General features: G+C 40.1%; 1 protein-coding gene across 2 annotated transcripts; it reads right to left on the minus strand.

Moving 5' to 3' along the window:
- Positions 1-20,071: 20,071 nt before the first annotated feature.
- On the minus strand, positions 20,072-34,319 carry LOC135466622 (synaptic vesicular amine transporter-like). 2 transcript variants are annotated; one of them, XM_064744203.1, is made up of 15 exons: positions 34,007-34,319; positions 33,553-33,611; positions 31,741-31,824; positions 30,933-31,025; positions 30,608-30,697; positions 29,998-30,099; positions 29,548-29,643; positions 28,110-28,188; positions 27,686-27,737; positions 26,625-26,688; positions 26,305-26,424; positions 25,248-25,293; positions 24,828-24,915; positions 24,242-24,268; positions 20,073-22,469 (listed from the first exon to the last, which is right to left on the minus strand). In XM_064744203.1, exons 1-15 carry the CDS (start codon positions 34,240-34,242, stop codon positions 22,365-22,367), a joined length of 1,341 nt encoding a protein of 446 aa, XP_064600273.1. In that variant the 5' UTR covers positions 34,243-34,319; the 3' UTR covers positions 20,073-22,364. The 2 variants fall into 2 exon arrangements, with proteins under 2 accessions (XP_064600274.1, XP_064600273.1); XM_064744204.1 differs by lacking the exon at positions 24,242-24,268 and having other exon boundaries at positions 20,072-22,469.
- Between the last annotated feature and the right edge of the window lie 37,770 nt (positions 34,320-72,089).

Below are 72,089 nucleotides of genomic sequence, written 5' to 3' on the forward strand. Positions count from 1 at the left end.
CACATTCCTCATTTCGGCGTTATCAGAGGCACCGTTACCGACGGGATTAGATGAGTACGCGGACGAACCGGTGATAATGAGAGTAATTAGTCAGATAGCAAGTCAGTGGTCACAGAATCAAACATCCGCCTTCTGCAAGGAAAATAAATAGGAAGCAAGCCTATCTACAAGCGGCGAACAAATATTTTGTGAAGTGTGTGCGCTTAACCTGATCTGAACGATGCCAACTGCCGGTAGAGGCTGGTAAATTTTGACCAGATTAGACAAACTGAAGATTTAGTACCGCATATATCTTAAATATGCGGTAACCCACTACGATGAAATCCAGCAACCTGCGGATGGTCGTGTGTCTTCCCCTCCTCCCACAATAATATTGGTCAACGTCGTAAAGTGAAATACTCTTCATCGTATGAAACACCACTCCAATAAATTATGTAAATCAATCATTGTCGAATGGGGAACTTTGCTCGCGTAAAACAAGTCGGTCCCAGCGGTGGAACTTTTCAGTAATACGTCATTGTTTCTGTAAAGTTGTGCTCGTGAAACAGAAAAACAGTTCAAAAGTACTGCCGCGTAAGAACTGAGAATGATAACCATGCGTGGTTTTAACACAGCTTGAAACAAACTTGTGTCGGCAGGAAAATGTTGACCGACCATGCCCATCTCAAATAAAAACCAGCAACATTGTACTTTCCTGTAAATGACGTCCTGTGTAGCTGTCCGGTTTACAATTTGATTAACGCCTGCCCAGTGATACTCGTGTAGAGAGAGCATTACATGGCATTGCGGTTCCACACGACGCTGCACATGATATCCGTGCCTTTATTCATTATATTACATGTATAGCAGTTATTACAGGAGTTTAGCATGTATGTGAGGCTTCTTGACTATAAAGAAGCTCTGCCTGCTGCCATTATATTTCCAGTAAATGTGTCGAAAAATCTGGGGGGGAGGGGGGTTTGTGTGTGTGTGTTAATTTACGAATGTTTCAGGAATAGCTTAGCTAAGCAGGAAACTATATTGCCCATTTAGAGACAAATCCATTGTGCTTTACTCTGTTGTTTAAATAGCATTTCTCATCGAGGTAATTTGAACTCTTCGTTAAGGCAATTGGTTTTCCTCTTCAAATCAGGATATCGGACAATCTCTTCCATTTACGGGAAGGTCGGCCTGACACGGGTTGTCATTGATCTTGTCGCTCTGATTGGCTGCGTCTGTAATGATTGATGAGCGTACCGAACTGGCGATACACTGTGATTGAGTAACGCGCAATCGACCAGTTCTTAGCAAACACACCTCTAATGACGTTAACCTCGTCTTACTGGATTCCTCAGGATTCAGGCACACTGATCACACAGGAATATGTTAGAACTTTCAGCATGGATGTTAAGCAGGGGGACGATTGTAAAATCCCAAGGTAATTCAGAGAGTATGACGAGTTATCTGGCTTTTATTGACATAGATACTTGGATAGAGAATGATGTCAGTTTTTACACGAAGACCACGCTTGGGTGTAACTCATCCTAAACATCATATGTTTCATATTTATTTTCTCTGACAGGTAATTCGTGTAAAGTAGGTTGGAGCTCAGGGGATACGGGTAGCTGTGAAGATAGATTGGTTGATTGATCCATGGCTTGATTCCTTACGGCATTATTGGAGCCATGGATTTGTTGATCTGTTATTGATTAACTGGTCCATTAATCGATTGAGTGATTGAGTAAGTGAGTGAGTGATCGATTGATTGATTCATGAATCAATCCACTGATATACGAATTAATTCCTTTTTTCAATTATGATTTTTCTTTTATTTTGGCTTTGACAGATTTTCAGATGGGATTCTCTGTATAAACTTCATAAATTATTTGCTCAGTATGTTTTAAATGTGTGTGCGTTCTCATTTATCAGTCTCTTGCTTGATTTATTCGTTTATCACTTATATATTACCAAAGTTCTTCCGAGAGACAAACCTGCTGTGAAAACTCAAAATTACATTAATGTATACCTTTTTTTATTAATGGCGTTGACATGTTATTGATCTGGTGTTGACATCTAGTGTGGCTGATTTTTGTAAGTAATACAAAACGAAGTTTCCTGTGCATGGCCCACATGGTGACAGGTAACGTAAACTATGTTAACAGCTATTTTGACCAATGTTAACAGGTAATCAAAAGGGTGTTTACAGGTTATGTAAACAAAGTTGACAGCTAATGTCGTAACCGATATGTATGCAAGTAAAATACATAAGGCGAATGAACACGCCATTTAAAATATCTATCCAATAATGGTCATGTACTTTATGTGACATCACCATAAACGATTTCTCCAATGCAACGAGAAAGAAAATAAAAATCACATATTAAATGTAAAAGAGAATATTACATCAAAGAGATGCACTGATTGGTTATGGGTGTTACAGCCGCTGTGAAATTTACCGTCGATCGATATCCTCTGGATTTCGATCATATTTCGATCATATTTCTGTGCGAAGGTATTACCTTGGATCCGTCCAGTTAATTGGATGCCTTTTTATTCTCAAACGTATTAAATTTTTATTCATATAGTCACCCCTAACTTGACAGATGTCGGTCCAAAAACAAAATTGCTTTACGACATTTTATTGGTAATTCTCTGTGTGCGATTTGTATTTGAAACGGAATAGAGGAGTACTTATATTGATAGGTAATATATGCTGGATAGAAACATGCCAACAGACAAACGGAGTTGCTAATACATTGCTAATATATTTGTATATGCGTAGCTTATAACATGAGGACAGTTAGACTGTTAAGATCATTGTTTTCTTACAAGCACCACTTGGTGCCAAATATAAATCACCGTCCTAACCAAACAGGATTTTTTGAACAGAAACAACACACCAAAAACAAATGTAAGACTCGTCATTTTGCCATATTTTTGCTTTTAATAGGAGCGATATAAAATTTATGAGCTCTATGCATTTAGATCAGAAATGTGATATATCAGTTTTGTTCAGCAGTTATTCACCTTTACCGTCTGAAGTAAAAACTTTCCAGTTGGCATCCTCTCTAAGAGATGATTCTGAACTGGTCATTGCTTTCATGCTGTGTATGTGTGATACATTACTAATTTGCCAAAAAAAGTCATTTTAAACGCAGGATTAACCAACCGATTACATAGCTTAGTTCCGAATTGTCTTAGGCGTGGAAAGTTCCCGTTATGTCGGTGATGTGAATGCGGCAACATAATTTAAGGCACAGTTTTGTTTTTCCCATAAATGTGATGGCATAAATGGGGTGGGGTAAAAGTCGTATATATCTTTTGGTTGAATAATGTTGATATCAACTTAATTGGTTCACGACAGTTCATTCACAAAAATTAGCCAAATGAAAAGCTACACACGAACTACTTTGTTTCTCTTACTTGATTCTTTCGTCCCATTTTATAGTAATTCAGTCAATGCAATCGTCTGAAGGTATGTAAACTTTTCCTGTATCCGGTTTACGTCGTGTTATTTAAAACTGATTGTTTTCCATCGTGTCGTCGTGACTGATTTTCCCGTTTCTCCTTGGGGTTATCCTTTGTCTCAAAAGCATGTTTGTGGACTGTTTGAGAATAATTATTTGCTGCTCTACAGTTTAATTATACATATGATAATTGTATATCTCGAAAATTTAGCCAATAGTATGTCGGTAAAAGGAGCTTTGAATTTGAACTCTTTTGTGTGACGTATCTATGGCTCGCGTATTAATGTGAGGCTTTGGTCTGATGAGGAGTGAGATACGTCACACCCTGAAGTCACTCTGCACCTATGCAATGCTGATACTCTGATAGCTGAGAAGCTTTCAGATATATGAGACTATCTATAGTCTATTTCTTTTAACCAGTCGCCTATATTCAGCTCTCTGTAAAGTCACAAAAATCTTCGTATCGCCAATGACAAGTAAAAACACAAACTCTACACGTGGATACGATAGAAGTTCAAATTCTTGCAAAGAAAATAAAGTTAGAACACTTTTTCCTGATTCATAACGTTAAAGTTCATAAGCTCGGTTTTGACGGCAAGAACCAATTGCCTCAGGTGACGTTAGAATTATTCAAAAAACAGTGGCATGCTGGATATTGGGCGGATTTCAACATGGTCTGACAGAGGGCGAGACCACTTATTTAAATTGTTATAGACTTAACCATAAACTCTATTGCTGACACTCTCATATTTAAAACTGTTTACACGTTTTAGTATAATGTAACCTTAATAAATGAATTTTATTTTATCTCTTGTAGTATATGATCTGACGGCAGTATAGGTTTACAGATGTTAAGAAATTAAAGCCATGTAGTCTATTCGCAGAGACTGTAGTATAGCCTGTGTTACTGCATGACGTTTGTTCTAACCGCGTGTTGGTGCAACCATTGTAAAACAAATTACTCTACACGCCCTTTGTCCAACATGCAACTTGCTTCTGAACAATTATGACGTCACTCGAGGCAATGGCTTCTTGGAGTCGAAACTAAGCTTTATTTAGTTTAACATTATGCATTAGAAAAAGTAAAATTATGGATTAGAAACTGTATTTTCCTTGTAATAATGTAAATGTTCACCATGTCAATGTGTAGAGCTTGGGTTGCTTCGTGTCACTGGCTAAAGGCAATTTTGGTAGTGAATATGGCTGATTTTATGCGACTCTCTAAAAGAAGTAGACTATAATAGAAGCCATAGAGGCAACAAAATCTTAGACTGTAAGACCGTTATTTTCGTCACATCTTTATTAGTCATCAGCGCTAAATCCATGGACGAGAGAGCGGAAGTTCTAAGACGATACGTCAGGTGACTAGTGCAGCAGGTCCAAACACTAGAACAGTCATACTGAGAGAGGTCGATGAGTATTCGGTCATGACAAACGGCGGTATTCTTCCTTAAATTGTTCGTTTGACTACTTCTTTACTATCACCTCACTTTTCGTTGGTCATTTTACTTTGTTTGAGTGTTGTACATCACGAAAGCATATGTCACGTACACTAACTGAACAAGTGCTGGTTGAATTACACAGTGCAAAGCCATCTTTGCAGTTCTTAAAATATGAATCAAGTAATCATGGACGCCATAGGCTTACAATGCGCACAACAAAACACAGCAGTTTTCGTGGAATACAAATGGTTTAAAATTGCACTGAGCCAGTCAAATGAATAACTGAGTTTCTTTTTCGGAGTTAGTCAGGTGGGTTATATATGGCAGATATAAAGCCTGGCTATTACCCTTCTGCTGAGACATGTCTTACCAAATTTCTCGCGAAACGTGTTGAAGGCGGGGCATGAATCAACCTGGAATGTTAACCCTGGCATTTTCCGTGAAGGGTTTTTCGAGGGATCTCATTTGTGACGTCTGCGCATTGATTTTTATGAAAGACTTCTCCATTTGCACAACAGCCGGTGGTGCGGGATTCCAGGCGTCTCTTCAGATCGGCTATCGATTGCATTCAACAAAGCTTTTTATCGCAAAACTTCACAATAAATAATGCTTGATATTTCGGCCAACTGGTATTTTGGGAAGCAATGAAAAGACTTAATCCACTGCTCCCTCACCGTATTGCCAATTGACGGGAGAGATAAATCAGGAGCGGGCGGTTATTGGAGGAGAGTTCGCGGACAGAGTTGGCTGGACGTGCGGGGGAAAAACCAATAACTCCTGTTTACAGCTCATAATTAAACTGCCAAACATTGCCATTGATTAAGTCAGTCCTAGTGGCGTGCATTATCCCCAATTTACATGGTGGAAATAAAGACTCAGGTAGGGTGTCTGATGCTAATGTCAACAAGGTTAGCCGGGTGACCACAAAGGATAAATCCTTGGTAATGGTAAAGGGTCGCTGTTTGACAATGTCCACTCAACCTCATAAGAAATAACCAGATGTTAGTTATAATTTTTAATCATCAACACTTGCGAGTACAGAATTGTGTCATACAGATTCAAATTTAAACAACAAAGGTTGGTGAAACAGTTCTGCAATGATAGATGTAAGATACATGTTTAACTCGAGCTAATGAAGACACCACGTAATTAAATCCTCAGCGTCAGACTGCGTAACGGTGGCGTAAACAACTGCTTAGTGACAATTAATCGACGTCACCAAGAGATGGCAAGGATTTCATGCCAAGTCTGATTCATCATTTTTGACATACACACAGTTGTAGTTAATCCTGTAATTGCATTCCACCTAATGCGGAGAGAGAGAGTCATTACGTAAGAGCTAAGGGGATATAATTAAATAGATCATCAATTGGTCCGAGGTAAAATGGACGACGTTTTCATATGGATGTAGAGACTGGTAGAAAGAATGACAGAAAGATAACGAGCTATGTATATCCCTAAACGGATAACTTGATTTAATGAGAAAAGACAAAACAAGTGACACATGTACGAGCACTGGCACGGTACGAAAATGACAATCGCAAGAAAATAACAACAGAAATAACAAGCAGACACTTCGTGTGATATAGGCCCCAAAAAGTACAATCCAGTGAGAAAAGCTTTTCCTGCCAAGGCATCATCAGTGTTCTATTATAATCATTGGTGCATGTCCTAATGCAAAAAAACTTCAACGAGCCGCGTCCTTGGGGAAATCACCCCTCTTATTTTGTACACAATTCATCAACCCTTCTCACTTACTGCAAATTCCAATCAAAGAAGAGCAAGTTTTTTTTTAAACCATGTTACTACATGCATGTAAGAAATATCTTAATATATATTCTACTCGGTGGAACTGATAATTTTGATAAATGTTTTCTCTGAATATTGTAATAATATTCATTTAACAGAGTAAAGGAGGGTAGAGGTGGTCAAATAGCATTAAATCGATTGTAAAATCCTTTACTATGTGTAAGGCATTACTAATTTCCTACGGAGATGCCTCTTTACTCAAGCTTGCTGTTAAGATCATAAACGATTTCTGTGGTTAACCGGATATTATTCTATTTATTCCTCTGGTATAAAGTGGGATTTAGAGGCAAGTGCCGAGGCAATCGCTCTCTAATGTCTCCATTTAGATACCTTCATTAAAAATTTACATCTCCCTGGGATATCCGTCAAGCAGATAGTGAAGGTTATTCAATTATCAAAGTCAAAATCCGTGTAATTGCTATTATCACATCGCGTTTTTTTAGCCGGATTAATCCGGTTCTGATCTGTATTTTACTACTGGCCCAAAAAGTTAGCGTGACCTGGCCACAGGAAGTAAAGCCTTGAAAGAGATAGCCCATCTACAACGACACCGGAAATTATCGGTGTCAATGAGAAATAAACGCTCCCGATAATGACAATGGCGGAGATAAATCGATCCCATTGGTAATATTTCAGCTTGGTTTTCAAAGAAGAAATCCAACTGAATTGGACTGGACTGTTGAAACCATCTATTCCCCACTATATAGTTGTGGCCCTTGTAGCGGGATTCCCTTTATCACAGGCCACGCAATGAGATCAAAGAACGCCCGCTGAATCGAAAAGATAAAGAGACATGTATGGGAGTGAACCTATTATTGTTTACAGCAAAGTACTTCTAGTTTATGCTCATTTAATGATAGCGAATGTTGCAACGTTGAACAGTCGCATATTTATTTTTTCATTTGCTGTTCGCCACAAAACATGCTTCATTTGCTGTTACAACGCCCTGGGAGCAACAGTTGTAGGGGATTGTTCGCCATCTGGTACGATAAGGAATTTGTAAGCGTGGCAACGAAGTCGCATGCAGTCTGGATACAGCAACGAGCACCTCACTCCCCGTAGGGGGCTAACGACATTCTTGAGTTAGATATCTCATAGTTAGATATGTAGTTATATAATACTACATAGAACTACTTCAATCAGGACTATTTTTACTGTCAAAATGGGTGAGCAAATGTAAAAATCATCGTTTCTTTCGGTTGAAGCACATATAAGAGAGACAGATATAAGATATAAGAGAAATAGTAGGATTTTCTGATGTTAACACGTTGATACCGTCGAGATCTATCACAGCATGTAATCCCTGGCGGTTATTCACTAAGATCCCAGATTCCGTCAACGATCAATACTGACCGTCAAGCCTGTGTCCTGCACATCGCAATTCGGGAAACACCCAGAGGATGAACATGTAAACGCGTTTCCGTCTCTGGCATTTCAGCATCTTTCTCACCATATAACATTTTGTACAGCTTCTGCCGGTTTACAGTGTACGATTCGTTTCAGCCTCTGAACACAGCTGTAAACTTGGTAATGCGTATTACACCGCTATGGCGTTCACATCAGTGTGATGCAGAGAGCTAGGACTTCGGAATTACACTGAAGTCAAAGGTCCTACTAACCATTGCGGCTCTCTAAAACTCTGTATTGACCAAGTCAACTTAACTTATATTAGTTCACATTTCGTAGTGATAAAATGAAAATACAAATATGAAGTGCAAAGCAGACAATAAGTGAAATTTTAGGTCAGTCATACCCGTAGCACACTAACGTTGCTGCCAACGGCAAATTCTAACTCACAAAGCTTGCTGCAGAGGTCGGTATGGTGTTTTCTCAGATCAAGAGGTAGCTATCATTATCAATAGACTTACCGCATAAAAAACCGACTCAGTCGTAGTACGGAATGTGTACCAAGATGCCGCCATACCATGTAATAAAAGACGTTATCCTTAACTCCCATTTCAAAATGTGAAGGTGGTGTCTGTTATTACATTCTTTCGTTTATTCAATGCTTTTCATTTAGCCTTTGTTTTGTATTCTGCACCGTGCATGGTGATACACTGGGGTAAGTAATTATTAAGAGCGGTGAGATCAATGATTTGAAAGCCCGACGATAGGGCGAGATTAGTGATTTGAAAGTCTGACGATACAGCGAGATCAATAATTTGAAAGCCCGACGATAGAGCGAGATCAATGACTTGAAAGCCCGACGATAGAGCGAGATCAATGACTTGAAAGCCCGACGATACAGAGAGATCAATGATTTGAAAGCCCGACGATACAGTAAGATCAATGATTTGAAAGCCCTCGTTGAGTCACAGATGTGAGAAGTCTGATGATACAGTGAGAACACGGGTTTGGAACCTCGGCGATACAATGAGATCTCTGATTTAAAACCCCGAAAATACAGGGAGATCACTGGTCATAAAGCCTGACAACTAATAATCGTAATCATTCATAGCAGTGTGTGGACGATACGTAAAACTGGAAAATAAATTAACTTAACAAGTATTAAACATTTGAGTTTGAAGCACGGTCGCGTCATTCCAAATAATGGCTGATTAAATTCATAAGCAGTCTGAGTCGATGTGGTATTTGTAGATTTATGCTTTACCTTACAGAATCAGAACCCTAGGAAGTCATAGATACTCCGGGACTAAAATATACCCGATTTCCTGGCACAAAGATTCTGAGAATAGCACAACCGAAACAACCGAGTTATAGGTAAGTGAATGTAAAAACACAGAGCGATTAATGAGAAAGCCAAGGTGGATAGTGGGCTGACCGATCTCAAAGCTAGCACATTATATCATCTATATATACAGAGTACATATGGTTGTCTTAACGAAAAGCCTAAAATGTACTGAAGATTTTGTGGACAATTGTAATACTATCCCGGGCATCTGACGTCACAAGGGTTCTATTTACAGAGATTCTATTTGTGGAATAATCATCTGTATTAATGGGAGCTAGTTACCAAAAAACAAAGCACATAGATTTTGTTATTAAGCGAATTTTCGAAGAGCAAAAAAGGTCTGTTTGACGTCAGAACGCCCTGAACAGCAATGGGCATGGCAATAAAAAAACTGATCTTTATGGATTACTCTAAAGGAAAATCCGTATAAACTATAATAAATGTCTTCTAAAATTAATTATATTGCCTTCGCTGCATTTCCTATGAGTTTAAGTCTTGTTTGTCGAAAGTAATGTTCCCTGTGTAACGTATATTTTTTACCTCCCTGTGTTGTGTTTACAATTAACCCTATATATCTGGGCGATGCTAAAATTGGTTTCTGTCCAAGAATAGATACCACAACATAAGGGCAGTTGTAACTTGTGGTAAGACGCAGATGTATGTTATAGCATAGTTTTTTGTGCAAAACAGACCCCAGGTACAGTAAAATGGTGTTACGAAATGATATGAATCCTCATGACGTCACAAAATCAGTCAAACCATTAACCAGATAGTCGATTAAGATGGAGGCGTGGTTGGAAGTAGCAAATACGTAGTTAAGACATTTTGCCCACGTTCAGCGAGTTATTAACTTTTATTTGAACACGTTGGATAGCAGTATAACTAAACGATGGATGTTCACTTCTTATCGAGATTAAGGTGTAATGATACAAATTGACACTGTGATGCAGTATGAAAGGCGCAGTTGTGCCCATCAATTTTAGCATCTTGCATCCTGTGTGCATATTTAAGCAGTGTGTTATAATTAAGGGTTTAACACCTTCGTCTTGGTGTTTGTTGTGTAACCCGATATCGCTGAACCTTGTTTCATGTCTAATAAAATCCTGAAACAAGTTTCAGCGGTATCGGGTTACTCAATAAACACCAAAACGATGGTGTTAAAGTCTATTCTACCCCAAACATTGAAGAAAATGTGGCAAAACCTGTATATTTCCTGCTATCATTCTGTTTTACTCCCTTCGCAGAGGTCATGCATTTTAGACGAATCAACGGCAAGCTTAAGCCATGGCAGTTGATTAATTGTCAACGTCAAAGCTGCGTATTTATGACGTCCTGTCTTATTGTTGGGTTACGTTGCAATAGAAAAGTTCCCTGTACATGTATTATAACGTCATGCCGCTGAGCTCAGGTTGGAATGTCTTAAAACAAAATATAAAAATGCACAAGCAAAAGTGATATCTATAAACTGTGCGAAATAACACTTTTATCACTGAAAGAAATTCCGATTATTAACCTGTGTATAAATCAGAAAGCAATTGTAACAAGTAAGTAAACTCAAATTCTTTTATTTGTAGACATAAACAACGTGACATAAACAGCGTAACAGCGTAACGTAACACACCACACTCGATGCTGTTTAAAAGATCATCTCCATTTAATATGTATATTTGCAGACGCCCCCAACTAAGAGCTGGGTTGAATAATCGACAATAACTGAGCTTGTGCTGAACAGTTTCTACATCACCCAATAGCAATCAATATATAAACATACAAATGCAGTAAAGATGATCTAAAAATGTCTTAAAGCCTAAAAATGTAATGTTTCATACATGGCTTCAGAGTCGGCTCAAAAATAAGTTTGGAAACTTATCGATTGGTTACCTTTGATATAACGTTTTCTTCTTAATGATAGAATCAGCTCAGGCATCAGTCGTTACAGTAAAGATTCACAAACAAAGAAGTGATGTGCTGGAGAAAAGTGACAGGTATAAAAGAAAAAGGCTGGCATCAGTTTGACATCATTTTGAGGGTAATGCACTTTTGCTTTATCTATAAATTGCACATTTTTTGACATTGCCACTACTTTGAATTAGGTACGTCTGCCAGAGACATGCGGATGATCGTGGTTTCATCAAAACTGGCCGCCCTCGTATAATAGAAATATTTCTGAGTACGGTGTAAAACACCAATCAGACAAACAAACAAACAAACTTTGAAATCGTTTAAACTATTTCAGCGTTGTGATCAGAACCGTTGATTTAATTAGAGGTGCAGATCGTGGCTGAGGGACTAAAATATATATTTAAAGTAATTCTAAATCAAATGTTAGATGTAAGAAAATTATGCCATTTTTTTTCAAATTCAGTTTTGAGACATATTCTACGTCTCAAGGTTACCTATCTGTTTATGTAATTTCCGCCAATGATCGAAATTTATGAAAATTAAAATGCCGGCTTGTCAAAACCAGCCTTGTGCCCCACTTTCGGACATCCCCACAGAGCTGTTTTGACAGCTTTCACCGTTGACGTCACCACTGCAATATACTTAATCTCTTGACTAACCACTAGGGCATTAAGACACTGTAGCTTAAAAACATATCGCCCTCAACAAGATGTCTGAGAATCCATTTGCACTTCTATATGTTAGGACACAGCATAATCTAAATAATCAGAAATAAAGAAAAATTATATTTGATGTATGCTTTAAGGTGCTCGCCTTTTAATTTCTAAATATATGCCACTTGAGACGTGGTTTCACTACCACTTCTGGACAGGTACATATATACCACATGAGACGGGACTTCACTACCACTTCTGGACAGGTACATATATGCCACATGAGGCGTGGGTTCACTACCACTTCTGGACAGGCACATATAGGCACATGAGACCTGGGTTCACTACCACTTCTGGACAGGTACATATATGGCACATGAGGTGTGGGTTCACTACCACTTCTGGACAGGTACATATATGCCACATGAGGCGTGGGTTCACTACCACTTCTGGACAGGTACATATAGGCCACATGAGACGTGGGTTCACTACCACTTCTGGACAGGTACATATAGGCCACATGAGACGTGGTTTCACTACCACTTCTGGACAGGTACATATATGCCACATGAGGCGTGGGTTCACTACCACTTCTGGACAGGTACATATAGGCCACATGAGACGTGGGTTCACTACCACTTCTGGACAGGTACATATATGCCACATGAGACGTGGGTTCACTACCACTTCTGGACAGGTACATATAGGCCACATGAGACGTGGGTTCACTACCACTTCTGGACAGGTACATATATGGCACATGAGGTGTGGGTTCACTACCACTTCTGGACAGGTACATATATATGCCACATGAGACCTGGTCTCACTACCACTTCTGGACAGGTACATATATGGCACATGAGACATGGGTTCACTACCACTTCTGGACTGGTACATATATGCCACATGAGGTGTGGGTTCACTACCACTTCTGGACAGGTACATATATATGCCACATGAGACGTGGTTTCACTACCACTTCTGGACAGGTACATATATGGCACATGAGACATGGGTTCACTACCATTTCTGGACTGGTACATATATGCCACATGAGACGTGGGTTCATTACCACTTCTGGACAGGTACATATATGCCACCTGAGACGTGGGTTCATTAACGCGTCTGGACAGGTACATATAGGCCACATGAGACGTGGTTTCACTACCACTTCTGGACAGGTACATATATGCCACATGAGACGTGGTTTCACTACCACTTCTGGACAGGTACATATATGTCACATGAGACGTGACTTCACTACCACTTCTGGACAGGTACATGTATGTCACATGAGACGTGACTTCACTACCACTTCTGGACAGGTACATATATGCCACATGAGGCGTGGGTTCACTACCACTTCTGGACAGGTACGTATATGGCACATGAGGTGTGGTTTCACTACCACTTCTGGACAGGTACATATAGGCACATGAGATGTGGGTTCACTACCACTTCTGGACAGGTACATATATGCACATGAGACCTGGGTTCACTACCACTTCTGGACAGGTACATATGTGTCACATGAGACATGGGTTCACTACCACTTCTGGACAGGTACATATAGGCACATGAGACCTGGGTTCACTACCACTTCTGGACAGGTACATATGTGTCACATGAGACTTGGGTTCACACACACACACACACACACACACACACACACACACACACACACATACATACATACATACATACATACATACATACATACGGCTATGATTATTTTATTTCGGGCCTATATATTTTGAAAAAGGCCCGTAATGCCAATGAAACACAGGCAGATTCCAAATATAGATAGGAATACTTTGCTCTATCTTCTACATGTCATTATTGGATCTAATTACTATATGGCTTTAAGATCAGATTATTATCGGTCGAAGTGAAGGATGGCATTTTGATGTCGACAGTAACGGAATTGTATGGAGACGTCATACTGCATTTTAGAAGGAAACTCGAGATTTACTCATTCTGAGAAGGTCATATGTGGACCATCGTTTTCTGATGAATGTTAACTCAGATACAGGTATTGTTTCTATAATCAGCCGTATTCGTTCAACTTCATCGTGATACAGACAACCAAGCAAAATTAGCTTGAAGGCATTTCCCGGTGAACACAGAGATATTAGCATTGGACATCGGTTGTTAACCTATAACTAAGAAATCGCGAATCATGAAAAGCCAGAGACAACTTTTGATTTGAGGCAGAGGCCGGGGGAAACAGTCATCCACAGGTTGCTGGCAGGCCTTTCCACGTACGACCGGAGAGGAAGGCAGCATGCGCTAGACTTGAACTCACAGCGATCGCTTGATGAGAGGCTCCTGGATAAGATGTAGTTTCAGGTTGTTGGTACAGCATTCATACATAGCTCCAAGGCCAAGGTTGTCGTTGTTAAAATAATGGGAATGATGAGAATTCCATCGATATCCTCAAAGGCACAATGCAGGCAACTGCGCATAACGGCACCACATACATGTCAGAATTCACATACTTGTTTCGTGGAATATCAGCCAAAGGGAAGTAATTCAATCGAGCGACCAGTTGCATTGTCTCGAGTTATGTACCATCTTGTTTCTTGTTCTCGACATGGGCAGGAGACTCGATATCTTAGACCTTCTATTAACGGGCTGTGTATTAAGCATGTTCAGAAAGATTTACTTATTTATTTATTTGTTTATTTATTTATTTATGTACTTATTTATTCCATTGCTGAGCTACGCCGTGCTCAAGAATATTTCACTTTAGTCTTACACGACGGCAGCCAGCAGTATAGTGGGAAAAAACCGGCAAGCCTTTCCACGTACAACCGCAGAGGAAAGCAGCATGAATTGGTTTTGAACTCACGGCAATGGCATTGGTGAGAGGCTCATGAGTTGTTCTGATCTCACTGCATCGGAGGCCACCATGTTCAGGTTGAAAGAAGTGGATAGTTTCGTTCACAGTAACTAGTCTAGTGCTCATGAAACCAAGAGCCACCAACGTAGTTATGTTTCAACTACTGATATGTATGTAAGTTCAAGCCTCAGTTATAAGGCTCTGTTTTTCCTCTGTTCATCACAGCACACGTTGTAGGGTATGGATAACAGATGTTCACTGTTTTGTTTCCGATTTTTCTGAGTTGTCAGTAGAGCTCATTTTGCATATGCCATGTGTATACTGTATAATGGCATGTGAAGTGGTATTAATATTTGGGTGGGTATAAGTCATCAAAAGTTTAAGTTTTATAAGAAATGCATTACACCTATAATGTCTTTTATTGTTTTGTTTCGTTTCATTATAATGTTATGTCAAAACCGGTCATTCAGGTCATCTTTACTCCCAGTTTTCTCCTTACTTGTCGACTCTACGGAGCGGGAGCTCAGGTGCACTTATATTTAGAAATGTCACGCTGTGAATTATCACAACATAACATTGGCATATGTCCCGGCGTGTTAATCTTCTCAGCTGTTTTTTATAATTGCACTTTGTAATGAAACTTTCGCTTTCTCTTTCTCATGGGTTATTTCATGTAATAGTGTCTTGTCGCTGGCGCGATGAGCAGGTATGCCGTGTTGAAATTTGTCCACATCGAAACTTGACAACAAGTAAGTGATCTGTTTGACAATTCATTTCTCTTTAGTGTAAGCCTGTTTTGTTTGTTTTATTGTTTTGTTTTAAGGGTGTACCTCAACAATGTAAAGGGAAAAGGTCATATAAATCGAAAGTAAAGTAAAAATTTCAGTGGCTAATTCGTTTGAGTTGTGATAATATATATCATAGATGCGATCGCTGTGAGTTCGTCCAGCTCATGCTGGCTTCTTTTCTGGCTGGGTGGGAAGGCCTGCCAGTAACCTGCGTATGGTCGTATCCTATGGCCTAAAACACCAATCAAATACATTAATATATGTATGGCCGCTCGCACAAAGTGATTGTAGACAAACTTGATCGTAACTTCCATGATGACACATGCTTAACGTTTGCCACCGTGGCTGTTAAAACCACCTTAGGCTACGGCCGCTTTATGTCCCCTCATGTAGCAGTTTTGTTCCAAACCATGCATATGCATCAGGTTAATGGAACCAGCAACAGTTGGGAAGCAGGGCGCCAGAAACTTTGGATACACCATTCGTGCATATGTGCTCACACAAGAATTCAAAGTGAAGGCACTTGATGGAAGACACTACTTTTTGTAATTATAACTAGTGACGTTGACTGAATATAACAAATGGTACATGGTGAGATTTGCCCTTCCGTATATTGCAATTAAACTATAGGGATATAATTAACAGCTGAATCCGGCTGGTGGTAAAGTCGAAGTGACAAACCTTTGTCGCCTTTGTACAAATATAAGTTTAAGTAAGATGACAGTTTATAGTTCGCTTTAAATAAAGTGATGATGAAAAATTTCTTTCCCTTTCTTACTGTATTTTTTAAGCTCACTGTCTGGTCAGTGAGAAGGACCGAGCTGGACAAAAATTAATTTTCGAAATCTTCTACTTAGAGTCGTATGCAATACCTGTAGATAGAGATCTGCCAAAAGAGGGGTACTATTTCCACTCGATATTTCTATTAATATCATATAATCTCTGTTGATGTTCTTCTGATGTTATTGATAATAAATTTGAGCAAGTCAGGGAGCAACGATACATCCAATGAATGTTAACATTTGTATGCAGCAGGACTGTGGAAGTGTTGACCCTTTGATGTTGACCTGTTTTAGTAAATACCGAAACAGTTAACAGGAATTAATATCGTACATTCCTTACTTTTCGATTTATGATTTTTTTACAAGGGTTGTTTTATATTTTGTAAACATCCAGATAAACGCTAACTAGAGCGCTGGTTAGTTGAGGCTGGTCACTGGGCATTTCTGTATCAGGATGAGAAAAAGTCGTGATGAACATCGATGGTTGCCCATTTGATGTTATATAATTCACTCCTTTTTTATCCACATGTCACGTGATTTTGCTAGGGAATCTGTGAATATCTGTCACAGCTTTCTTTATTTGGATTAACTTACATGTCTTTCTCAGTCAAAAGAATGGAGCCATCATCTAAAACAATTATCATCAACCTTACCTGGACAAATGCGTGTAATCACGTTTACCATGTGATATTATATTTAGTTATTATAGTAGTTATTACAAATGAAATGGCACATTAGATTCTAAGGTATGGTCATGCTTTTGTAAAGATTTCTGTGTTAGTATGCAGGAAATTAAAGTTGGAGTAACGTTTTGATAATCATCATTGCAATAACTGCAGATTATTGCATGTTGTTGCCTGTTAGTAGCGGTATGTAAAATTAGAGATATACTCATACCAATGAAAACCTGTTACCATATTGGAGCACATAACATTTCTACATGCTCAGTCATATAGGGCCTGTATTTCAAACGTTATATTTGTGTATATAGGAGTATGGAAAATTAACCACAGCTATTACACAGAGCCAATGTACATGTATCGAAACATAAGTACACTGCAAATATTAACAACGCATGACATGTAAAACACACACATTAATGTGCAAACGCCTTTCTGTTTTTATTTGAAGGCATCCATAAACGCGATACATGTATATGGTGGGACTGTAGAAGCATACGTTTTTCTTAAAACATAGGCCGGCGTCCTTTTAATAACATTGACGTTTTAAGAACATCATTTCCAACGTTTTCTCCAAAACATTGGTGTTTAATAGAAAACATGTGATATGTCTAATAGAATGATCAGATAACCGCTTTTATTTTAACATGTATATGCCTGTCAGTTTTTGCTGTGTACGGGTAGTTTAATGAACTACAAGAAAGTCCTAAAGACGAATAAAAATCAAACATTCTTGTATTTTGTGTCCCCGGCGACATGTAGCATATAGACTGAGCTATCGCTATATTTGACTGGTCTTAACGCCGTACTCAAAATATTTCACAGCTATCGCTGTACGCTCATGCTGGTTTACTGTCCATTGCGGGACTATTTCCTATGGGTTCGTGGTGGTAAGACACAGGTAGTTGATCTCTTTCGGTGTGATGCCGGCCGCTTACTAACGAGTCAGCATGCTGCAGAAATCCGTTAATATAACAAGGTTAAATGTAAAATGTATTAGATAAGCGTTATCTGGATCACTTATGCAGGAGCACACGATTCTGATTTGAGATTATGGAGGATATGATGTGACACATCCTATGAACTCCTTTTGTTTTCTCCTTTCCTTTGTTTACGAAATTGCCCTGTTACCTATCGAGGACTTGATAAAGCCACTAATATCGATCATCTCTGTAGGATGGCCGCCGTGCTATGTTATGGCAAGGGAGACAACGTTGATAGTCAAGAACATCACAGCTGTCACGTCCCTTTAATGGAGTCATTCGTAGGCGATTTATTGATCTATACAGGCCTAATTTTTGTTGTGATATTTCTCTCGCATAACGTAACTAGGGTCAACAAATGTCCGAATTCTAGCTTGTTTGTTCTTCTTTTTTCTCTGCTCAACGGATTTCAAACAGAAGTCTCGTTAAAGAGTAAAGTAATATTTTTAAACTGGAAATAACCCGTGCGTGACGTTGGCATTCTCATATGGTGAATTTCTGTTTGAAGACGGGCAGCGTCAAATGTGTTCAGACACTCTTCTTACAATTATTTTCATTTTCCCACCGATACAATTTTTTCTTTTCATTTAAAAGAAAACCGAAGATGATTTGCAAGAGACGTCATATTACACCGTTTTGCCTTCTATTTCATATTACATGAACAACATTTGCAGATTAGCATGACTAGGGTCGTGCGTTGCTGATATATACTAGTGCTCAAAAGAAAGTATACACCAAAACAAATACATAAAAATCGCGCATAAAAAAAGTAAAAAATTGAGAAATTATCCATGATGAGCCCTATTACCCGTGTAAACGCCGATCCATCCAGGGAACAAACTGGCCCAACTAAGCAAGATTTGCCTAAACTTAGCATAAAATCGAAAAATGGCCCTTCCACGTGTAACACGACATGAACGTGCATTTTGGCGGTATAAATGAGTCGACGGTAAACGTTAGGAACACAGTCGTCAGAAAAACACCAGAGGTATGCCACGTTTGAGCCAAGTTGAGCGAGAGAGAGCTGTCTGCATGGCCCAGCAAGGAGCGACCAACGCCGCCATTGCCAGAACCTTTGGTTGCACAAGGGCAACTATCGTCAGACTTATGCAGCGACTCCGGCAGACGGTATTAGGGCACGTCGACCGTATTGTGGAGTTTATCTGACGCCTCAAAATCAACGTCATCGGCTGATATGGGCCAGGCGCGTTCTACGCTGGCAGAGGCGTGAATGGGCACGGGTAATGTTCTCCGACGAGAGCAGGTTTTGCGTGTACAAAAATGACGGTCGGGCTAGGGTATACAGGCGTGTAGGAGAACGTTTGGTGCCAAATTGAGCTCAGCAAGTTCGAGCGTTTGGAGGTGGTAGTGTGATGGTGTGGGGAGGCATCTGCGGCGATCTGAAGACGAGGCTGGTGGTGATTCATGGGAACCTCAATGCTCGCAGATACACAGATGAAGTTTTACGACCGGTTGTAGTGCCATTCATCCACCAACAGCAAAGAGGAATTTTGTACCAGCATGATAATGCAAGACCTCATACTGCAAGATTGACGAACAACTTTCTACAGAACGCCAACATCGATCTCTTACCATGGCCGGCATGTTCACCCGACCTCAATCCAATTGAGCACTTGTGGGACCACCTGGGCAGACAAGTCAGAAGACTGCCAGTGCCACCTGTGACCGTTCAACAGCTGGAAGAGTGTCTCCAACAAGAATGGCAACGAATCACACCTAACGTCATTCGACGCCTGACGTCATCAATGTGGCGACGTGTTGTGGCCTGCATCAATGCCATTGGAGGCCACACTCGCTACTGAGCATGATTTGAATGACATTTCCAGAGGAAAAAATGCTTCATTTGAATTTTGCAAATGTGTAAATGTTCTGTTGACACCACATCTCTTTGACTGACCATCAAACCAAACCTTCACCATTTAATGAACTGTATGTATGGACGTTTAAGGTGAAATGGAATATTCTTATGGAATTAAAAATAATTTCAAATATATTTCTTTCCGTGTTTATTTGATGTCTGATCAAACAGCTGTATACTTTCTTTTGAGCACTAGTTTAGTTAATTTGAGATCTAAGCTCAGATTCCTTATTCAAAACATCATACCAGGAAATTATTTAAAATTTTTATTTTCTGTAAGATATAAGACCACCTGTTTATATGGAGAGAATTCAATACCCATGAGCATATCAGTATTCAGTGTATATCAGTGTATGGAGTATCAAAATTCGCCAGTGAGGCCAGTTTGATTGTGGCACACTCCACTAGCTGGTTTATTTCTCGCTAACTGTAACAATGGATTGGGCCATGAAAGAAGTCTACGTTTCATTTATACATCTGAAATTTGTTACCCTCTGTCACCAGCAAGTTTTGACTAATGCTTGATATGTGGACTTTACGCGGTTTGAATTGAATCAACTACCAACCTTAATCAATGATTATGTTACGAACCACGGTCATGATGACTCTCGTATTCTGATGCGCGTTGTCTTAAAAGTGCGTGAAAAAGCGGTGCTGTGTGTCTGTGTACACCTCAACCATATTCGCAGGATGGAGTCTATATGTTATCCTCACGCAGAGGACAACAGAAAATAATTTATTATTTTATTTATTTATTGGAATAATTTAATACTAAATCGTTTTGTCCTCTTAGCAAAATAGTTTTGAGACAACAGTTAAGAGTGGCCTCCCTTCGCATTTCTCACTAGAACGTACAGTAAAAGGCAACTGACTTCATCAATCTTTTATTTGCAGGTATATTTGGATTCACCAAACCTACAGAGCACTTGATGGGGGTGTTACTTTCATATATGGGACACCGGATGACGTCATAGCAGCTCTGACGCTAGTCGCTGCAGTGGTCACTGCATGTGCGACAACAGCGCCATCTATATGATAACTGCCAAAACTGGCCGGTGATAACACTGTACAGGCTTATACTACATCTGTTTAACGTTCCTGATACGCCGTCATTAAACGATAAATAAGTATATTCTAGCAAGCCGTTTATCTCATGAACAGTCATGGAGTAAACACACTCTCTCAGAGTCTTATTATTGCAGGTCCATATGAGAAACTTACACACTTATTATATACAAGACTATTCTCATTACAATGTAATATGTTGAGTACTTCGCTGAAACGTCGTACACCAGTCTGCAGTCCACATATGAACTGTCCTATGGAATAAACAGACCAAGGCCATGCCCCTATCTCAAATGAAACCATGATTGGAATCCAACAATATACATGTACATTTTATCCATGGTCCCGGTCATTCCGTGAGTTAATGTCAGCGGAGCGTATATATGTATATTTACATATATGTATATTAATTCTCAATTAAAGAGCATGGGATGTATATACAAGTCACAGCAATAGACCAAACAGGCTAGAAATAAATCATCAGCTTCATTTATGGTTCAAGCACAGACTTCTTGGCTTCTAGTATCCAGCAAAAATTAGAATTCTAGGAAAGTAGACATACCATAAAATTATGCATCCAACTATCGTCCTAGGGTACTACTTGTTCACGCAGCAATGCCGTATACGGCATTATGATAATCACAGACAAGTGATGCGTGGATATAATCGACTCGTTTGTACATCAGCTAAGGCGTCAGACGGTCGCCTAGCAACCGTGTGACAAAGTCCGAGATCAACAGGGGTGGACGTGGTGTGAGAGGGAAGGATCTAATGGTTCTACCATCGCCCAGTCTGGTCGGCAATACATGTCCTATTGTGGTGGGTGTGTATGTCATTTTCACGTTAAGTGTGTCATATTTCGGTGTTCAGATTTGAGTGCATGTCGTATTGGGTCATGCAGTGCAGAGGTCAAGCTAGATGGGCATGTCATACTGTGGTGTTATTATTACAGTGTCAGAAATGAACTATCTTAAATTGCAGGGTCTAGCTGTGAGTGCGTTTCACACTGTGGTTCAGCTATGACATGGGATACATGTGATATTACAGTGTATGAAGTGTGTGTATATTGTGTTGGGAGAACCATGTCGTACTGGGGTGTCCGGCTGTTGGTGCAACTGTTGGTGCAATATTACGGTGTGCGGTTGGTGCGCATGTCGCAGTGCAGTGTCCTTGTAGGTGGTGAATAATGAGGGTCTTATTGCGGTGTTCGGCTGAGGAAGCACATTGTACTTCACTGTGCGGCAGGAGGGTCTTACAGCATTGTCCAGCTGGGATTGTATGTCGTATTGCGATGTCCGTCTTGGGGGGCATGTCGTATTGCGCTATCCGTCTGGAAGTGCATATCGTTTTGCGGCGTCCGTTTAGAAGTGCGTGTCATATTGCGGTGTCCGGCTGCTCGCGTTAGTTGTAGTACAGGTCCTCGTCTTCGTCAGTGTTCTCTTGGCTCCGTGTTGTTTGATTGTACGTGACGTACTGCACCGGGCACTTGTCATTCATAATCAGAGACTGCAACAGAAAACAAATGGAATAATTAAATGATAGCTCAGTCCATTTACTGGTTAACTCAGCGAATATTGATTTTCTCATTTCATATTTTCGCTCGTTTATTTGACGTTTACGAGGTATATTCATGTCATATTCATAAGGAATACCCAACATGCATACGTGGCTTACGTAGAGCACCTGTTTATTTATTTATTGTTCAACGCCGTGCGTGTACATGTAGGCAACATGTTATCATGTTAATACATCAGTGAGCTATTGAAATGCTAAGGTCCAATATAGGGCTACATGTACATTCATTCAAACAGAAGTTATACACAGGTAAATCTTATTCTCCTATGTCATCTATCAGTAAATATAGTCCCCATGTGTAACAAAAAATCATGCCATATACTGTACATGCATATCTGTAAAATGTGTAAAAAACAAAAAAAGAAAAAAAAAGAGTTTTAGCCACTTAGCTTACTATAAAGAGCACGTGTTTGGAGGATGTATTTGCCTTAAGAGTTGTGAGTTTCTGTATCCTGAATTTGCTATTATCTCTCTCTGTAGATATAGATATATGTATCAGCTTTAGACAAAATCAATACCATTGATATTTTTTGAGACTGTGAGTTTTAAGGCTTTTTAATGTTTCTTTCTCAATCAACAGTTATGAAGTATCGTTCAATGATGGCAGTGCCTGTCCTTGTTGTTGTGTCTCATTTCTAGGACAGAAAGCTATATAAAGGTCTAAACTTTTGTATCTGTGATGTGTTATTGAACATAGTCTTCTGCTTTGAGCCATATAGTCTATTGTTAACTCTTAAGTGTAGTGTTAATTCTGAAGATTAGTATTTTGCATTCGGTAAAATTGATATATGAAATGAAGTAAGGGGCAAAGCTGCACTTCAAAAGAGAAGGCCCCGTTTGTGTGAATCAGGAAGTTTTCAAGGAGTTGTTCTGGTCAATTCTATATTATTGCACAAATGTTCTTCTTTTCCCAGTTACTGAAGGACACTGAAGCTTAGAAAAAAACGCATGTGGTCATCCCAGTCATTGCTTTCTGAACTTAACAGACAAGGATTCATCCATCTTTACACATCTCTCAACACATATCCAACGATGTGAAGCGCTAGTTCTTTCCAGAGACCTTGCCATTGATAAAGACATTAAAATGCAAGTTGAATTTGGATATCTATTGGCTATTAGATATCCCATCTATTATTGACCCCGAAACATTATTTGCCGCAACCCTTCCTGTAGATTAACAACACATCTATGTTATATTATAACTTTGAGTTTGCGCCAAGAAAAGAATAATTGTCTGTTCCATGCCATCAGAAGTGCAAAAGAAATCTCATTATGGATTTATTGTCACTTTCTACATTTAGTTAAAGATAGCAATATTGACAAAAGTAAATTTACTTTTCCAGATATACAATATGTCTGTAATCTGCACTATATAAAACTGTCCCTGTCAGTAATCTGCACTATATAAAACTGTCTTTGTCTGTAATCTGCACTATATAAAACTGCATCTGTCTGTAATCTGCACTATATAAAACTGTCTTTGTCTGTAATCTGCACTATATAAAACTGCCTCTGTCTGTAATTTGTCTATTCTGGGGGTACGTAAATAATCGATTTATTCCAGCTGGAATTTTGTAGACAGATTTAAATTCCTTGACAAATCTGCCACCGAGATGCTAATTAGTATGTTAACAGTTTTAGTATTTCAGCCAATGCCATGAAAAAGCATTATTTTGTTATGGCTATTAGGTGCATGTACATACTTGCTTGTACGACCTGTAAATTTTCTTCTGAAAAATGAAAACATATTCCATAATTTCCATGGGAGATCCGTGGACAACACTTGAAGGTTTATGTAAGCAATTTCAAAGAAAACAAGTCTGTGGTAGTGACAAGTGAAGTGCATTCTCTGAAACGTGTTAATTCACACCTTTCTAACATGAGTTAATTTTTCAGAAATCATATTTTTTTTAGTTTAAATCATTCTTTGATTTAGTTTAATTCTTTCTACACTGTAATACTACCACAGAGAGTTGTTTAATGCCCAGTCCCTTTGCTGTGATGGGCGAAAAAAATCTTTCCGGCAAACAATGTGTCTCAACATGTCGGAAAAGCTATCTCTGTACCGCCTAAGCTATGCTTAAGAGCAGAGTGACAGCGACAGGTAAACCAAGTTCGTTATGTTTAGGCACAAAGTAATTAATTTATTGTTTAGCGATTCCCGATCCTTAGCTCTTTATGTCAATGAAGAAATGTGATATCTCTCTTCAGCCTCGAAGCCTAAAGAGGACAACCCAACCTCGAGCCTAATTAATGGCTTACAAGTTGATGGGAACAGAAATTGCGTACCATTTTTTCCTCTTTTCCCGGGGGATTACGTAAGAAAATCATCAGAGGGGCGTACACCACATTGACAATGGCAATCGTCCATAACATCCTGAAACACAATCACAGAAATAATACTTTAGACAAGACAGCTTTTTTATTAAAAGAGGGGTAGATAATTCACAACAGAAATAAATTCTCAGCTCCATACAGCGATATGATGTATCCGAGTCCATCTGTTATCCTCTGCATTTCTCACCAAATCTCGTTGATAATAGGTGGACATACATAATTTATAAATGGAATTCATCCTGCCGCCTCGGAGAAATCTTCCTCTGAACGGTGATACTGCGCCTAGCATGCTGTAGGTTTGATAGCCACTGTTACCAGAAATCGTGTAACAGAGACCATATGTTTATTCACGTACAAACGCAGGCCACTTACCAGTGGAAACCAAGTGTCTTGACGATTGATCCACTCATTGCCGGGCCTACAAAATAGATATCCAGACTGACTACATGACAACATGGCGTGACTGATCTATATACTTGTACATCTAGGATTATCATAACTGATAGGAAACATATGTAAGACTAGAGCACTTCCACAAATACATGCTTACAGAATAGGCTACATCGGATTTTCTTTGGGAAATAAAATCAACATTTGCTAATCAAATCATAGATCAAATTATCGTCTTTCAGTGAATATCAGACTCGTAACCGAGCTATTTATAATATTGAAGAACACGGCATGAACACCAATCAAATAAATAAATACAATGTTTGAATGATTTTGAAATCAATTATAAGGCGACCCGCATTATAAATTTTAGCAAATTTATTACCGATTTTGAACTGCAACACGAGCAGAGACGAGTCTGCTATTTTGTGAAAGGTAATTATTTGGGTTATTATTTTTTTAAATAGCAAAAACTCGTTTGGATTTGCGCTGATCGATTTTTTACATTATGTAGACTTTTTAATATGCGCTTATAAATACCTTAGAGAACAACGTCACATTACAAATTACTCTTACGGTTACAAATTGCTTAGTCAAAAGCCTTTAAGCTTTAACACTTGCTTTGAGAATATGTTCGCTTGCGGTTACAAATTGCTTGAGCATTCTCGGTTGCGCCTGAAAACGTTACTTTACACATCACAACTCGCTTGAGTTTACAAATTCCTCTCAGGTTATACATTCGCTTGCGTTTACAAATTGTTACAAATTTCGCGTGGTCTTATAAATTTCCTATAGAACACTTTCACTTGTACATGCAAATTGCACGACAAACATTCTCGCCTGCCTGGTAATCGATAACTGAAATAGTTATAGTCCTACACGATGCAATACTATAGAGTGTATAATTTGACCACACAACGTATCGATTCATTACACTGGGTCCAGTTTCTGGAAATCCATGTGAGTATCGCTTTTTGAAGGCAATATTGTAACTCGGTGCCAATGATAGGTGATAATTTCAGATGATTAGACAACTTACCGATGGCATAGCCCAAGCAGAAGGAAACGTCTGCTATGGCATATACACTGCCATAAACAGAGACATGACGAAGGTCAACCAGGTTGCCCATGAGCGGCATCATTGATGAATCCACCATACCTGCCCAGACAAAAGATACATCATCCCTCGAAATATCTCAGTCAACATCTCTCACTATACCTTAATCGCTTGACAGTCTCTAAGAATCGGAGGTACAGAAATATATAAAATGTGTGTTTACTTACAGAACAGTAAATTCAGATCATATTCATGTACTCTTATAGTGGTGTAGAAGGGATTGTATGTAATGTTACACATACCAATGGCAAACCCTAAACCGAAGTTTGGGGCTATCAGGTGAAAAATGTTCTTTGAAAACGGTATCTGAAAAATACAAAGAACAGAAATATAGATAAAAAAAATATACATTTAATGTATCAGTGATAAATCACCAGCCTAACAGCCAACAGCAATAACGTCCAATAAACTGTATTTCACTAGTTACCTGTGACTATTTGTCAGCTATCACACTGTTGTCGGTCATCTGCATGTCTTTAATTATATTATAATGCCATAGTCAGAATCATTTTAAACCAATGCGTGGTGTTACACAGTGCTGCTGATTGAAATTTGAACAATATGTGGAGGTACTGTTCTTTTGTGGTAGAACCAGATAAAAGAAACGAGTTTAAAACTTTACAACTTAATTTTGTTCGGCAATGTTTATCAGGGGATCATTGGAGGCTTAAAAGATTCTATGCTTTGGTAGCCATGCTTCACCCTTCATGACGGAATGGAATAATTAACCAATACTTCCAGCACACAGAGCTCCGGAAGTCAGGAGTAAGCGGCTTGTGTTCAGAAATGAGCCGCTGAGCTGTTCAGGACACGCCGGCTTTCTTTCGTCTCCTGACACGGGAAAGGCGAAGAGAAGAAGAAATGCTAATTGGGAAATTCGAGGCCATGTTCTGCGAAATCGGAAGCCGCCGGTGGACAGAGTGGGAGGGCCTATTAGGAGAGAGTTACAGCCATTTGCAGGGGAAGTGATCGTGACTTGGCCAGGGTTTGGGCTCCGATGATTCCATCAGAAAACACAAAGCTGTGAGCTGAGGTAAAAACCATGCGTGTGAGTGCTTTGAGCTTTGAACACGGTACGCCTATACGGCCGATTAGCCAAAGCGTCGCTATTCCCCTCACAGAGTAGAAGTGCGTGACAAAATATGGGTTTGCAGACGTAAAACTGAACACAATTATTGGTAAATTTTTGAATAACATCGGTGGGTGACAGTCTGGCGAGCTATAATGACGCGAGACACCCGTTCCCGTGACATCTATCATAGATGATGTCTATTCCTGCGGCACCAAAACCAGGCAAACTTACCGCGAAGAGGCAGACTCCTATTACAACCATTCCTATTAAAGCACTTAACCATCTGAAAACAAAAACAATTATATAAGCTACGATGTCAAAAAGAGTTCCGTATAATGCATGGTTTCTCACTGTGGCACATTGAATGAATCATTCTGACATGCATCTCTCAGAAGTTCTTTCGTGGAACAATTATGCAATATGACATACTCCATTCAAAAATCTTACTTAAAATTAAGAAAATAATTGATAAGTGCTAAACCTAGATTTCCCTTCTTTGTTGAGCAAAATGATTTCAGTGTTTTTTAAAATTTCATCTTAGTTACTAAGTAACGTTCTTTGTGGTGTTTTCGTGTAATCAATCGTTATATTAATCTGACAGTAGCAATATTCTACTTTTAAAAGCCTGGAAATTATCATGTGATTGCAAACATACCGTCCCATTTTGTGGGCCAGTGGTCCAAAGATATTTGTTCCTATCATATATGATATACTTGCAGGTAGGAATGCCGCTCCTGAAATAGAGGAACAAGGTTTACAAGAGAGAACACAAACTAATACTTCTACAAAAACAAGACAGTTACAGTGTATTGAGATGACGATTTGTGCGGAAACGGGTGATGTAGTACACACTTACGAACCGATGAAAAGTAACCAACGATAATGTTGGTGATTGTACAATTGAATATCCCTTGGAAAGGAATGGATCACCAATTCAATATCCCTTGGAAGATAATGGGCGTTTTCAACCATCTGTTATTACACTGCTGGCATGGTATTTGGTAACTTATATGTAAGGCTAATCTGAATATAACTGTTCGCTCGTTCATTTACGAAGCCGGTCATTTTTTTTTTTTTTTGATTGGTTGTTTACGCCGCACTCAAGAATATTTCACTTATATGACAACCGCCAGCATTATGGTGGGAGGAAACCGAGCAGAGCAGAGAATTTGTGAAAGGCCCCTGGGTCAATGCGCCGCGCACGCACGCTAACTACCTCGGCCACGGGAGCTCCAGAAGCCGGTCATAACAATGAGACAAATATGGGTAATAAGGGCTCTCCTTCCTGTCAACGTAGGTAACAATGCAAATTTTAAATTATTTGTATTTTACCAGCAGAAATTTTGTTACGACATTTCTACGTTATAGTTCGTGACGAAAATTTCACACATGCATGACATGTTTCACTTTGCTTTCACTTGTCCATACACTGAGTGGATATCATTATTTATCATGCCTATAACACTTACCTTGATGTAAATTGGGCGAACACTTTGCTTTCACTTGTCCATACACTGAGTACATATCATCCAGTTAACGTGTCTATAACACTTACCTTGCTGCCAATTGGGCGAACACTTTGCTTTTACTTGTCCATACACTGAGTACATATCATCCAGTTACCATGTCTATAACACTTACCTTGCTGCCAATTGGGCGAACACTTTGCTTTCACTTGTCCATACACTGAGTACATATCATCCAGTTACCACGTCTGTAACACTTACATTGCTGCCAACTGGGCGAACACTTTGCTTTCACTTCTCCATACACTGAGTACATATCATCCAGTTACCATGTCTGTAACACTTACCTTGCTGCCAATTGGGCGAACATTTTGTTTTCACTTGTCCATACACAGGGCGGCTGTGAGTTCAAGTCCAGCTCATGCTGGCTTCCTCTCCGGCCGTTTGTGGGAAGGTCTTCCAGCAACCTGCGGGCTGTGCCCGGTTTCCACCCAGCATAATGCTGACGGCGTCGTTTAAGTGAAATATTCTTGAGCACGGCGTAAAACACCAATCAAATAAATAAATAAATAAATAAATCCATACACTGAGTACATATCATCCGGTAACTATGTCTATAATACTTACCTTGCTGCCAATTAGGCGCATGCATAGTGTCTATCATCCAGATAGGTAGGGAAGGTTCCATCATGGCAATGCCCATGTTGGCGAACGTAATTGATCCTGAAAGAAGTAACATCGAACATTACCAATCAGGCAGTACTACTTCCAATATCTGCATAAAGTGTAAAAATTCAAAAGCGCATTTTGGGGGGTGAAAATAGGAAGTCGACAACGTTCGTTTGGCCGTTGGCCTGTTCTAACGTTAATTGAAGACCACTTACACATATGGTGTGCATAGCTCTATATTAGACGTGCAAGTGGTCGTCAGTAACTTGCCAAGGATCGATGGTATATAACGGGTACTAGGATTTCCTCCACCTATAAAACTGGCCAACATCGTATACATGCAGGTGAAAACTTTTTGAGCATTTACAATATTGTAAAATGATAAGATGACAAGGCTGTTGCTCTAACCGGCTGCCAGGAGGATGTACGGATCCTTTAACAGTTCCTTTAATGACGAGCCTTCCTGGGATTCCGGGGTGATGGACGGCTGCAGTACAAGCATGATTAAAACTGGAAAAGAGCAAACGAGCAGTTAAGGGCTTTATCTCTTTTTATGAAGAGTGGAACATAAGTATGATCATCAATGAGTGTCTTGAGTTTATTATCAGCAGTATTGTGTTATGATCTCTTCTGTAAAAACCATTGTTTATGTTTTCCATTATTACAGCTTTCATATTCAGTCTTACGAAAGTATAACCAGTCTCTGTATATATTATATATGCATTCCCTGCAACTATAATAAATATTGATAAATACATGAAATTACAGAAATGACTGTCAGTAATACATCATCTTTTGGTTTGGTCTTAATACATTGGTCGTCTGTCAGATGTATTTGTATACTGCTGAAAACATGTCAAAGAGTGCTACATCTATGTTTCACGCTAGTTTCACCTAGTTGTAGCCTTATTTCAGATTTTGTGATAATTAGTGTAAATATCCATGTTATGTTCATTCATCCTGGTGTTCAGTCGGCTATCATTCGTCCAACTCGTGAGGGGGGGGGGGGGGTACTTACTCCCATCAACAAGAGCCAGGCCAGCAAGAATCAGGAATGGGGCCTCCTTGCCCACAAATTCGTACATTATTCCGCCAAAAGGTGGACCAACTAGAGAACAGAAGCGAACAAAAGGCTATATAAATACGTCACAGTCATGGGAAAAGACACGAATGCAAGTTAAAGGCGATAATCGATAGAAACATACGTCACAATATGTACAACACAGTATCGAAAATATTTTGGAAAAAGTGTGCGGTAAAATTAATTTAATTTATCTCGCTTCATTTAATTCTAGCATATATGTTAACACATTCAAACGTGTATCTATCTACTGGCTACTTACCCAATACCCCGAGAGCCAAACCTCCCAGAGCGATGCCCATAGCGTTACCTCTCTCCCGATCATCCGGGTATCTGTCAGCCAACATACCCATTCCTGAAGAACAACAACAACATTGTGATAATTGACATGTTTTTTGTAATGACTATGACAGGGTTATCACAAGATTTGGGATTAAAGATCTGAATAAATTGTACCATGCCCATTCATTTGATATTGCAATTAGTCACTAAAAAGAACCAAATCATCGGTGTTTTGGGAAGGAAATTCTTATGTTCCCTCAGAGAGTCTCGTTATTTTGCAGGTAATACTTCTTTACTCGATGAAGGTGTGATTTTGAAGAATGAATCCTTTAAGTGTATCATTAGCGATGATATTGTCTGCGGCTGATCTAAGATATTGAACGTGTCTTCGTTGTTATTATATTTTAATTTATTAGCATATCATCTATAAGGTAACAGTACAACTAACTTTCAAGATTTCGTTTACCAGAACTTTTGTTCCGACTGACGTCAACAAATTCTGTTGGACCATTCTTGATAATATGAGTGCAACAGACTCGGATTGGAGCTTGAAGGTTGTCCATATTCTGTGTTATAAAGTAAATCTGTAGCACTGATAGATTTGGTCTGGCCACTCGTACTAGTTACCAGCATTTACAATGCACTCTCTGACCCTACCTGATACACTGGAACAGGGCGAGCCGATACCCTGTACCGTCCTGGCCACAAACAACACGTTGTAACTCTCACCGAATGCAAATACTAACTGTGGTAGTCACCATCATTTACAATGTGCTCTCTGACCCTACCTGATACACTGGAACAGGACGAGCCGATACCCTGTACCGTTCTGGCCACGAACAACACGGTGTAACTCTCACCGAATGCAAATACTGCAGAGAAGAAAGGGAATAATATATCCATCATATGAAAAACGGAAACACTTTGAAACCACTACGCCCAAGTTCTAATCGACAAGGTCTGAAATAAATATATCCAACACAACTAAATGAAACCCTACAAGGCGGGTTTTCTTATGGCATCCGATGTTTTACTTATCAGTTTACCATTCGGTGCTCAGTGTGGCCGTATGCATGTCAAGACACCAAGCATGGAAAGACAATTGTTATTGTGAAGTGCAAGGAAGTGGAGAGCTATTACCTGGAAGTTAGGTTTGTGTCTTTGTTATCTGTAAACTACCTGAATCACGCTACATGAGAAATGTATTCACGCTAACACATTCCTCGTAAAAACAGGTTGTGCAGCGAGTTTAATGATCCAGTATATAACATAAATAATTAACATTTGCTAATTCCTATGGATAAGTCTAATGTATTTGTATGACTATCTAAGCTCTTACTTTATGTTTTCACAACGTTTATAAATCATGTATTTTAGATGTTCTAAATACAGGAAATAGGATTTTCAATTTGCCCGGAATTACACCACAAGTCATTGTGGATATATTCCAGGAGCTTAAGCCATGCGAAATAACCAATATCTGTGTGAATTGTATGGAAGATAAGGGGTGATATGTAGCTGGTTATTTTTTTTTGGGGGGGGGGGGGGGGGGGGGGCGCGGAGACAATGTTCCCTGGGCTGACATGTTGACACAGACGAGCAGTAGTAATACAGGTACAATACATCAGTTTTGTCTCTTGTGCTCCAAAACCTAAGTATGCTTGATTGTGTCAATATCAGACTTCCAGTCTCGACGATCCCTTTATAATGATCTATCTTTGCAGAAGAGTGTTCATTGATTCTTTCTGGCCGTCAGCAAATCATGGGTATAGTCACGTAACGGATTGTTGAAACCTGACGTTTGGGGAAAGAAAACATGAACTGAACAAACGCCTGTTCGATAAACAGAGGTTTGTTTTTCGTTTTTACATGTGATAAAAATCGCATGAAATGAAACCCTGAGAGATCAATTACACTGTGCAAACGTGGTTTATGTCTGGCGTAAATATGACATGCGTTCGTGGCACCACCATATCAGATTGCTCTGTTAAATAGGCCGCCCAGTAGACATACAAGCAAGCATACACTAGTCTGGTGAAGAAGCATATATCCAATTTCCAATGTCGCGATTTTTAGTATGAGCCATTCAATGAATAGGTGATGACTCCGGAAAATCTGTCATCAAAAGCACCCGCTGCAGTTTGTTTCCAATTTTTTTCTCCCTACCAATTCAAATTTACCAGAAAAAAATGGATTATGGTCCCTGACGACCTAAAACACTTGTCGGTAAAGAACACTGGACATTTTAACCGTGACCTGACCATGTTTATTGTGACTGCTGATGCAACCCCAACAACGCCCAACTGCATAATAATTTTGTCTCCTATGCTAATCAAAATTTTGGTGCATAATTAATATCATGTTAATTAGTGACAGTTCCAAGACCCCCATTCTAGAATATCTAAATAAGGGCTACAGAAATGAAAGTAACCTCAGCGCTATTTTGTACCTGTTACACCATTAGGGCACTCTGCTCATAGGCATTGGCTTCAGGTGGACACTTACGAGGAAAATTCTGTATAAGCTCTACTAATGTACAAATGGTTCAAAAGCATATGAATTCTGATCTGAATAAATACCCATCACACATGTATACTTACTTATGGTTGACACCATCATGACGAAAAAACCGGTAAACATTGGGATACTGTAGCCAATCCTGAAATGCATGGACGATCAACATTCACAAACTGTGATATGGGTAATTATGTCAAGAATTTGATATTGATCTTTGATTTGGTAAAGGGAAGATTTGTACTGACGTGTTTCTGTTTTGCTGTATTCACAATTCGTTGCGAATATTTCCTTCAAATGTCCATATTTATAATTCATCTTAACATACTTTCATAGGAATTCAGAAAAACTAATGTGCACAGCCACGCATTCCGATGGATGTTTGGCCAATAATACAATATACGATATGATAGCCATGTCGATGTGAATAATGTTGAAATTTCTACCCAGGATAACTCCTTATCCCTAGGTATCAGGCGGGTATTTTCACTTGGTCCATACCAACCTGATAACGCTGATATTAACACCTGGGCTCCATACCTGTTTGTGAGGGGCCCAATGAAGGGGTTGGCAATCAGCTGCATGATAGCTTTTGAAGCAAACATAAGTCCCACTTTAACGTTTTCATTGACGAGGTCAACATGTCTCTGTGAGGCTAGTGACAAACGATTACCCTCTGTCTTGTCGGAACTCTGGGGAACAGCGGAGTTGTTAACACTACTGTGATTAAAACACACGTAAGAGTTCCGAGGCGAATTTACGTAGTGCTTTGACATCTGTGCGAAGTATTCATAGCAGCATTGTGGTGCTTCGGTGGTTCCTGTTGAATATCAGATACGTTATAACACACTGTGGTCTCTACGGCCCGAGCGGGGACCGAGCCGTCACCAGACACGTCTACTGCTGACAAGTTGGACAAATCGTACGGATGCTCCAAGTTGAACATGAAGTTAGGTATGATCGGCACTGAAACAAACGAAAACAATGTGTCATCACTAAATGGCTAATACATGTACATTGTTTCACTCCCTGCTCCTCTCTCCACATCTTAAAAATACATTTACTCACAATAACGGGCCCTTGTACAGTTGTGCCAGAAATCAGATGTATCCGGACAAAGAAAGAACTTTTCGTTCATCTAAGACATATTTAGAAGAAATTTTTAAATAAGAAGCCTTCTTGAAAAGTATTCATGCCGTTGATATTGTTTGTGGATAAGGCGGACTCATGTAAATGCATTTCGAGTTATAACACGTGCACAAAAAAGACAGAACAGGAAAACTTCACCAAACTCTTCGAAAATGGAAAAAGATGTAATTTTGTAAAAGATTCATTTTAAAGTATTTTATGAAACTGACACTCTGGGTGTGGCAGAGTATGAAATGTGATAGACAACCGAACAGAGAGGTGAAAATGTGCAGAAGTCTCAATTAAACTTATACCAGTTGGAAAACCAGTTGTAAGCCGAGTACTTGGGTAAATGGTTTTAAACGACCTGTAAGGCGGACAAGTTTGGCCAAAGGCTGTGTCCAGATTCGTCGTCTACACAAGCAATCAATTATACGGTGAAACTATTTTACACAGACGTAGAACGGGTTCTGTCCACAGTGACATGAGAAAAGCGATCACAGTGATTTATCTGCACGCAGTAAAGAGCAATACAGATTGATCGATGCGAACTGCACGGAGAACCACTAATGCATAGCCGGTCATCTTACGTCAAAAGAGACATTAGCAGTTAAATATGGCTACATTCGCATTTACGGCCAAAGAGAAAATAATGGAGGATTGCGCAAAGAATGGAAGAGTGCTGCAAAAATTCCATAATATGTCGAACATGGCAAATGGGAATCAGGGGTTAATCAGAAAATAGACCATACGGCCCGGAATCTGAACATAACATAAGTGAGCAATGTAATTTATGGCAGACTGTTCTTAGGAGACCAGATGAAACACCGGATCGATCTTATTTTCAAGTGTTTGAAGACAACTGACTTTGACTGCGAGTAGGTGAGGAGGCTGGGGACACGGTTTAATGGCTCGGAAACCTCTCAATTGATACCAGTTTACGACATTCCCCCCCATTCAGGGCAGCCTCCTTCATTATGGGCGACTTCCGGGAAGCGAAGCGTTGCCGGAGTCGCCCGGAATTCATGTCACCAATCACAAAGCTTGATGGCCAAGCCATTCTAAAGAGGAAATTGACGGCGTTCGGGCAAAGAATACCTCCTTGAAGGTCACGTTTTATCGCTTTTTTACAAGGTCATTTTTACCACCATAAATACATCAAAGTTTAATAGATGGACAATGGTTATCGTTCTAAGGGCGTGTCAGATTAAAAGTTATGCGTAGTTTTTACAGTCGCGACTGTGATTCATCTTCACAGACATTAGCAGATAAATCAGCATTGCTCGGATAGATTATGATGGCAGCGTGCCTGTGGCAATCGCAAAATACAAGAGACGCGATTTACAAGTTTGAGTATTCGTGACTGAGAGAGATATAGGCAGAAAGCAGTTGGGGAGGATATCCATTACTGCAATGAGAGAGGCTTCCCAGGACAAACGGAACACTGTGCTACTTCACACGTCTTTCATCGATTAATAGAAACTCCACCAACAGCCAAAGAATAATGTATGGTTTATATTTGGACAAAGTGACATCCTGGACAGTCTCATTACGTGGAACCTACGATTGTTCACGCTTAGACAACAAACCAGCGACTCGCCTTCATTTACCGTATGTGTTCTGCCTGGGTATACCGCTGTCTTCACAGCCACCAAATCCGGTCCAGCATGAACAAATCTGGCATTTAAGGCTCCTGTCTTAATATTATGCGTTCATGGATTATCCTAAGAAGGCTTAAAATAATTAAAGCACCTATGATATTTTTCTCTACTAAGATTAACATTGTTCTATATACTATTTTGAGGAAAACCACTTGATTCACATAAATCTATGACAAGGTTTAAACCTGGAAAGTCGTCTAGACATAGACCAATTAGGACGTTATTTCAGTCCATTAAGTTTGCTTCGAAAGTGCAATACCAGGGATCAATTACAGAAAATCCTTAACGCGGTTATAGACTAAGGTCAGAGTAATTCTCTGCATGATGACAGCTGGCATTTTTTCATTCGTTTGTGGATACTTTTAAGAAAGGTTTTAATAAAGATTTAATTAGACTAGTCTTTTATGTTACATTTATTGGAGAAGAAGTGATGAAATGACCAATTATACTTAAAGAATTTAGGTATACCTCCAGGTAAGGTAATTCACTTGTGTGTCATCAGTGTACTTTTTAGCCGTTAGTTTATAGCGGTATCTCGCTCTGACATGGGTCAGCCTAGTTACCAGCTTCGTTTCTAAATTCACCGATCTGAACTGAATCATGGAATTCACTCGTTTTCCATGATTACACTCGTCCTCAACGGGCCAAGTCTGTACGCCATAAACATAGGTTCTGTTAAACCATTTTGCCTGATGTAAGTCTGACTTCATATTGTTGTCTGTGAGGAGCTGTTCCGTGATATAACACTCTATACAAGTAGCGTCCGCCTTCACTTGGACAACTTCTGAACTTAGTCAACCACCATTTTCAATCATGTGATTTTACAGGATTCGTAAATTGTCAAGAGATTATTCACTCTGAAAAAGACTGCTATTTATTTGTCTCTTCTAAGTGTTATTTATTTTACTTTTTTCGATATGTTTCTACCGAATATGAAATTGCATAATCAAAAATAAAGCTAGGATATGGCTGCGGAAAGTTAGGCCTCTGTTCAATGATTCATTCAACTGGCAACAAGTACAACTGCTATGTCGAGCTTGTAATGTCAGTATAAATGTGTAATTTCCATCCAAATAACGTATAGTTTTAGACATCTGTTGGCATGAGCAATCTCTTAAACAAACCAATTCATGAGACACATGTACATGCAGACGGTTTGTGAATAATAATGCATTCTGCCTCTTATCAAATCGCAGACCTTCTGTGATGACAGAGAAGCAAAAATGGATATGGCTCTTTTGGATAGAGTTGCTCTTGGCCTCATCTGACACTTGACAGAGCCCCCTCAACCCACCTCTCATGCCCCTCCAGCTCAATATAAATAAATTAAATAAAATTTTGATAACAGGTTTGAGTGTGTCCATGTCTTGATTTGTATATCGAAGATGCTACTTATCTCCAACCCAATATCACTCTGGTCCTAGCTAATACTGTCCCTAAACTTGGAATGAATTTAACACGCATGTCCACTCAAGCCATCATATGTCTTGAAAATGCGAAATGACTCCCATACAAAGATAGTAGAAATGAACCAAGAGGAGTTGTACCTCTTACGCCACATCTATTAGGCTCCCAATGAACAATGGCTTTACGCTTAAGTCACTTGAATGTATGCAAGGTTTTACTATCTGGTAATAAGGTTAAGAAAAATCAGAAGAAATTTCTCTTGCAGTTTGTAGAAAGTAGAAATGTTCCATGAGAAATAGACCAGAAGTACATACTAAGGCCGCAATATACAGCGTGTCCCAGAAGTCGAGCACCATCCAGATTTTCATTTTTTGTTCTGTGTTTCAGATTTAATGCTGATTTAAAGTTTTTCTCTCTTTCAGAGTTAACTGTGGCTAATAAACTAACTGTACAAGAAAGAGTTGAATTGGTTTTTATGTTTGGAAGAGATGGGGCAACACACCGCTCAGTAGCTCAAGCATTCAACTTCAACCTTGATGGTGCGCGACTTCTGAGACACCCTGTAAACGTATACTGACTGACCGTAGGCTTTTGTTTGTTTATGTACTTGAATTTCACTAAACACGCTGAAGTTAGCGCCCAGTTAGGATATTGCTGTACCTGGTGTTGGGTTAGCATATTGCTCCACTTAGCGCCCAGTAAGGATATTGCTGTACCTGGTGTTGGATTAGCGTATTGCTCCACTTTGTGCCGAGTTTGGATATTGCTGTACTAAGTGTCGATTTAGGATATTAGTGTACTTAGTGCCCAGTTAGGATATTAATGTACTTAGTGCTCAGTTAGGATATTGCTGTACGTAGTGCCTAGTTAGGGTATTGTTCTACTGTCCTATCCAGTACCCAGTTAGCACAGTACTGTGTCTAGTGTCCACTTGGAATACTGGCGTATGTATTGTCCACTTAACATTCTGTATATTGTTCAGTTAGGATAATGCTATACACAGTCACTGGGCCATGATCTAGTCTGGAATGGCCTAAGCTGTCCATGAATCTTATTTATAATTTAGTCAAGCTGTAGACATCAAATCACAACCACCCCCTCCGCCACCCGCTGTTTCGTTCCGCCTTCTATACTGGTTAAATTCAGTACGGCGGTAGCCTTAGCTAAGGTATCAGAGAGTTTGAAATATCAGCTTTGGGTAATGCAAGTCAATTAGTGTTGATTTCAGGACTAAGGTTAGCACCCCTTGTATCTTGGATATCAATCTCGGTGTCATTTCCCTTAACGATTATAGATCGTCATCAAAGTAGGAGAAATCCAGCCGTTCTTTTAACTGGGTGAAACGCTCAGTTTCGATTTCAGCTGATACTGTACACTTTCAAACTATAGGCCTACTTAATAATGTGTTGGCTGCGGGTTCAGCTTACCACGATGTGTACTTTGCTTTTTATACTATGAGAGTCTTGGCAGTAGTATACACTAACCACGTTCTGGTAATGTGAGATTCCCGGCAGCAGGATAGGCTTCATGTATAAGTACAGAGAATTAACGCTGTATATCCATCCGACTGGACTTCCTATTGCTTTCAAGTGAAAAGCCGTGGGAATCTTTATGCAGGCAGTGGAAATGGTGAGCCCGCAACTGTGAGCCCTTGACAGATACAGTTCATGTCGGCTTAGTGGTGCTTTATGGCTTATGTGGCAGACTTCTCGACCATTGTGAACAGTATGTTGCTTATGGTGGGTGTGCTGCTTATGGCGCGTGTTGCTTACGACGTGTGTTGCTTATGGCCTGTGTGTTTCGCGTGGCGTTTATGTTGCTTATTTCGGGTGTGTTGCTTAAGGATGTATTGCTTATGACCTGTGTGTTGCGTACGGCAGGGATGTTGACCTGTGTGTTTCTTGTCGCGTGACAGTGTTACCTAAAGCGTGTGTGTTGCTTATGGCGTGTGTGTTTCTTGTGGCGTATGTGTTGCTTATGGCGTGTGTGTTGCTTATGACATGTGGCGGACTTACCGACTGTGATCAGTAGTATGCTGTTTATAGTGTACGTGCTGCTAATCGTGTATCCGGCCTACTTACCGACTGTGGTGAGCAGCATGTTATCCAGGAACAGAGCTATAAACACTATTATTAGGACGAGTTTGCGAGATTGCTGGCACTTCCCTAGGCAATTGCTGATGCATGTTGGCATGTTATAGTTCCTCAACGTCATTCTGGCTTTTCTTCACTTCCGTCACTCACACAGCCAGATTCTAAACTGAAATGAGACACAAATTAACACACCGTAAGCACAGCGTCAAAACTGGAAGCAATTCTAGAAGACACTAATACCCAATAATTACGTCACCGCTTTTTTACGCCGGTGCATCATGGGAAAAACCCGGATGTTGTGGGGTGAAGGCGCCATTATTGTTTGAGATTTGGCTTGTACATGTACATGTATATCCGTTTCGGTTTTCAAGAGCTGCTTAAATTTCGCTGTTAACATGCCACTTGTTGACTGTTGTGTCAAAATGCATGTGGTCATCTTGAAGGTCTCCTTCCCTGACACAGAAATGAGGTATGACCCGGTCTTTATCCACAATACCTTTTAACCAACAACCGATGACAATCAGGTTTATGGGAAATTAAGGTATAGGCCTTCATTTTTCGGAAGTACGACAGCGAGTGGATCAAGCAACACATGACTGTGTTCTTTTGATATAGGAAAGCCCCTGTGTATTATATTACGAGTTGTCAAAGAGGTGTAAAGACGACCCAAAGGTCATGAGAGTTCACAGCTGTTTGCCATAGTCTGAATTAGATGGGTCCTTGGCGGTTATTGCCACTTGTTCCTTTACTGAGAAAAAACCGCCAGAGGGGATGTGTATAGTGGTATCAGTCTTTTCAGCATTATGCAATTTACAGAAGTTCAAATGTGATTCATATTTCATAAAAAAACATTTAAAACATTATGTTCCCCTGATGTATGTATAGGAGAGGGGGGTGGGGGGGGGGGGGGGGTCAGCAGGACAAAGGAGCCTCAAACCAGTGCGGGCGCAGCGAGTTCAAGTCCAGCTCATGCTGGCTTCATCTCCGGCCGTGCGTGGGAGTCTGCGGGTGGTGGGTTTTCCTTGGGGTCTGCCCGATAACAATAATGCTGGTCACAGTCGTGTAAATGATTCATTCTTGAGTAAGGCGTAAAACATCAATCATATAAATAAATAAATAAATAAATCGAACAATCGTCTATTACAATATATGTAGGCGTGGAACTGATTTTTGCTCATTTGCACACAACACCTCCGCGATGAGTAATAACCATCTGATTGAATAGAACAGGAAACGGAGAGTGAGGAGGAAAGAAGTGTTGATGTTAAAACATGCTGAAACACTTGAGTTCTTATTTTTTTAACATAATTCTTACTTGAAAAAGACACACTGATATAACTTTTATACAGAAACTGAGAACTAGTTGCGAAAGGATGTTGTCGTACAATACGTTTTACTTTTGTCCCATACATCCGCCCCATCTAAAAGAAAGGACTATACTGTAATTTTTCAAATTCTTAGGGCATAAAGTGATGATGAATGCAGACGTAAAAATATGTATATGTTTTTCATTAAATGTATTAACCACTGTATTCGTTAAAAATAACCATATGACAAAAGGGAAACTGTCTATTCCTTTTACAATTATATGTATATTAGCTCAAAGAAGACGACCAGATGTCCCAAAAATATGACGAATTACGGTAATTTGTAAAATGGTTTTTACATTCGTCCATTTCTGGTAATACAAAACAATACTTGCATTAATACACGCCAGGGGATTGAGCCATTCTGATTTATATGTATACACGCACATGCTTATAGGAATACCAACCAGTAATGGGAACTTTCTTTCGCTGACGAATCATGATTGATACAACGATGATCAAAAATGTTATTCTGACACCTTTCTGCAAAATCAGTAACTTGCAGTCAGATTACATGAAAACGTGGTCATTTGAAGTCACTTTGGTCTAGAAGTGGCATCGATCCCACCAGTTTACATAACACCTAACAAATGATCCCTGATACAACCACCATTACGCTGGCTCCAAGTGTCTGCATCGACATACGTCAATAACTTCCCCACTTGCAGGAGCAAAGTGTCATACGTAATGCCAAACTGCCCTGTTTGGGGTCATCACTAACCCCCGAGGAACGATGGCCCTGTGGCTATCTGAGTCAGCATTCAATCCATAATTAGAAATTGAGTAACGTACATGTAGCAGAGAGACTCGGCCCAACAGGGCATGTTATTCCCAGGGGAAATGTGACCTTACTGACTGGGCGCTACTGATGTCAGTCACAGATTGGTGTGACTATCAAGGCATAAAGAAGAGGGGGTGCATGGGCTGATCTGGAATCGTTTAGCTAAGACACATAAACGTTAAACTTTCTGTTGGACACAGCTGGCACTCACTGGGCATTTTAATGCAGTGTCAGAGGGATCTCTTTATGAAAAGTAGGTAACTGTTATATGCGTGTTATGAATCCTTAAAAGTTTCGACGGTTGTTTCTCAAATCTGTGCTAATATTACTTTACAAAAACTTTAAACTTCAGTAATTTTATCAAAATATATATCTCAAAACAAACCCAACATTTAAGTGTTTATCATTTCCTTGAATAAAGAGGGAAGGAGAAATAAAACAACCTGTTGAAGTTTCTTTACTTTTTAAAAGTGTCAATGCCAAGTTATTACTGACAAAACTGTAAGTCTTGAAAATGTCGAAACGACTTATACACAAATATTAACAAGTCGCTTTTCTCTGTTTTATCCGACGCTATGGTGGTGTGGTTATCAGTTTGGAATACCAGTGACGTTCTGCGTAGGACTCGAGAGATTTCCCCCAAAATCATTGTGTTTCACAAAACAATACAACAATTTCTGATGACGGATTCGGCTCTTTATGCCCCACTCTACAACTCCAGCTCGATGAATACAAGGACGGAAGATGAATTAACAAAATGTAATAATACCTTACCTGTTGTCAATAGGCTTTGTCGGATTTTCTCAAAATGAGTGTTATTTTGCGGCACGAGCGACCTCCAACTGAGGCAATATTCCGCGTGGTCCAGAAGCTGGCGGGCTTCCTGCGATGATATCGGCCTTGCGGGATGTCCCGCTGGATCGGCTTGCGTGACGAGTTGCTGAGATGATAGCCACATTGCCTTTATTAAACGTAATCTACCTCGGCATTTTGGAAACAATAGTAATATCTAATCGCGAAGAAGAAAGAATTGCATGTCGGACCTTAATTTAAATCAATGGCTCTTATTTCCTGTTCAGATCCTAAGGAAAGATCGGCCTTCATTGGCGTACGACGACAACCGCATTCCCAAAATCAGCAAGACTCACTGGAAGCTGTCAACCAGAAACGCCGCTCAGGAATTCCTCTCCGATATCACGACGCAGTTTAATCCTTTCGCGAATGCAATTATAACTTTTATCATTTAATAAAAGCCATGTATTAGCCACGCCACAAAAACAGTGAGGTGAAGACAATCGTAAAATAGCGTGAATTTCCCCGCTCAGTACCAGTGTCTTTTCAGTTCCCCTAATCTTTCCAACCACGGCTGTAAAAAGAAATCGACAAAATATTGCACAAAACCCATACACAATATCATACGCAATACATCAAAACCGTTTTATTCTTAAGCAAAAGACTAGATTAGCGACCTGTGAGGAGCTTAGGACTTTTCAGGGGATGGCATGAAGACTCGCCAATTAGGTAAACCACTTTCAATCCGTCCTTAGCAAGGCTGTGCCTGTGACAGGAAGTGCGCAGGAACCACTTCCGCTTGGCGCATTTCTACATGACGGCGAGTGGTGAGCTAAGTGCTGCTGGGTCACGTGACCAGTCCCTATCAATCAACGGATGCATTTGCTTGTAAGTAATTCAACTTCGAATTCACTGGCGATGTCAAAACTTGCACATGATATATGCTGTTCTCACCGAGCCATTATCGCCAACCCAAAATTGTTCTCGGCCACAGATACTTTCGCAGCTAAAAAACATTTGGTTTCGATCACGTGACAACCAGATCGAACTTCATTATCCGTTGGATCTAAAAATAAGCTCGGTACGATCAAAATTGTCTTTGCAACTAACCACAGCAAGTTCTACGTGTGAGAACTTTTGCGGGAAATGGATCTTTGGTGGTAGCGTGTGTGCATGAAGGCGGTATAGTTTTCTGCCATGTAATAACGTGAATCAGGGTCCCTTATATTTCATGATTAACAGATAGGCATATCTTTACAGCTGGATAGTGGCTATTTCAGAACCTCTTTGAAAGTTTGATGAATTGCCTTTTAAAGTTTAATAAGGTACGATAGAATTATCAAAATTATCGAACCCTTTTTTATTTCCGTTAATCTGTGACTCATTTTAATTAAGCATATGCAACATTTACCATCAAAGACAACTATTCTAAATTTACATCATCATTCCTGCCCTTCGCTAAAAGTTCCTGTTTTTAACAGGTACAGTACCTTTTCCTCTTACTTCAAATCGATGTCAAGTAAAATGTAATGTAAACCGGGGTGTTCAGTCACACCAATTTAGCGTACTCTCTGTTATGGCCTTCTAACTCTAGTGAAACCGTAACAAATCACGGATTTCAACTGGGAAATGTCCACTGTGTAGACAGGAGAGCGTGACTACTGTCTAGGGAACATCCGTGTGAGACAGGAAGGTGTGACTACTGCCTGGGGAACACCCGTTATGGAGGCAGGAAAGTGCGGCTGCCTGGGGAACACCCGTTATGGAGGCAGGAAAGTGCCACTACGGCCTGTAGAACTCCCGATATGGAGGAGAACATCCATGTGAGGCAGGAGGGTGAGACTTTTGCGAGAGGAACACCCTATAAGGGGACAGGAGGGTGTGATAAATACCTGGGGAACACTCACTATGGAGACAGGAGGCACACACTGTGGGACTGAAGGGTGTGACTACTGCCTGGAGATCACCCGTTATGGAGACAAGACGGCTTGACTAATGCCTGGAGAACACCCGATGTGAAGGCAGGAGGGTGTGACTACTGTCTGGAGAACACCTGATGTGGGGCTGAAGGGTGTGGCTACCGCCTGGAGAACACCCGGTCTGAAGGCAGGGAGATGTGACTTCTACCTGGAGAGCACATGATATTGAAGCAGGTGGGTGTGACTACTGCCTGGAGAACACCCGTAATGGTGATAAGAGGACTTGACTACTGTCTGGAGAACCCCCACTGTGGGATGGAAGGGTGTGACTACTGTCTGGAGAACATCCGAAGTGAAGGCGGGGGGTGGGGGGACTACTGTCTAGAAAAAACCCGATGTGAAGCGGGAGGGTGTGACTACTGTCTGGAGAACACCCGATGTTAAGGAAGGGGGGTGAACTACTGCCTGGGGAACACCCGTGTGAGGCAGGAGGGTGTGACTACTGCCTGGAGAACACCCGCTATGGAGGCAGGAGGGTGTGACTACCCTGGAATGGGTTACGACATGAGTCGGAGGCTACCTGGTATCATATTTAGTGATGGTTATGTAGAACTCAGATGTAATCTACGTGAAGTTGCTAATGTACTGGAACCGTGTGAAAAAGCTATCAGGAGGGATTGCTGTGTTTTACATGATTAACAAGCTTCGAATAAAGCTAGTTAAGTTAGCTTGGTTTGGTTCATTTACGGAATGAAGCCGTAAAAAGACATGTATTCAGAAACAAGATGAATGTATTTTCTACGCTTTGTTAATAATGCAGCTCGGAGACCATGCGCTTCCCAAGGAAACACTTTTACTTGCAGTGCAATAAAAGTTGATCTGTTTCTTTTTATCAGATGAAAGAAATGCAAATCTCGCTAAAAGCCATGAATTTACGGTGGCTTAACCGACGTTTTGGCTATGCTTCTTTCATTACATTAGGTTTCGGGGTTTCTCTTACGCCATTATGCCAAACCACAAGATGGAACTGGTTGCAAAACATACCAAACGACATTACAATTAAACTGTCAAAAATATGCTGAATTCACCCATAAAAAGATACAGAAACACAATGCTCCTCATGACAGGTTTATAGTACCTCCGCCATTTGTACATGTCAGTTTATGTCCTATGTGTGAGCTTTAATTACCACAAGGTCTGCGCATCTTAATCAATAAAAACAATTCTATGATTTGTCCTAAGATCATCCTGTGATCTGTGTGATACAACCCGCCGCAGGAAGTACAAAAGTCCTAAGATCATCTTGTGATCTGTGTGATACAACCCGCCGCAGGAAGTACAAAAGTCCTAAGATCATTCCGTGATCTGTGTGATACAACCCGCCGCAGGAAGTACAAAAGTCCTAAGATCATCCTGTGATTTGTGTGATATAACCCGCGGCAGTAAATACAAAAGTCCTAAGATCATTCCGTGATCTGTGTGATACAACCCCCCGCAGGAAGTACAAAAGTCCTAAGGTCATCCTGTGATTTGTGTGATATAACCCGCGGCAGTAAATACAAAAGTCCTAAGATCATTCCGTGATCTGTGTGATAAAACCCGCGGCAGTAAATACAAAAGTCCTAAGATCATCCTGTGATCTGTGTGATAAAACCCGCGGCAGTAAATACAAAAGTCCTAAGATCATTCCGTGATCTGTGTGATAAAACCCGTGGCAGTAAATACAAAAGTCCTAAGATCATCCCGTGATCTTTGTTATGCAGCCCCGGCAGTAAATACAAAAGCTGCCGATGTGAGATTCGGACAACCATAACATTACATTCACGTTTAGTGAACACTTGAACGAAAATACAGCACAACACACCTATAAATGCTTCATGACGGTAAAGTATAAATGTAACTGTTATCACCAGATCCGATGTGTGAATTGGACACAGACTTCTTTTCATATCTAAGTATATATCGTATAAAATTGCAGACATCACAGATGATGTATCAGCTTTGGATCAGTTTTAAATCCCTGAGTTAGAAGTTGACTCTACAAAACATATGTTTAAGTTGCATAACTGTCCACGTTCGAACAGTGGTGTTTGACTATACTTGCATCGTGACATTTGCGTAACGGTACGGATTATTTTGTTGTCACTCATCTTCGACGGTGACAAAACAACTATGGCGACATGCGACGTGCGTTGGTCGTGGCGTACACAGTCAGGCCAGTTCATCAAAGCTTCATGTATTTGTGACGACTCACGCATCCCATGGTTTTACGCAGTCATATCAGCTTTCATCATGGATTTAATTAGAATTCTGCTATGTTAGCCTTTAATGTTAGCTTATCAAATCCATCAGACATTTCCTAATTACATTGTCATCTCAAACAGCGTGCAATCACTTAAATCTACAAATGGAAAATTGTCCCAGAGTAAAATGTACACCTTGTTTTTTCTACATTCCACGAAGATTTGATAGCACGAATTTTACCTTGAAAAAGTGAGGAATTCCTGTAGCACATATTTTACAACAGGAATAGATTTGAGAATTGACAGTGACGGCATCCATCACCCTCCATACCCCCGACACTTCTGCCTGCTCACCGTCAACTGCAGAGGGAAGACACAAAATGGCTACCGCCTACCAGTATTTGGTATAAATCCCTAGAACTAGCAATAGAAGGCTACCTGTGATGAGGTAAGTGGCATCATCAAGGTTTAAATGACGTACCTGCACTACTGTCAGACTCCATCTAGCTTAGGGCGAAGAAACACACGGCACGGTGACGTGCCACTCTCAGATCTGCCAAAGCCCAGTCATCAGTGGCAACAATTATTTTCACAAGGCAAGGCGTTTGATTTCCCGCCTCAGATTCCGTGCAGATTCGAGCTGACGCCTGCTGGGTGTCTCGAGGCACTTTCAGGCTTTCACAGGCTGGCACCGCCGAAAACTTGGATAGCATGGGAAGGAGAAAAACATGCTCATGATGTTTAAAAAACACAACAAGTCAGGCGAAGTTGACTGCCAGTGTGCTGACTTCCATGGCATGGCCAGAAGACAAATGAGCGAAATTTGAACAGTCATCGATTTTTGTCGATACGATCAATTACCAGTGTGTTATGTGGAATCATTGACAATATCTGGCTTGTAATTGCTCTAGCTTTCCTCGGCATCCCACTCGCTAGGCGTAACGTAGAATTAATGTGCTCCTATCCAGACATGTCATATTATATATGTATGGCCTCGCATCCAGTCAGCTTGTGGTCAGACATGGAGAAAATCGAAGTCAAAATGCATCGATAGAGAGGATTGAAACATATCTGTACCTAGCTGGACAGACCATCCGTCCTTCTCGAATCGACTGGCCCGTGATGAATGTTTGCCTTGTCTCTTATTAATGGCCAATACCAAAAGCTAGAGTCAATATTTAAGAAGAATTTGTAGCTGTCATATGGAAAGAGAAGGGGGGTTACAGGGGGATTTACGATGGAACATATACCCGGTAATTACCCTACCCACCCGGCCCATACCTTTGTCACGAACAAAGGCGGAATAAGCAGTTAGAAAGCCCACTGTGACCGTAAAGCCGTGACAAATTGATAATCCACCATGAATGACTAAACATAACGCAATCTTGGTAAAATAATACAAGTATAAGGTACACCCAGAAAAACCTGGGAATATAAAATATGGTAATCATAAAGAACTGTCACAATATTCATGGTCCCTCTGAGAGGCTAAGAAAACAATACGGGCATATAATTGACAATGCAATAAACGAAATAAAAATGTTATAAAATATTACTGTACCCGCCGAATGCAGTTTTTGATAGATAGTATACCATGTGTATTGGACAATATTTGTTCGTATTTTTTACTTCAAATGAATGTAGAATATAGAAAACAGAACAACAATCACTTCTCAGCATACATAGTGCGCTCAATATTAAAACCTGGATAAATGACATGTAAATAAAATAACATTCCCGTTAATTTTTTTTTTAATTTTGGTATTAAGAAAATTCAAATTTATGTAAAATGTAAATAAAGCTGTCTCCAGACAGATTGAAGGGTGCATAAAAGCATGAAAGAAAACACCAGGAATTCTAGTACCCGTAAGGAGACAATTTACAGACAATATAGGTCTCACTTTTCCACTCTGTAACTCTATAGCATACACTACACCTAAAATAGTACAAACAGATGTACATGTACTTTTAATAATACTTAGTGGCTTTTAGTGGCTTCTTTCACAAGATCTTAACTCAGGAAAAACAAATACCACTGTTACAATACGTGGAACAATGGTAAGCGTGCAGTTAAACTGGTAGCCTGATATCGCCACGATATGGCTGAAATATTGCCGATGTGGCGTTAAGCCATAATCATTCATTCATTGGTAGCCTGATACAAAGCACGGCTGGACATTTGACATAAAGGATAAATGTGCCGAACCTTTCACGGTCCCTGTTGCTGTGCTTGTAGCTATTTCTCATTCCTTACAAAAGACTGTTAATGAATGAATAAAGCATGACCAGATGTCAATGCAGAGCAAGGATCAATGCTGAACAAACACCGAAGCAGTGCTCCTGTGCCACAAACCAGTCAGACATGTTTAATATTTAGAGTGCCGGGTACAATCGACTTTAGCGCCTAACATTACGCCGCCTCCCATTTTCTTTCGGCGAAGAATAATTGCTTTTCTTGTTCTTGGTATCAAACACGGTGATATGTCAGCATCTTGGATCGAACAGGCAAGGGATTAATATCATCATTTGTTTTCCAGAAGCACACACCTTTGACGAGTCGAGTCGCTGGCCATCTCTAAATTGGGGTGATATCACTGCCAAGGCTGTTCCCCGAGCCCACCGTTGTGAAATTAAAACGACCCAGCTCAAAGGTTAGGGGGAATAATATTAGACATATCATTCATTGCTCCATCGGATTACTTTCAGAAATGTTTAAGAGACATTGGGGAACACGGACATGGGCTGTGTGCACTTTACAGCCCTCAGTCCCTCAGACAATCTGGCTAACACGAGATTTGAGATGGAATCACATGCAAGATAGCATCCAGATAAAGGTGTGCCCAAGACAAAAAGTCTCTATACTTAGTATTCATGACCCTTTTAAATGCGTAAGCTGTGATACGAGGCTATCGTGGGATCGCCGATCGATGAGTAATGTTGACCAGACTTGTGCTCGCCGTGGAGCTCTCTGTGTGAGGTAATCGTAGGCTTAATGTCGCTGTCATCCGAGGTGGTACAGGGAGCGAACTGGGACAAGAGTGTATCGCAGACATGCTGTTTCCAGTTCTGGTCATGCTTTAGTAATCACTAACTGCACCAAGACCAGATTTTCAATCACGACAAAATGACATGGTCGTACACTATGGCCAAAATTCTTTCAAGCTAAAGTCAGGCTGACATGAAAGCTAACTAAACAGGCAGACATTATGCATGAGACAGCTCTTGAAGTTCCTCTTCCACGCTCTAAATAAATAATCTTCGCTGATTTTTGTTAACTGGATTTATATTTGAAATAAAATATGAATTAACTATCACTCAGGTAATAATTAATTGATAATGCCAAGTCTAGTTAAGTAATAGACAAACTGCATTTGACAATGACATATCAATGTTTTCCTAAATTCTTTTTAATGATTAAAATATTATCCCCTGTTTCCCTACCCATATATTGATTTAGACATCCGCATCTCAACTCAGAAGTTAAACGATTCTTTCTGCATTTGAAAAGCAGCAATTATTAATAGCAAATACCCCTTCATGTAACCAAACATCGATTCGTCAGCAATTATTTGATTTTGGGTATTTTTGTTACGAATGGTATTAGATGAATGAGTATTTGTTGTTCGGTGGCGAAAATCCGGCTCACCTGAGTGTGCTTCACCTGTGCACAAGGCTCGATGCCGCTCTGTGAGTTTGCTTAATATTTAAGTACACTGATATCTGTAGTTAACTAGACGCCAGAATCGAGCAGTGCAGAATCGGTAACTTGCCTTGGTGCAAGCTCGTCTGAATCAAGGCTGTCACGATGAAATCTGTAGATACACATGTAATCGATCAGCTCAGCTTGATTAAGTCATATATTAACCTGCTCACCTTCCCTCAGAGACCTTTGGGCACAGCGTACTTCTCCGTTAGCGCCTGTCCTGGAACACAGTTTATACGAAGGTGCTGGTTAAGAAAAGTTCATTTCTGTTAGATCATCTGATACTATTCAGTGCGACTGGCACAGACAGCTGACGTTCAGTCACTTCTATACACAAACCAGTAAAACAAAAGCGCACCACTGGAAACATATTTGAGACATCGTCTTTGGTCGTTCAGCCCGATAGTTTCTCTGGTATAGCTTCACGTTCTTCCCGAAGGCACGCCAGAATAACCCAGTCTGCCCTATGGCTGCCATCTACAATCGCCAAGCTAAATAGAAAAGCTACTTTCAGGACACGAGTACATCGTCTGTTGGCGCGACAGGAAACACTCTACTCAGTGCTAGCCATGAGAGCTGCTTCTTCACAGCTCTCCTCGCAACTTTCAAACAATCTGCCGGAAAAGTTACTTTCCAAATAAATCACAAGTGTAGTCTGAAGGGGTCATAGACTCATTCGCCAAAAGGCCAGCTCTGATAACCATTTATGGGTAATCTTAGAACTTGCTGTTATCAGCGTCAGCATCTTGTTGACTATTGGATGATTGGTGGAGAAAATGACTCTAAGCAAAGTCTGGTTAAATATTCACACTGCTGTAATATGTATCAAAACTTCTTCAGTACTGTTTAAAGTACCAATCAACCAAATACATATTCACTTTAAAACTCAGCCGGTTAAGAGACGAGAATCCATTATCACTTCTAAAACAAAACTAAAAATTTGGGGGATTATGATTGTTTTATCTGTTGCAGATGGTAAAGTGTTTTGCGGTAAAGTTTTATTTCGTTTTTGAAAATGTTCGCATTAATACATATCTTAGGTATATTTAAAACAGATAACACAAATTGTACGTGTGAAATCTATAGATTTCTGGTTACTATTTGTTATAACTTGTTCTATATTAATCTGTCACATAAACTTCATAGACCGGGAAGTACCGACCACATGTAAAACATACTATATCAAATAAGAATTTATACCCTATACAGTTTAATGGACACATATCCAAGCTACATGTATACTTTATAAGATAATCTGAGTATTGAGGTGCCATCAGACACAGAAGGCATCGGATTACAAAATTACAGTTGTAAGCCTTTTATTCTAGATTAGCCTGCGTATGGAACTGTGCGAAAAGTTCTTAACAGTGTCTAATGTTAAAACATTAGACTTCCAGAAGCTTTCACTTTACCGGCACTTAGATACCATTCGCTGCGTCTCAGATCTGTTTGAGTTGTAAGTCAAACCTTGAACAGACATGCCTCCGTACAGAAGTAGAAACTCCTGTTCAAACATCTCATTTTCGATTTTCTAATTACACAGCGTGGATCTGTTCTGTGAGCAGACACCAGTTTGTTCAGATAAATTACCTCATCAAGACTTCGGTAAGATCAACAAGGATTGATAAGGTCAGGGTATTTTCACGGAAATGTCTGCCCTTTCCAGAATTAAGACAAAAGTTTGAAGGCCATATCAAGCCACTCTAATAATTTGAGTGATCCTTGCCATCACTTTCCACGGAGTGAGAAGTGGGATTTCTAATCTGCGTGGTTTGAAAAACATGCGAACATTTTGAACATGCGAAGGCTTATTGCAACACTGACGAACAGGTCTCTAAAATACATTAAATTAATGTTAACTTATTCAAATACAGCAAGCCTGGTGGTGTCAGCTACACCAAGCTCCCATAGTGATCACCACACCTTCCCTGCAGGATAGGTCTTCATAACAAGGACGAAGGCCTTGACCGGGAAGTACATTTGCATGTCTGCCATAGAGTGCTGGTATAACGAACCACAGAGACATGGGATTAAATACACACAAAAAACAAAGAAAAAACAGGACCGTGAAAAGGGAAAAAAATCACAATCAAAATGAAAAAGTAGACGTCACAGCGCTTCATAATCAGGACCTAGAAGCTAATGCGCTTAAAAATGAGAAACCGAACACATTAGCCTGTCAAAAGGAAAACTAGACACAATATAGAGTATGAACATAGTAAACCAGGCACACAAGCGCAGCAAACTGGAAAAATGAAAACTTGACACACTTAAGTGCTACACTTGACAACTTGACACACTAGTTACCTAAACTGGAAAACTCCACACATGAAAGTGCTAAACAGGACAACTTGACACACGAGAGTGCTAAACAGGACAACTTGACACACGAGAGTGCTAAAATGGACATCTTGACACACGAGCGTACTAAACTGGACAACTTGACATACGAGAGTGCTAAACTGGACAACTTGACACACGAGAGTGCTAAACTGGACAACTTGACACACGAGAGTTCTAAAATGGACATCTTGACACACGAGAGTGCCAAAATGGACATCTTGACACACGAGCGTACTAAACTGGACAACTTGACACACGAGAGTGCTAAACTGGACAACTTGACACACGAGAGTGCTAAACTGGACAACTTGACACACGAGAGTGCTAAACTGGAAATCTCCACACACGAACGTGCTAAATCAGACACACGACCCGGCCAAAATAGAAAACTTGCCTATGAACGCTCGAAAATGGAAATCTTGACAGATGAACAAGACAATTCTTGATACAGGAGACAGTGAGAGAATGGTGTATCCCGAATATATGAGCAAATTTTATGTTAGTCTCGATATGAACCAAGAAATAAAGGGCAGGTCATTTAGTGCAAAACCAGATTAAACATTTCCTTAGATTCATTGCATATTGTGCAAACGATAATATTATACTCATCATGGAGATTGCACGGAACACTGTGGAATCCATTTCCTGGCTAGGTGCGAGGTTTACAAACAACCGAAGCGTTTGCCCACGTAGTCATGTTTCGCTCGTGCAAGTTTGAAAATGTCGTCCATTAGCTGGCTCTCACTTCACACAGCCCTGTTTCAGGACACAGTCGCTTCCACTATTGCAGCTCTCAGTATTTATTTTTGGGAGCATTGAGTGTTGGCATAGTGTTATGTGGTTTATCAGATGGCGTTTTGGGTTGTTTACCTTGTGTTATGATTTAATGAAGCCAAATACATATTAGCGGTTTGTGAGCGTCAGCACATAAGGCGTGTGTGTGTGTGTGGAGGGAGGGGGGTGGAGGGGGCACGTCGCTCGTTCATGGCAAGTGTGTCAGATTTCAGACGTATGCTCCTAATGCATTTACAAATATAGACAGTGACCTAATTATTCCACCCATGGTCCTGTTTTAGACGATGGTAGGTTCTGGTCCGACAGTAGCCCAGGGATTGCCCATGACATCCTGGGAACATATGCAGTATCACGAGGAAAATAATTTGAAAATATGCATGTATTTGCACACAGACGAATGAAAATGTCACTGTGACCTAGTTCGTATAACCCTTAATTCACTGTATCCTCCGCTTTAGACAGGAACGTACTAAAGAAATAAATATGAGAGAGTGAAAAATATTATTGAAGAGTAAACAATTACAATGTTGCACTGTACACACGTTGTTCCTTTTCGCGTTTGTATACATCTACCTAATACAGTTCTGCTCATGTGCATGTCTTTAAGGATCATCAATGTTTTATTGGATCAAACCGGGTCCGGTCAAACCAAAGTCTTTAACAATGATACTTGCTGCTGCCTCGCTTGGCTCTCAGCAATGAGAGGTTAGAGCAAGGAAACTGGACTGGTCGACCCGGTGTCAGTATAGTGCGACTGGGTGGTGTGTTATGGCTCGTGCCTTCGGCATGCTACTTCAGCGGCGGCAGCACTTTGATGGCATGGACTCGCACTGCCACAAGAAGACTCAATATATGTAAACACGTCTAATGACTGCTCGTGGCTATATGACTGAAAAAATTTAAGTGCGACGTTAAAGTCCAAGCATTCATTCATTCATTCATTGTTTGATTGTGGCTTTTTGGGGGCTTTTACTTCAATCGTGCGATCCAAAACGACGAACAATGCTTGCGTCATGCGCCATGCGTCGTGGTAGTTGCAACAATTACCACGGGATTCGTGTTAACTAAAAAACATTTTTTCTCTCTTTCAAAAAATGAGTTGTCCTTTTCAAAAATTATAATTCCACCTCGTTTCAGCGTGTGTTCATAACTGTATTTAAACGAGGACAGTGTTGTCAGGGAATAACAGTTGTACTAGGTATCATAACGAGGTCAGTGTTGTCAGGGAGTACCAGTTGTTTTCTTCTGTTCTCCACATAATATTACCGCGATTGATAAGTCTCTTGTTGAGGAGACTGGGTCGTTGTTTCACAGCTTCTGGAAGCGTTACAAAGCGCTTGAAGTATACTGTCATCAAATACTTAACCCAACATTGTGCATGATCAGGCATATGTTGGTTACAAAACTCCGCCAGAGATACCCAGATTAACTTTTGTCTGCAGAGCTCTTAGCTATCCCATGCATCCACTGTTCTCTTGTACTCAGGTTATGCATGTCACCGGTATCTTTGGCAAGAGTATTTCATTGAGAAGATAACCTATTGCGTGAATATGGTCCTCGTTGCTCTCATCCATCGTGTTATTCTCATCCATGCAGATGCTGTACAACTTAACATCCGTTTTTAACATCCATCAAACAGCCATCACTGTATATGGCAGCAGATCCCGTCGTCTTGTAGCAAAGAAAGGATGAGTCGAGAAAACTTCATGGCTACAATGGTGTCGTCGTATATGGCGGAAACAAAGTGTACTTAACCCGCGTTGTAACTATGTATGTATTCCCCCTATGCCCAAATAACACATTCGCATGGCTTAACTTTATATATTTGTCGTAATTTCATGATGGTGTGTGTTTTATAATATAATTAAACCAACAGTTTAGTTTAATTTTTTGTTTAGTAATTTTGCTGTCCAACTGTACACGTCTCATGTAAACTTTTATGCTACAATTGTGAATTCCAGCTGTTGCTTTACATATAGTAGTGGCTGCAATGACAACATGCGCCGTAATCAAAGTAAGGTGTAATCCACATATATCGGATATCGATGCTCATTCCTGAGATATGTAGTGTATGTAAATTCTCTCAGCAGACATCAGAATTAGGATTCTCAGATAATACCGAAAATTATGTTATTATAATCACAGACAATGTGTGTAAAACTAGGCGAAAAACCTGATTTTGATCACGATAAAGATCAAAGGTCTTTGATGGCCGTACATGAGAACAACAACAAACAGTGTTTACCATCGACATCTTGTTGCCCACGCGCTACCCTGCATAAAACAATTACAATGACAAACGTAAACCATAACAAAGAATCACAAGCTACACAGTATTTCTCGGCGCAGTTCAGTGTTATTAATACCAAATATGTCACCAGCATATTACATGTAGCTTAATAGACCGCATGTGGTATGCAGTTTGTCCTACATATTCCCAATACGCATCTGTTGTTGGCCTTTGGTTGTTTTTGTTTTTTTTTCTTTTTATATTGTTTATTCCGGTGGTGACGGGGCATATTCTGTTCAGATAGATTTTTTTCTCTGAGATCACCGAGGTCTTACGATGCATGGTAAATCATTTTCTATACACGGCTGTTAATGCAGTAAGAAAATTACAGCATTTTCGACAAAGACGTTTTGAGGGTACACGTCAGTATCTGCAGATATTACTTACCTACTTTAGATGAAATACGTTTGCCTTGGCAATGTGGTCATCTTTGCTAGGTATCATCCACATAGTAGTACTCCATATATGTTGTAAGCTTAATAAATGAAGGTTTCACCTGGACTTGTACGTTCTGGTGCAACTTGATATACAGAAGTAGGCAAATGATTCAAGGCGTAAAATATATAACTGAAAAGCCACAAATATTCATCGATTCTTAACTAGTGTCCACATAATCCCAGGCTGCGCCATATTGCTGCAACTGACAGCCGTAAAAAAGAATTCTTAATCAAGCAAACTACCGGAGCGGCGATGTTTACGTGGACAGCTCGCCTAGGCGCCGCTGTTATATTTCACTGAGTTTTTATTGTAAAGATACAAGATTACGACAGCAAACATTAACCTTACAATGGTAACTGATGACGAACTCGTGAACATGTGGTGTCAATAAAAACTAGGTATTTTGTTTTTCGTCCTCAGAGTATACATGTATTGCACACAGGAACTGTTGTGCATCATCTACTGCCACAGTGCAACAAAGTGAGATATCTGCCGTCATGACGAGGTGCTATAGTGCCAAAAAAGTGATATATGTACTGTTGCAGTGCTAAGAAGTGAGGTATCAACTATCACATTGCCACAAAATGAGATATCTACTATCACAGTGCCACACAGTGAGATATCTATTGCCACAGAGCTTCTAAGTGAGATATCTATCTTTCCGGCTTAAGTAATCAAAGCAATATCCCTACTGGCTGATACAACGATCAGTGACTGTCATACAGCTGTCTGTATTAAAAGAGAGGTCATAGCCTTTGTAAGAATTTTAATTTGCACATAGCTCTTAACAACACTAGCCAAAAGTGGATCACTCATAATCCTTAGCTCATATTACCAATATGTTGAGAAAAAACATCAGTGTTTCATAGGAGGGCAACTTACTGATCTTAAATCAATCCATGTTGACGTGAGCCGAAGACTTCAAGGAGAACATGTTAATTTTTTTTAAATAAAAGACACCACCAAATGTTCACATGCATCGATAAACTATACTACATCAAGTTAAAAAACTTTTTTTTGGATGATGCACAACCGAGATACCGCAGTTCGAAGTAAGCAAAATCACACACGTTGAGGCAAGTTAAAGCGTCGCCATGTTATCGTTTTTTATCCAATCAGGCGCGAGTCATTTCTTTAAGCCAAGGACGTGTCTGTCTCTGCTTACATCACCGAAACTTTTGCCTTTTAACCTTGTGTTCCCGGTTGCTCCAACAAGGCGCATCCAATCGCTCCTCTTAACGTATTTCTTTTTTACATGTTGATTTGAAGAGTTACCAAACGCGCCTGTAGAAAATGCCTGTGAGCATTTAGTTCTGTTTTCACCCATTTCCCTGCATAACTCAGGTTGTATTCTTTGTTACTTTTGCCTTCAAAACTGAACCTGAATCTGAAAATTCGCTGGCGGATTTACCTGATTCCTCAATTGCTTGAAGAATGCAAGTTATATAATGATTTTTGTTGACTTGAATGAACATCTATGTTAATTTCTAACCTGATCCAAATCGATTGAAAAGTAAACTAAAATGTGTCCATCACCTGAGCTTCACTTACAACGAAGGGTATTTCAGATCATTACAATGCAATAACTATACAAACGTCGACAGACGCCATCAGATTACAGCAGAGCAAATAACTAATGTCTTGTTGTAAAACACAGTGTGAAGAATCAAAAATTCTACAATTCATTAAAGTACAAGGACGTGTTATATAAGCACTGATACTCCACAAGGAAGAATTCAAAGCTAATTTGTCTATGTGCAATTCTCGATCATTTGTATTACAGTACAGGAAAAGTGTTTCTTTTTATTGTGTAATATAGCTTACAATAGCTGGCAATAATTTGTGTGAAAATAGTAAATTAGTTGAAAAGAGGTTTGTAAATGGGTGATTATGAATACGGTCGACCCGGCGCTAGACTAGACGAGGCAGGCAGTAGTTCTACATCTCGACGCCTCTGTTAAAAACAGCCTATGATCGTGTTGTCTTTCGCCCTTGCTTTTCTGTCGTCTGTGAGTTTACGAGAGAACGCACTACCGTTTAAACGGTACTTTGACTCTACAGAAGACGTTGGATATGTTAATTGAACATGTGCAATCAGCTCTTTGAAATTAGCGTAGGGATTGTGAGAGGCTGCCCCGATCAGCTCCAACTGATTGATCTGTAATGACGAGCATATTGCTTCAATCGATCTCTCTTGGCCGGCCATTATCATTCGATGGTTAATGCGTGGGATTTGCCATGAAATAGCGCTCGGCTTTGCATTGAATTGCCATATAAATTCGCCTGGAATGGGTCCCAGTCCAAAAGCCCCACTTCTTCCCCATTTCCGTCTGCATGGTGCTTAACTAAGAAAGACCCGTATTGATCACTGCCACTCACCCCAATCCTCTACTGGCCGGCTGCTCTAGTCATGTGACCGCAACCTTGGCGGGTTTACTCTGGAGACAACTGCTTCACTACATGAATTTCTTAACTATAACAATTTCTTACGCGTCTCATTTCACAATCAGTGTTTAACACGAACTGCAAAACAAAGACGACATTTAAGTTTTTCTTATGAACCATGGAGATGCCCTTAATATATCAAGCTGTAACACTGGGGAATTCTTAACAGTTATTCATTTATTTTACAATAAAAATGTTTTTTATGTTACAGTAAATTTCTGTCCCAAATCTCTAAAGACCGTATCACTCGTAAACGCCTGCCACCAGAGGGGGTTATACTAGGTACTATCTAACACTGATTGCTTGGTGGCATAACACAGTATAAAAATATTTCACATTAATTTTTCACTCTAGCCTTTAGATTATACTTAATGAAAGTTTAATTTCATTCTTGTGGCTTAAAACAGTTATTGTGACAGCATGACAGGTAAAAAATATGTCTATTTTGTCTGTATTACTTTTGGGGTCAGAAATCTATACTCACTTGATCTTCTCTAAAGTGCAATACCAAGGTTTAATTCCCACGAAATGCAGACGATTCCAGGATTAATAAAACTTTTAAAATGACGTACACTATACAGTGCACTATCGATTACTTGGTGTAAAAAGGTGTTTCACGCTGTTGTAATTGTAGACATTAGAGATGTATACCTTAAAACTTTACTGGTACTATTATTGTCTTAGAGGGTAAATGAATGTGAAAACTTAAACAAAGATTTAGGTTTCGCCGGATGACGAGAATTTAGGAAATTTTGTCTTCGTTGACAAACATCCTGTGGAGCAACCGTTGGATTCCATATGTTGAACTTTTCATCCAAGTTCACACGCTTTCAACGGTACAATATCAACATGAAGGAAAATGAAACCATAATGCAAAGTGTCTTTGCAAACATGTTATCCTGAAAGTCTGATGGTAAAATTATAAATATGGCACCCTCATAGTATTCTCTGACGATAGGGTTATAAATACGTCATCTTCACAGTATTCCCTGACGGTAAAATTTTAAATATGGCATCCTCACAGTATTCCCTGACGGTAAAATTATAAATATGGCATCCTCACAGTATTCCCTGACGGTAAAATTATAAATATGGCATCCTCACAGTATTCCCTGACGGTAAAATTATAAATATGGCATCCTCACAGTGTTGTCGAACGGTAAAATCATGCATGTGGCATCCTCACAGTATTGTCTAGGTGCAAAATCATAAATATGGCAATCTTACAGCATTCCCTGACGGTAAAATTATAAATATGACCTCCCCACAGTATTCTCTGACGGTAAAATCATAAATATGGCATAATCACAGTATTGTCTTACGGTAAAATCATAAATATAGCATCCTGACGGTATTCTCTGACGGTAAAATTATACCAATCACCAATCAAATAAATGAATGAATAAATATTCTCTAACGGTAAAATTATAAATATGTCATCCTCATAGTGTTATCGAACGGTAAATCATGAATGTGGCATCCTCACAGTATTGTCTGGGTGCAAAATTATAAATATGGCATCCTCATGGTATTCTCTGACGGTAAAATTATAAATATGACATCCTCACATTATAGTCTGACAGTAAAGTTATACATATTTTTCCCTCGAAGTATTATCTGGCGGAAAGATTGCATATTTGGTATCTTCGCAGTTTTGTCTGGCGGTAAGATTGTATATTTGGTATCTTCGCAGTTTTGTCTGGCGGTAAGATTGTATATTTGGTATCTTCGCAGTTTTGTCTGGCGGTGAGATTGTATATTTGGTATCTTCGCAGTTTTGTCTGGCGATAAGATCGCATATTTGGTAACTTTGCAGTTTTGTCTGGCGGTATGATACAATGCTGTGAGATTCTGCGACGCGACAGATCATCATAGACTTTTATCATCTACTTGCAACGTCTTAGCAAACTCGTGGCACAATCAGTCAATATTGTGACGTGGACCTGTCAGGCTGTCGTAAATAAGTGAACTGCAACCACTTTTATAGCATATCTCGAGGACAGCCTTATTGTCACCGTTTATGCCAATAGTGAAATATTGGGGTTTTGAAGTAAAACCATCTCAGCATGAATAAATGTCCTGCAGTCACAATATTTAATTTAAGTGCCAGGAAGTAAGCGATACGGGTTGGGGTTTTTAATGTTGAGGGCTTTGCACAACTTGTTTAATTGTAACTTTTTTTTTGTTCGACACTTTGTGCGAAGGAAATGTTTTTAATATTTTTATTCTTGATGGGAGTGCTCTCACGTGTGTCAGAGGTTTTTAAGCGACCCAACGTTAAACCAGATGCCGCAGGTTTACATAGTGTTCATTACACAAGTGTTTCATGGGTCGCCTTGAACTGGTTATGCTGAAAGACTTCAAATTCCTGGAACATGGTTGCCATGTGTCCAAGTTGTCAACCAGAACCTTTCTACTCGATGAAACATGAAAGAGAGGCAATGTTCTCAACCTTCACAGACTTATTTGATATCTGGGATCACATCACCTACATAATTAGCTTTAAAAAGCCTCTCATTAGCAAAGGCTTTTGCGGCCTGCCTGGATGAATAGGGGCCTGGGTTACTCTGCCCGTGCGTAGGGGTCGGGCGCGGGCTGAGGAATTGTCCCACAGTTCTAAAGAGGAGAAAATGGATTTGTTGTGTAAACTTGAATGTATCCACGCATGGCATGACTAATGGCAGGCTCTTTCACAGTGATTCGTGGTATTTACGAACATAATTGTTCTCGCCCGGAAGTGGGAAGATCACGTGTTTCCGGTTTTCTGCCAGTTGACTTTAGGCGAGGCGTCTCTTCTGTGCTATCGCTGAGGAATAATCGTCCGCCACTGCCAGTCTGGGCAAAAACATAACAAGCCCCTTTTAAAGTCAGCCCATTGATGAATCGATTAACAATTCTTTAGTTAATTAATGAATCGATTTTACGAGAGCGACGTAATTACATGGCTACTTTGCATAATGGTCATAGAATTGCTTCTGCCTGCAATGCGCAAGGATTTATCACTTAATACCGGTACCATGTAACTAATGTTGCGTGAGGTGTCTACAAGTGGTCAGCTGGCTTTAGCTCATTATAGAGTAGGGAAACAACACCACGTGAAGGATGTAACGGCCTGCACTGGGCGGTTATCAGGTATGGCAGGTTGTCAGGTACATTAAAATATGTCTCTCACCTGGGAACTTTCTACTTTGTATTTAATCATGGTATTGGCTGTATATACCTGTGCTACTCGTTAAACAACTATCAAATAAATAAATACAGAAACATCGCATACACAAAATTCGGTTTTTGTATAACGCTTAATTCCATCACCAGTTACTTAATACCGCTTGTCGCATGTCCAAATTTCTTTTTGGTATTCAGCAAATAAGTTAATCCTAGTAGATAAATCACAAAGAGTTACATTGCAAGCATGTCTAAGAATTTTCTTTCATTGGATTTACACCGCAGAGTACAGCCGGTAGTTGAATGTCATGCTCAAAGATATGCCTTTCATCAGGCACTGAATTCTCTTTGCTGTGAAAGGATTTGTGTGTCAGGCACACCACTACATACATGCCTCCCTCTTTAATATTTTCACAGTTGTAGTACTAAGAAACCTATTTCCGTTCCAAGCATGCTATTTCTGTCTTTTCATTAAACCGCGTTGTTTGCCTCGAGCCGACATTGGCTGTTCCGCAGTGTATAAACGGGTGGAGGGATTTACGAGTTCTCGCCCAATCAGGCGTGAGGAGTGGTCCGCCATTAGTTACTATTACATTCCCTGCCAGGAAGGATTAGCAAACTCCCTCAGCGCTACCACAAAACAACAATGACCTATGTGAAGAGTTGGTCCACTCAATATCTATCATGTATAAACGGCCTAATAATGGAATTCAGCGGAGAGGATTGCCCAGCGATAGATTAGCCCAATCAGGGAGCTGCTAAACAGTTGCCAATTGACCGCACACTAGCGATAATCTGTAGCCCATATAATGTGCTGAGAGGAAGTTGTAACCTTAATAAAACTGCATTATTGAACTTCAAAGGAGTCAGGCATTTGCTTGTCTGATGCAGGGATAATACCAACCAATCCATCGTGGCCAGTCATCCCCATCCTCTGATCCTGGGTCGGCATTCAGTCAGGTCGACAAAACCCTGCCGCCGGCCATCAAACTGCTGTTTGAGAATGACAAACATTTGGAGCTAAAACGAAACTGATGTGGTGCATCCAAAGGGCGGGCTTCAAAATCATGCTCTTAGATTATACAGCGTGTCAGACATAAAGTAAATCAACCATCTGCAAATTGACTATAGCTGTTTAGTGTGAACATCTTCGCTATTGATAAAGCGCATGTCTAAGTATTAGGGATTTTTAATCTATATATACGATAAATGTAATGCAGTACTATGAATTGAGTTATAACTCATCGTCTCCAGCACAGCAGCTAAGTTGTATAGCGGTAAACCTTCACGTGGTAGTCGAAGACGTCACTTGGCCAATAGAGCCCAAAAAGGGTCTCTTTTGCAATGGTGTCTCAACGCTCTGTCAAGCGCATTTACCATGGTGGCGTTTCTCGTCAGTGTATGTTGTCATGCACGGAAGTTACGCCAGGCGCAATTTGAGACAGCTTCTTAAAACATGTATCAGTACAATACCTACTTCAGATCATCCCCAAAGAAGTGCAAGGCTTTTTTCTTATTTACTGGGTGAAATATTTTCGGTTCGAAGAGCAACAACATGTAGGAGTTTTCCTCAGGGTTTAGCATTCGGCGTTAACTGCTGTTAATGCATGCCTGATAAACAGTTGACCTGTAGAACAGATGGTCACCTAAGCTGTCATCTTATGGTCACATCATAGCCTCACATCCACGGGAGAAATTCCCACACTGTTTATGTAGATATATTAAGTGGAAAGCCAACTTTGCTATTAAAATGTCAATATTAGGAAAGTGACACCTTAAGTCGAAAGTCGAAATAAAAGAATGCGTGAAGATGTTATTATAATCAGTAAAGCCACCTTCGCCGATACGATGTTTGGTGAAAACTGGGCAACAGGCATGGTAACCTTGGCTCTTCACAAATATATCTAAAGATCTGAAGTGGCTTTCATAAAGACCATGTTACGTCTTACACCAAATGTCAAATTCCCATAACACAAGTGTAGTTTAACTGGCTACGTTGGATTGTACCCGATACAGTGTCGTTCGTTCTTCATTACTCCTTGTAATAGAGTGTTAACACCGTGGCGTTTATGGTAGTTCCATATGGCCCATATATGTGGTCCAGGAGAGAAACCAAAGGCTATGCATTCATTTGAGACAGTTCACTCCTGCAAACTAATAAAGACATTAGGATAAGATAACAAATTATTACACTGTTAGAATTTCCAGTAAACGCTCATTGTATATTTTTACACATATTGTGCAAGTGGTACCTGCTACAGGAAACATTCCGCATTCATAAAATGAACTAATTATTTTTACTTGAAACCGTTATGGTTTACATAGCGACAGTAACAGTCAGTAAAATGTTTACATTTCGCCAGATAAGACGTTTGTGTTTTTTTTTAATTATGCATATTAATTCACTACTTTCCTAGAGCAAATAGGCCTACAAGCCTACTGCAGCATTCATAAATGAAAACTGCACCTCTCGGTTTCATCTTTTTGAGTAAATGTTTCAGTAATTGTTTATTCCTGAAAGTAAAAGTTGACCAAGATAAATGTTAACCTTTACATTAAAAAAACTAAACGTATACTATTATATGTGAAGTGAAACTTTACTGAATCGTATTCCTGACTTGACAAACATCTTCAGAACGTCAATCCCAATCCCATTTCACCTATTTCACTCACATGCCAAGCTCAATGTACACATGGACTGGACAATATTACTACTTCAGACACCCACCACAGAGCCGACATTAACACAAATACCCTGCACCTTATACAAGAATATATCACATCTGAATTGATAAATTAGATTAAACCCACATCTAATGGCATAGATTTAATCTGTTATAAATTTCATTGCATGACATAAGATGCACGATATATGGTGTTCAAAATCATATTTTAATGGATAAGTCATATTTTCAATGTGTATACTTCGGCTGTGCATTGTAACACTATACGTCAGACATGCAATTTGACACAATGTGTGTTGTTTACTAGGTTGCCTTCAAAATACATAGCCAGACGTTTTTGAATTGACTGTATTATCAGACGTACTTTCAAGGAATATACTTGGGTAATGCGCTGAAGTACCTCTATTGGAGTGTTTACAATAAATCCAAACCATACTGAGGGACTCACTGTGTATCTGATATAACTGTAAAAATGAATAACTAAATTCCAAATTAACAAGCAGTGAAGACACGAAACCAAAGATTTTATGCTGAATTCCAACACAGGTTCACTGAGATAAAAATACGTTAATAATATCAAAATGTCAGATGATCTATCATATTTTGTTCTCGGGTCAAACTTCTGAACATCCCCATTACCCGGTGACATTAATACAGTGGGGACTTGAATAGCAGGTCTAATAAGGGGAGCGTGCATGCTGGCTATTTAATGAATGATAATTAGTACTGTCTCTCAAAGACTTTTCTCACCTGAGCAGGTGTGTTCTACACATGCATTGTAACGCAGATTCCTGTCTCCTAGCATAATACTGACACAACGGCCAAGACAACGTCTACCCATGTTGGTTAAGCTGAGTCTCAGAATAACACGTTATGGCCCTCTGTGTCATCTATACATCACCGGTACATCTGATTTAGCGGTCATCAGTGCTAGATTTTACATTACTGCCATGTAATAATACGTTAATACACATTCTGATGCTATTGACTGACCGGAACGACTAAATTTGTTAATTTTGTAAATGATCTACAACCACAACTGTGTGACAATGAAACAGAGTAAAATACACGTCAACAGTGTCCTGCAATGAACCGGTATAATCCTAATGTCGGGATTGCTGCTTATATGTATTAAGTAACTTCAAGCCCGTCGTTGTCGGCAGCAGTCCAATGGGGGCAGAAAGATCACAAAATGAAAGATTACTTTAAATGCCCAAAAGAATGCTTACTAAAGACTTACCTTTGCGGTTTTCTGTTAGGGTGTTTCCTAACTGGTGAGCTTTATGTATTAAAACAATACTTCATCAATGGCTAGTATCCACTTTGACACATAAAGCCCAGCATACAATAAAATACCATCATTCCTCTACGTGAACATGTCCAACTTGTCTTCTCATCTGCTGTTTGAAAGAAGCAGACGATCCTCGTCACCAAATGGCCGTGGTACGGTGACGTAGGAGATTCTATCGCTGATCCGCTGTTAATGAATATTAATGAAGGAAGCCGTTTACATAGTAACCGCGGTTGATAATGAAGGGTATAATGAGAGCACTATATATGCAGCTGACTTTTCATATCGATTGCATGCGATTCCTTTCATGATCCTCATTTGCGTTAATAAATCGAATCTGGAGTGTCTTAGTTAACCTCATCGATTTGTCCAGATAGTGACGAGACAGTCTTTCTGAGGCCGTCACGCTTTGCTTTATATATTCTCTACGCTGGATACCCTGTGTGTATAATGTTAGAAAGAGCTTTTACCATTCCGAAAATGCTCTCAAGCGCAGTTTCCGAAAGCTGAAAGTTCCTGGCAATTTTTTTATTCGCACGTTATGTTAGAGCTTCGGGATCCATACATTGAATCGACATTAGTAGACGTCAGGACATGTCACGTGATCAATGAATTGCCAATCGCAGTTATTGGCGGTGAAGGGCTTAGTCAAACAAAACAGGCGGGGCAATATTTACAATATTAGGGACAATTAACATGGCTTGCCCTGAGGCAGATGCGGACCATGCCAGTGATGGGCTCGGTGAGAGAATGCCACTAACCTGTGGCGGTCGATATTTGATGGAGTCAGGGCATAAAGTTGTGAGGAAAAGAAGGTATAAGCGGTCATACAAAAAAAAATACCTTACTTGGGGTCCCATCGGTTCTGACCTACCAAACCAGCTTCTTCGACTTAACACCCCCTGTCCATCCCATATAACTACCGTGCTGTTAATCAAAGGACTGATTGGGGTTTAGGGTATTTCATTTAATCGATGGAAAGACAGAGACATATAAAGCAGTCGGCCTGACTATCCATACAAAACATGTGGTCGGTAAATTTATTGTCAGAAGGGTCGTGGGTTTCCCCTGGGCTCTGCTCGGTTTCCTCCCACTATAATGTTAGTCGCCGTCGTATAAGTGAAATATTCTTGAGTACGGCGTAAGCCCCCAATCAGATAGATAAATAAATAAATAAATAAATAAATATTGTCAAAAATGCCTTCATATTGGCTTCAATAAACTAGTAGAAAAAAATGACTTTAAAACCTGCCTGGAAACATAAGTTTTATTTGATAACCCCCAAAAAAGAACATTTCCATGTTTACAGTCTGTCTGATTCCTTCTTTTTCCCCCGTTATACTTAAGAATATTTCCCTAATATGGTTTCACCGTACCAGTAGTGAAGCAAACCGAGCTCCATGACAGATCGTCTGCTTTAGAGCAAAACATTTATGAAGCTGATAATTTATTTTTCATAATCCAGGTAACCACAATAAAAGATTACAGACATGCAGCGATGTGACTCTGAGGACGGAATCTCGAGATACAGTACCATACCTCTCAGTCGCTACTGTATCATACGTCTGAGTCGCTGCAGTATCATACCTCTCAGTCGCTGCAGTACCATACTTCTCAGTCGCTGCAGTACCATACTTCGCAGTCGCTGCAGTCTCATACCTCTCAATCGCTACAGTACCATACTTCTCAGTCGCTGCAGTACCATACCTCTCAGTCGCTGCAGTACCATACCTCTCAGTCGCTGCAGTACCATACCTCTCAGTCGCTGCAGTACCATACCTCTCAGTCGCTGCAGTACCATACCTCTCAGTCGCTGCATGGACTGACTATTGCTGGATTCTACACTCATCTAAAATCAGCATGTAAAGAATAATTTAGATTCTTACGGAATACTAGAGTCCCGATAAAAATGATATATCTTTTATCTATGCAGATTTTCTGGGCTTAGGCCATTTTCGGTTATAGTTTGCGTGATATACAGGTAAGAGTGTACTGAGGAAATTTCGTTTAGGGGCTAGGGGCCTGATAATTTAGCTTAACCAGGGGCTAGGGGTCGGGCACTTCAGCTTAACCAGGGACTGAGATTCATACCTCATACATCAAAATATTGCTTTTGTGACTAGTTACAATCAAATTTTGACTCAAATACCTATATTTTTATTCGACCTAGAAATTATTCATTCATTTCATAGCCAGAATATGGTCTGTTTTCTCTGCACGAATGTTGGACGATCAGTTCCTGTGCAGTTATGCTGTTCAAAATACTCTCGGGGTTGATTTGCAGTCAAAACTTCTACACCGGAGGCAGCAAACAACAGTGCAAACACTGGTACAACTGGGTCAAGATAGCATTACTGTGTTCTGTTGTTGTATCCTGTTGTTGAAAATTTGGATTGGAAGTAGAGTATAATAGGTGTGCACAATAACATGCAATCCGACAATAGTGGCAAAGTTTCTGGGCACTGATCTCACTGTGTTAGAACGCCAGTACAGAATACTTATTTACCAAGACGAGATAACCAATCTATCTCCCAAAAAGATATAGTAACTTCGTTTTCTATAACTATGTTTTATACATTTCGAATAATACATAGCCTGAAATCAGCGTGCTTCTGTCACTAAGTCGTTCGATCCTGCACTAATCAATCCATGTACAAATACGGCCTTAGAAAATGCTGTAGTGAATAAGTTCATATGGTCAAGTGCTGGGATGACATTTCAAGCCAGGACAAAATGTCTAAACCAAAGCTTTTTAGCGAAATTGTATAAATGTTTTAATTATTTATTGTTTTTACACTGTTTAATATACAAATGTTAGTACTTTACATCGTTGGATGGGTGTTAAGTTGTTACACAGCGCGTAACTCTCTCTATCTCCCCTTGCAGTGGTTTTCATTACTGTACACAAATTACCAAACAAACAATACAAACAATGATCCAACTGGGCCAAGACATCCATTCATGACATAACTTTCCTGGCTTAAACATGTTCTCGCCAAAGAGGTGCTGCAATGCTGCCAAAGTGGCGTTAAGCCATATAAAATTCACCGCAGTGCAGTAATCTGTTATAAAACTGAAATGACTGCAGTGAGTGAGTGAGTGCTTGGGGTTTAACGTCGTACTCAACAACTTTTCAGTCATATGACGACGAATGACTGCAGTGTGTGAGGGGTGGGCACAGTTAGACCCAATCTTCCGACAGAGAAAAGTTTCGTCAAGACGATCCTATTGTGTTATGACGTTGGTGGCAGATCTGATCCCCATCTGATATGGCGTTTGGAAACGTTTACTGACTGACATTTGGATGTGGTCCCGCTTACTGTGGGCTCTGAGTAGACTTACCAGCGTTCTGGAGCTGTCTCCGAAACATCGCCCACGATATTGGCTGGAGCTTAATGGCCTGCTCACTACAATGACTTGATATAAATGCAAACCGCGTAAACTATGATTGTATGAGAAGATACAGAGAGTCCGGTCTGAGGATAGTTCCGGTCGGTAACCGGTGTAGACGCCTCGGTCATGAACATGTTAGGGACACACGGTTTAGAAATTTCTCTTTCTCCCCCGCCCCCTCTTCCCCATCTCAGCTAGATGATGACGTGCCAGCCTAAACCCCAATTTATACACCGGAAATAGCACCTAACCTGCGTGACATCATGTTATTACAAGGCCAGCAAATTGCCGTATCATTCGGTACATCGCCTGCTAGCCTGTCTGCAGGGAATTTTCATTCATTACTACCCATTAAAGGACGGGACTAACCACTGGCCTTTGGTGTGCTAAAGTCGACAAAAGTCCACAAAACTTGAATGACACTTTAATGTCCTTAAGTCTGAGGCCCAGCGTCATATTTTTCGGTGAGCTGGCTTCTTGGATGCTACGGATGAGGGGCTGGGTGGTTCTGTTTTCTAGTTTGGCTGAATGGTCACTTGATGGTTGGGATAATGATACGGTTGACAGGGTGCGAGGCTGAATAGTTCTGTTTTTGATATGATAAAACGGTTGACTGGGTGAGGGACTCGATTTCTAGTTTGACTGGATGGCCAGTCGATGGTTGGGATGATTAACCGGTCGATTGCTTGAAGGTTGGATTGTTCTGTTTTCTAGTTTGACTGGATGGCCAGTCGATTTTTGGGATGATTAACCGGTCGATTGCTTGAAGGTTGGATTGTTCTGTTTTCTAGTTTGACTGGATGGCCAGTCGATGGTTGGGATGATTAACCGGTCGATTGCTTGAAGGTTGGATTGTTCTGTTTTCTAGTTTGACTGGATGGCCAGTCGATGGTTGGGATGATTAACCGGTCGATTGCTTGAAGGTTGAATTTTTCTTTTAGTTTGATTGGATGATCAGTTGGTGGTTGGGATGATTAACCGGTTGACTGGGTGCACGGCTCAATGGTTCAGTTTTCTAGTTTGACTGGATGATCAGTTGGTGGCTGGTATTAACCGGTTTACTGCGTGAAGGCTGGATTGTTCTTTGTAGTTTGATTGGATGACCAGTTGGTGGTTGGGATTATTAACCGATTGACTGGGTGCGGGGCTGGATGGTTCTGTTTTTTAGTTTCACGGAATTAATGGGAGGCATTGCGTAGACTTACAGGCGTTCTGGAGCAGGATGGTTCTTTTTCTTGTTTGACAGGATGGTCACTTGATGGCTACGTAACTAGCTGGTTGGTTGGTTTGTTGCTGGTTGATATTTGGGCGTGTTGTTCTGGTTGGTTAATTGTTCCATTGGTCGAATATTTGTCTTGCTGGTTGGATGTTCATTTCGTTTGCTGATTACAAGTCGGTGTATGTGGAAGTGAGAGGTAAATTGCACATTTTGCTTTTGCTGATTTCATGTTGGTCCATGTGAAAGTGAGAGGTAAGTCGCACACATTTCCTTGCATTATGTCACTTCTCATTCCAAGCCTTCTTTCTCAGATTATGACAACTATCTCTTATTTTACTTACCAAGTTTAGAACACTAGGCCTACCGCAAATTCCTGCATTAATCACATTTGCATTATTCGCATTGTTCCTGTAAGATGGGCTAATTACAACACGGAAGTGTTTAATACAGACAGCAAGATGTTATGATGATGTCCGAGACAGATGTGATTGATTCAGGGAAGGTTTCTGATACTCGTTCTACACTTGCCTGTGATTATCTTTGGTTTTCTCTAAACTACAGTCCTCTTCCGTCGCACGTGGGAAGGTCTGGCTACAACCTGAGCATTGTTGTGGGTTTCCCCTGGGCTCTGCACGGTTTCTTCCCACCATATTGCTGGCCTCCATAAACTACATGCAGGTTATTAACTACTTTATAGTGTCTAGTCCGCTGTAGTTTATAGTGAAATCTTAAGTAATTATTTTTACCTGTCCTTTGTGATTTTTGTTAGTATTCACCATTTGGATATATATTAATTTCATCCAAGTATTGTGTGTTATTTCTGCACATAAACAAATGTTTTGCATGTCTTTCATCGTTTCGACCGTTGGTAATGTTTCTGTGGGGAGCATTGAAAGTGAACAGACGGCGCATTGCAAACCGTTCTAATCAGTTGGATGTGTGAATCACAGCAACTGATGGATTGTGTCTTGACAGAAGGGGGTCAACACGCACGTGGTCTGCCCAGCAGGATATTAGATTCCCTGATTTAGCAGATGGCAGGTTGGACAGTCATAGGGCAAGAGTGGTCAGCGGATCTTGCTCCTGAGAAAACCAGTGCAGGATTGAGGGAGTTATTCAACCAATGGAAAAGCAATGTGTATAGGACACAGGCGCAGTTGGCAGAAAGCTACCCCTTCGCTTGTTAATTTAGCCATCGTTCAAACCAATCCAGAAAAGCTATGAACAGGCTTTTACAGAGAAGTATAAAGTCACAAGCCACGAATTGACTAACGCATCAATGCATTAATCATATTTCATGCTTTTCGTATGCGTCACAGAACATGTACACGGGTTGGGAGAGGGAGAGAATTGAAAATAGAACGTACATTCCGACAGATAACATTGACAATAAGTTATAATGAGCTGTGTACAATGAGCATGGGGCACATATCCTAGTCTACTCCGTAAACACAAAGCACTTTATG

The sequence above is a fragment of the Liolophura sinensis genome, chromosome 6, assembly GCF_032854445.1.
Source record: "Liolophura sinensis isolate JHLJ2023 chromosome 6, CUHK_Ljap_v2, whole genome shotgun sequence".
NCBI lineage: Eukaryota > Metazoa > Mollusca > Polyplacophora > Chitonida > Chitonidae > Liolophura > Liolophura sinensis.

Coding starts and splice junctions, on each gene's coding strand:
- LOC135466622 (XM_064744203.1), bottom strand. CDS start 34,242: ATGTCAAAGCACTACGTAAATTCGCCTCGGAACTCTTACGTGTGTTTT. Junction 31,825..33,552: donor CATGATGGTGTCAACCATAA/GTAAGTATACAT, acceptor TCTTCTCTGCAG/TATTTGCATTCGGTGAGAGT. Junction 26,689..27,685: donor TAGGAGTCTGCCTCTTCGCG/GTAAGTTTGCCT, acceptor TGTATTTTTCAG/ATACCGTTTTCAAAGAACAT.